Source organism: Prosopis cineraria, unplaced genomic scaffold (assembly GCF_029017545.1).
Source record: "Prosopis cineraria cultivar Desert tree isolate PC_DT_omini unplaced genomic scaffold, ASM2901754v1 PC6, whole genome shotgun sequence".
NCBI classification, from domain to species: Eukaryota; Viridiplantae; Streptophyta; class Magnoliopsida; order Fabales; family Fabaceae; genus Prosopis; species Prosopis cineraria.
The window spans coordinates 36,674,443-36,746,531 of record NW_026555337.1 but is presented as its reverse complement, the minus strand read 5'-3'; the positions used below and the strand labels follow the sequence as shown (position 1 = coordinate 36,746,531).

The following is a 72,089-nucleotide window of genomic DNA, read 5'->3' as shown; positions in this document are numbered from 1 at the left end:
AAATTAACCTAAGATAGAACACTCAAAAGTTTTCAAGTGTAGTGCATAATTAAACCTAATGAATACTTAAAGATTTAGGCTAAGTGAATCAAAGCAAATATAATGTTCAGCCTTGTTCCAGCACACGAGTTCAAGAACCAAACAAGTGGCAGAAAAACAACTTAAGCTAAAAACATATAACTCATATGGATCTAACTCAAGTATAGAATGGACTTTGAACAAGATTCAGCAAGAACACATGAACAAACCTAAAAACATTCAAGCTAATTCATGAATTTCAAAACTGAAACACCACATTAAAACTTCAATTCAACATTCATAATTTTAACTAAACATGAATTAAAATCAAGAATCAATAATCTAAACCAATTATAGATTCAAAATTCTTAAGAAAACAAGAAGAGATCAGAAAATTGAAAAAGCAAATAAAGAACACAAATCTGAAAAACTCAAAATGTTAAGTTATTTTCCTTGAAACTCGATGTTAAATGAGCCAATCAAGGTCCTCTCCATCACTTGGTTGAGATCTTGAACTTGAGAAGCATCCATGAATGTATGAAGATGAATCTGAATCTGGAAGTGTTGCTGGAATGGATGAGATGATGCTGGAATGAAGAAGAGATGAACGAAAATCTGGATTTGAGGAAGGATATAAAGCTGGACGTGAATGATAATGGAAGAAGATGAAGAAAATGATCTGGGATTTGTGAAGAAGGTGAAGATGGCGTGAAGAAGGAATGGAGAAGATGAGAGAATTGAGAGAAAAATGGAAGCTGAAGAGAGAGGATCAGATCTGAAGAATGAGGCTCAAAGTGAAATTTAGGCTTATGTATGTGTAAGAAATGTGAATGAGGGTGATAAAAACAAAGCTAGAGGGTGATAATTCCAAAGCTCCAAATCTGAATGAGTGAACTTGCAGCTGGAAAATCCAATTAATTTGGCTGAAAATGAATTAGAAATGGTGCCTCATGAGCTGTGGAATAGCAGCATGAACCATGTGACTCTAGCAAGGGAAATGTGACTTAATAAGGCCTTTAATCAGATGCCACATCGTCTCCCTCTTAGATTCAGATTAAGTTACGCCTCCAACGTTTCTTTTCAGCCTTGATTATGTGTCTCCATGCTTTCCATACTACTTGGCTTTTATTTAATTAATCTCTAATTAATTTCTGAAAATCCATGCCAACTCAGCCTCTATAATTCTGAAATGTGTGACACCAATCATCCCCCATTCTTGGTCTTAACTTCTTCCAAAAATTATTGACTTAACCTTGCTTGTTGATTCCAAATTTGCTCTTACAAAAAATTTGAAATTAAAAGACATGAGACTAAATAAATTTAGAAAGAGAATTAAAAAAAGAAAAGAAAAGAAAAGAGAATTAAAGCCCAATATATTAATTTAATTTTGAAAATGTTAAAACAATCATCAAATAGCCACATTAGGGTTCATATAGTCATTATGTAAAAGACAACACAAAATCAAAAATAAAACTCTAATATATATAATTTGATATTAAAAATTAAATGTTTTAATATATAAAATATGTGATAGATCAAAACGCCACATCCAGCAAAAGAAGTTTTGGTTTATAATATAATATGGGAAAAGCATTGTGGGCTCAGAATATGGGTAAAATTGAGTTCTGGGCTTGAGATAGGGCTCATTTTTTGGATTTAAACGCTTTTTGGACTAGGGCTTAGTTGAATCAACGCATTTTTTGGAATTAAATCCAACTCATTATCCAGACATCAGGCATATGTCATTTTCTAAAAACGCATGTAAAGTCATAATACTTCATTTGCTTTGCTCCTTTAAAATATTATTATCCTCTAAAAAAATTTTGTGATACTAATTACCAAATATAAGTTATTTTGTATGAATTTTTATAATATTAATCACTCTATACTTTTTTATACAGTTAATCGCTTTATTCTTAAAATACCCTTCATGTCAATTTTCATTGGGAAGATCGATAAGGTGTAAAGTTCATATTTTTAATTTTTTAAATTTTATAAAACTGAATCAGTATTTATTACATATAAAATTTAAAAAATTATATGTTTAAAAATAATAATAAATTAATATTATATAAAATACCATAAAAATATATTATTGTAATTGTTGAATTTTTACAATCATTTATAAATTTATATAACCTTTCTTCATAAAATTTAAGAAAAAGATACCATGATATATATATATATATATAACTAGAATTTATTATGTTGCATGTATGGATGGAAATGGGTTAGGCTCCTATTAAGGGTCTAAGGCCCGGCCTACATTAGCCAAAACCTAGTTTATTTATTAAATAACTTCAGGTCAAATTTAGGCATTTGATTAGGCTTAATAGTTAAACAGATTATGCCTATTTTTACAAGGCCTTGCTTACAAATCTAATAGGCCGGTCTATTTAAGATATATATATATATATTACGTAATATGTTACATATGCATTAGCTTTATCATTTGATTTTTAACTAATATTTTTTTTATTTCTAGTTATATTTTCAATTATATTGGACTTATATATTGATTTTATTAATATTGTTACTTTATTGTTATATTGTATTTGATAGGTCATCTTAGTTATTATATATTGAAATTGATAAATAACGCTATATAAATATAGATTTTAATAGTCATAAAGCATATTTAAAATGTTTAAAATTATTAAGTAAGCCTACTTAAAAAACTTACTTTTAAATAGTTTTTTCAACCAGACTAGGAATATTTAGGCAGGTTTAAGTCTAAGTCGTTAAAAAAAATTACACAAATTATAAATTAAGTTTGTACTTTTGATCTACCACATAAGCTCAAACTTACTTGATTTGACTAAAAGTCTAACTCAGCTTAACTTATTTTTGTACAATTAAATTTTAAATATATATTGACAAAAATATTATTAAATATACGGTAGTCATCATTAATGAAGTTTGGGATATACAAAGGAAAATTTTAATAACATTGAATTTTAATTGATTTTCAATAAGAATGGAACAATTAGAAGCATATCAGAGAGTAATCTACTATCTCATGGTTCTTTACAGCAATGAACATGATATAAGACTTAGTTTGGATGGCAGAAAAAGTGAAAAGAAAGTGAGACAATAATGCTAGGACTCTAAAGGAGAAAACTTAGCAAAAATTTACTTTTTTTGTATAGTTTTTTTCTTATTATTATCTCATCCTTATTTCTCTAAAGTCACTTTAATAGCTTTTTCAACTAAGTAAACTATCAAAGTAACTTCAACAGATAACATATTAATATATTAATAATATCTGAGTTTTAAAAAAATAAAAGAAAAATGAAATAAAATTTTATATATATTTTATCAATGATAGTTGGGTCTAGTGAAAAAAGTTACTTCCTTACAATAGGATGAATCAAGGTCTGAAATCCTGTTAGGAAAAGTACCAACAAAAAAGTAGCAATTTTATTCCATAATTCATGAGAAAACTAATAAAATCCAATACTATTGTATTAAAAATTAAATTATAAAAAATAAAAAAACAAAACAATATATTGAAAAAAAAATACTATCCCTGCAAGTGGAAGAGTAGAAAATAGGAAATAGGAAAGAAAAAAGTAAACATAAAGAAAATGGAAAGATGTTTCTCACTTGTCCAAATGAGAGCTTATTCACTTTTTTCAATAACATAAAAAGAAAAAAATTATGTATATAATATATAAATTATATATAATTCGATCGGTTTAATCTATTTAATTCAACAATTTTCAAACTAGACCGAACCAAACTAAGTAATCAAAATTTTTATTAAAAATACCAAATCAAACTATATAACATAAAACTCATTAAAACGAAAACAATTTGATTCAATTTGGTTTTTGGTTTCAATTTAATTTTGCTCACCCCTACAAGCATCATATGCAATTTGTACATATAAATGTAGCATTTGCCAAAACAAATCAAAATTTTAGGAAGCAACCCAACCTTGAGGAATCGGTTTGGTGCTCATCATGATTAACATCACCATTTAGACCATGTAAATTTGATTTGGAACATTTTTAGGAGGTGTTTGGATATACCTCTAAAACATTCTTTTAAAAAGATATTTTACAAAATTTAAAAGCTATGAAGAAGTCATTTTGACAAACATAATAAGAGTTGCTTTTACTTTTTAAAAGTTAGTTTGTTAACTTAAATGCAATTTTAATGTTTGAAACAAAACACACATTTAATATTATTTTACCTTTATAATTTTAGTAAATTTGTTCTTTAATAGATGCAATGATGATAAGCATTTAGAGGTTTCAATTTATGAATGCAAATTAATGGTGGCTTATTCATGAGTATACAAAGAAACACTATTTTAATTGAATTAAAAACCTCTACCATACTACAATACACTACTAAGGGGGAATTGGTTTCTCTACTCATCTCAAGGATGAGCACCACATGCTCATTCTTGAAATGAGATCTGAACCATTCAGATTTTTAATTTGGATGGTCCAGATTTAAAGTATTATTGTTATATTATTATTATATTATATTTATTAAAATAAAAATTATAAAATAATTTTAAAAAAATTATTTTTAATCTATTCTAAATTTAATTTAGAAGGTCTAATTTAATATTAAAATTTTTATTATTGACATATATTGATTATTCAGATTTATTCTGCACAGTTTAGAACTATGTAGGGTACATTTGAATAATCAATATACATTAATTATAAAAATTTTAATATTAAATTGAACCCGCTAAATTAAATTTAGACTAGATTAAAAATTAAAAAATTATTAAAATTTATTTTATAATTTTTAATATTTTTTATTTTAATAAATATATTTATAATAATACATTAAATATTTTAATTTGGATAGTCCAAATCTCATCCCAAGAATGAGCTCATGGTGCTCATCCTTGAGATGAGCATAGAAACTGGATCCCTTGTAAGGTAGCAGAAGTTTTGCACTGATTCATATTATTTTTCCCTACACATAAAATTATATAACTACAAATTTTTTTTTTTAAAAAAGTAAGAAATAAGGAAATGATCAGATCTTATTACTATCAGCTTCTTAACAGAAAATTAAAGATTCATTCACTGGTCTTGATTCAACAGCACTAAAGCTTTCCTCTGTTTCTTCCTCTTTGTTCATATGAACCCACCAAACTCTCAAGCTCTTGTCCATGCTTCCACTATAAAGCAAAAAGCCACCATCACTTGTACTACTCGAACATGCCTGCAAACACTTCACTGGCCCTTCATGTCCACTTATTACCCCAATTTTACAAATCCTCCCACTAGATCCCTCCCTCTTCCAAATTCCTATACTCTTATCTGATGATCCACTAAACAAAGTTTCCCGTTTTAAACACATGCACAAAACTGCCATTTCATGCGCTCTTGTCACATATACAAGCTTCCATGATTCATTGAATTGGTGAAGACATTGATTTGTCAAATACTCAGTTGTACCAAGTGAGTTGGTTTGAGTGATCAATTCTTCAATTCTCCCCATTCCATTATAAAACCAGTAGAATCGCCTCCATATATCCATTTCCCATCTTCAGAAACAGCCACACAATTAAAGGATGAATCTTTATGACACTTCAAAACCCCTTTTAAACAATGTGAGATCTTCTTCTTGTTCTTCTTCACCACTTTTCTTCCCCAAGCTTTGATTTTTCCGTCTGCAGAAGCAGAATAAACAACCCCTTTACAAGCTACTAACCCATTAATGGCATCATCATGAGCTTTAATGGATTCTAAGCACTTGAAGCTTGATAGCTTCCACACCTTCAGGGTCTTGTCCCATGACCCAGAATAGATCAAACCATTACAGACCGTCAAGCATGAGATGCTATCTGAATGCTCAATCCACAGATGCTTGTGGTGTCTTCTTGTTTGGACATAGTTACTCTGTTTCATGAATTTCCCCAAATAATCCTTCGTTGTCGGCAGAGTTTCAACTAACTTGAACACATTCTCTGAGCTCCTCCTAGAAACCTTCCAAACTCTGATTTTCCCATCTTGATGAGCTGAGAAGATCTTGTTTCCGACCGTGACTAGGGATTTCACCGACCCATCTCCATGTCCGAACTTTGTGAGAAGTCTGAAATCTTGTTGGTGCTGTTGCCATACAATGATGTCGTTGCTCTGAGAGGCACTTAGTATGAACTGTCCAGTCAGAGACAAGCAAGAAACAGAGGCAACGTGGCCTGAAAGAATGGCCAATGGACGATGTGACGAGGATTTGGAAAATTGGTTGGACGAAAAGGGACTGGTTTCTTCTTCAGTTTCGCTGCTGGTAGAGCTTGATGCTTCAGAGAGTAAGAATGAAGGAGAAAGTTTGGATTTTGAAATGTGGGAGTTCATTGGATTGTTTGAGGTTTGAACATAGGCAAGTTAGAGAAGGAAACAAGGAAGAGAGAGAGAGAGAGATTTCGGAAGATTCAAAGAGAAGAGGAATATAAAGAGAGATGAAGATGGCTTCATGAAAAAGGGTAATGTAATGGTTTAGAAGAAATATTGTAGGTGTAACGGCTGCCAACAAAATATGGAAACTTGTTCTTCGGCTAAATCTTTGTATTATTATTGGTACTGATACAATATTGTAATATTGTTCATCATTGTCATGTCCTTTTAAGCTGCCACCAACAATTCTTGGTTACTCCATTCGAATCATAATATATTCGTCTTGTCTTATTAACAAGATAAAAAAATATTAATTTAATTCTATTTATAAAACACTCACATTTTTCTATGTTTATCTCCACTTTTTTTTATTATTATTAAATGTTAAAAAATTATTACAAATTATTAGGGTATAAGTAAAAACTTGTTTAATTTTAAGATAGAGTTAATAAAGTTTAAAATTTTTCTTAATTTTAATAAAACATGTGAAAAGTAATTTATAAATAGGATTAGAGGGAGTAAGTGATGTTTGAGGAGTTATATGTGTTAGTTCAAAATATATATATTAAATAATTTTTATAATTTTTTTTTAATTATATCTCTATTTTATTTATTACTTTTTTTAAAAAAAAAAGATGTATTGAAATTTCAATATTATTATTAAGTAGTTTTTATAATAGTTGCTGGTAGAGTTTGATTTAGATTAATAAGGAATTGTCTCCTCAGTACGTGTGTTGCTAATGGAATGAGCTATAGTTGTTTAAACACGAGATCTCGTATTCAAATATGTGTGAATATAGGAAATACTATTAGATAAACTTTATCTAATTGGACAAATAATAGTCGAATATAACCTAATTAGATAACTATATTTAAAAAAAAAATAGATTGTCTTAATAGCACTTAATTGCCAATCAAGTTGTACGTGAATGGTTCATATCTCTCTTTTAAATTAAATACTTAAAAAGGGGGAAAATGAGACAAATTTTAGTGTATATACTGCACCGACCCAGAGCATTGGCGGGGCATAACCAATATATGGATCTCAAGATGCTTGATTGATGAGAATCTCAATAAACGCTTCCACCAGGTGATAAATAGATAATATGATACGTATCACAACAATCAACTATGTTACTCTATATATATTATATAATATATATATATATATATATATATATATAGTCCATCTGTCTTGGAAACATGGACATATTTGATTATCCCACATAAGTCTCATTTTGCCACCTGTCACAAATTTCTGGAGTCAAAATCAATATCTATATATATTATATGGCAATGAAGGCAATGTTATGGGAGAATGCATGCATGTGATATCAGTGTTTAATTAATAGGATATGGTGGAACATCACTTTTTGTTGTTGTTAACTCACATGAATCGCATTAATCTGACCGATATGTGCCCTTTTTAGGTATATAGATGTTATTTTAAATTTTAAAAGTTAAAATAAAATTAAGAAAAAAATGTTTATTTAGTCATTATAATTTTAATTTAATTGTAAGTTAATCTTTAAAATTTAACTTGTTATAATAATTTTTTTTAAATTTTAATTGATTACAATACAACTTATATAGTTTTTGTAATTTAAAATATCAGTTCCTAAATTTTAAATTAATTTTAGTATTTTTATTTTTATTTTTTTTTTAAAAAATAATATTTTAAATAGTTAAAATTATAAAGATTGAATTATACCAACTCAAAAGTTAAAGATTCAATTGCAACTAAGTCATAATTATAATGATTGAATTATAACTAGTCAACAAATTTAGAGATTATTATAATTAAAGTATAATTATTGAAATTAAATAATTAATTTTTTATAAAATTAATTTTACTGACAGGTTCATGTTTGTCATTCTCTGAAATGGATCTAATTAATCTCGTCCAGTGATCTTGAAATTATTAAAATGAAATTAATTGAATTCAGACATTCATACGTTTCTTCTTGATCACATGAAATCTCATCAGCTTCTGCCACATGGCACGAGATTACAGGGTAAACACGCAACACTTGATTAGTTGACCTGGTGGGCCATCTTGTTGGCAGAAATAATATAAAATTGAAATAAAATAAAGCTAATTAACAAAAGCCAAGGAACAAAGTTTTTGGGGAAATGTGAAATACACATATTTTGAGGACCCATTTGAAGTTTAATTGAAAAAATTAATTAAAAAAATTAATTATTAAAATGCGATGATGTTTAAATAAATTTTTAAAAATTAATTTAATAAATTTAAAGTTTAATTTTTAAATAGAACAAAATTCAGCTTTTTTTGAAAAGCCAAATGAAAGTTTTAAAAAATTAGAGTGTTATAAATAAAAATTTTAAAAATCATGATTTTGGGTGAGAATTGATTTTCATGTTTATATTTTAATTTTAATAATATCAAAAGCTAAGCTCAAAACAATGAATGTAAGTTGAAATTTTTGGGAGAATAAATTTAAAAAAAACTTATTAATTGAATATGATTCTAATTGAAGGGAAAATATAAACTTTAATTGACATATTTTTTTATTACCCATGAATATTCTCTTATTGAAAGCGAGGCTATTTGAGGCATACTTGTGATTCATACAGCTTTCATCAAGTTACAATTCAATTCTTGAATTTAACCTTTTCAATTCTTGAATTTATGTCGTTTGATTTTTTTTGGCAAAAAAATCGTGTCATCTTCAAAAATTATATTATAATTGAGTCATAAAATATAGTGATCAACATATTAAATAGTTAAAACTTGAAAGATTAAGTAACATCAATTAAATTTTAAGGATTTAGTTGTAATCAAATTAAACATGCATGGACTAAATAATTATTTTTTCTTCAAACTTTACAATTTTAAGTCATAAAGTACTATAATACCTTAAAAACTGATATTAAGGTCGTTGTTAGTTGACATAAATTACATCAATCAACCCCAATAACATAAACATGGGCATTGGCAAATTGCCTGAGAAAGGGAGACGTAAACACATTTTTAGCATATTCTTTCAATTTGTTTCCATGAGAGGACCACAATGCTCTTATTATTGACACCTTAATGTACCTCTCTACCTATCTTTGTTTTTATTGAAAGATGCCTCTCTACCTTAAATTATATTTAATTAAACAAGCATTATTCACTTTCATTGTAATTAATAATAATTAAAATTGAACATGGCATCCCAGTGATGTGCCAGTCTTCCTATATTTTTCTACTATTAAGTGTTGAGAGGTTTTATAAATATTAAAAATTTTTATCTTATAAGTTTTATTAAGTATTATATATAATATGTGATATAAGAGGTTTCATGTTAATTTTTTTTTGTTGGGGGTTGGGGGAGAGTCACATAATGATGTGAATCATTCACAAAACAAGGACACGAGTATTTGTTATTATTAATTTTTGGTAAGCTATTATTAATTATTTTTATTACATCTATCCAGGAATTTCTCCTATTATATATGGTACTTTAGAGTTCGATTTGAGCGTTTTCAGGACTAAATTATAAGGGTAACTTTTTTAATATGATTTTATTTTGTGTATAGAATTTTTTCCCCCTTAACATAGTTTAAGAAAATCAAGTCTATTCTAACCACCATTTTCCTCTTAATTATTGTTTAGAACTTTTTCTTAAGGCAATTTATGGAGGGTTTCATATTAAAAAACTATTCCTCTGTTCCTATTTATAAGTTACTTCCAATATGTTTTACCGGTATCAAGAAAAACCTTAAAACTCATTAATTTTGTCTTAAAATTTAGTAAGTTTTTAATTTTGCCCATATTAAATATACGCACTTTAATAATATATTTTTTCTTTTTAACATTCAATGAAGGGTAAAAAAAAATTTATGATAAAAATTTAACGACGTAACTTATAAATAGGATAAAAAAAATTATTCTCTCTCTACCCTATAAATAGGACTAGAGGGAGTATTTTAAAAATCTAACAAGATGCTTAGCATGAATCAATCCAAAAGTAAAACTATATCATTATAATTAAGTTTTGCTTCATTAATTGTTCAAATGTACCTTCAATTCAATTCTTGATAATGATATTATTATTTCTATTCAAAATAATAGAAATACTGATGCAGCTTGTGAGACATTATCACGAACAACAAAGGTAACTGGATTAAAAGATTTTTTTAAATATCTTGGATATTACTTTGGCATAGTAGATGAGCTCACCAAGATTTTGGAAGGTCTTAATTTTTGCTAGAATGCTAAGCTATTTAAAATCAATGTCTACTTTGATTCTATGGATACTTAGTCACTAATCGAACTTAAATACTCCAAAAGATACCCATGCTCATAATTTATCAAGAAAATTAAAGATATTACCATGAGGGACTTGGTGATTACCTTCGACTAAGTTTATAAAGAAGCAAATAGATGTGTCGATTTGTTTGTCCATAAGACATCTTGTGATAATTTTGACATTAGGATTTTTTACTATCGCCACCTAACTATAGAAACCTTTTGGTTCTAGACATGACCTGACCTGACCATTGTCTCTTTACACGATTTTTCCATGATCATGTATTAAAAAAACAAATAGAAACACAATCAACAAGCATTGATTTTAGTGGAATGGATTATGATTGCTTAAACACAGGGTTTTAAGTTAGATTAGTTAAAATCTAACATGACTCTAGATTTGTCTCCAACCATATTAGAAACACTTGTGTGTTTGATTTTCAATTTGTCAAAAGTCCATTTAGTAAAAGTTGATTTGGTAAAAGTTAGTTTAATGAAAGTCAGTTGTTATAATGAAATTTGTATTTGGATATATTTTTTTAAACAATGAAAGTTGTTTAGATTATGATAGTAAAATGTACTTTTGAATGTACAATTACCAAAAAAGAAATTGATTTATAATGATTTTTAATTTTTATTATACAAATGTAATATTTTTGAAATATTTAAAAAATGTGATAAAAATTTTAAATAACATAAAATTTAATCTATAATGCGAAAAACTTGATCTCTAGTCCTTTGTACTTTTTAATTGGTAATTTTAGAAAATGTGATAAAGATTTATAATCTTTATTATACATTAATGCTAAAAATTAACATAATTAATTTTTTAATTTATAATGCTAAAAACTTAATATCTAATTGTTATTATTGAAATGATAATTATATTTTTAATGAATTAACTATTTTTTAATTAAAAGAATAAGAGATTAAACTTGGAGTAGTATGGTTAAATAACATTCTACTTTTCAAAAATTTTAAATAGTTATGTTTTTCAAATTCACTTTTTGTCATTGTTTAAATGTGCTTTTAGAATGTATTTTTCTGTAAAATATTTGAGCTAAATAACTTTCAACATCCTAAAAGTAAAATTTTGTTTTTTGAATGTGAAATGCAAGCAAACTAAATAGGCCCTCATTTGTAATGTTCACAGAAGCTAAATAAAGCAAGTGAAATTGCAAATTATATGTATAAAAAGGTTTAGATGCTATCAGAATTCAAAATTTACAGAGGCAACTTTAGAATAAAGATGAATTAGCCGAAGCCTTAACACTGAGTAACTATTGATCTGCAGCAATCTCTACCTCCTCTTGCCCTTTCAACAGTACTTGTTTTTTGGTCATGAACATATACATATCTATGAATTCAAATACATCCATATATATAATATATATATATATATGTATATGTATCTGTGTGTGTATTCATGTCTGATTGCAGTCTTTCTGTTGACTTGTATCAGTAAATATCTGAATGATCTTAGCCTCACTTTGTAATTCGGAAACTGTCATCAACTTGTTTTGTGTTTGCGTTTACAAACTGCATTAAAGAGGATGAGAGACATTACACTTCAGTCACATAAACCACAGAAGTTTAAAGTGATTCTAAGGGAAAAACAAAAAGACAGATAACATTACACACACACACATATGCAAGAACTATGTAACTCTAAGTAAGTGAACACATATACTGTATTTATCAAGTAAGCATTCTAACATTGTCATTAAAATACTAACCTCTAAATTTAACTCTTGCCTTGTTGCATGAGCTCGTAAATAGCCAAATTCAGAAATTCTTTTCAGACTCCAACTATCCACCTGTGGATGCACAAGAACAAACCATGTGATTGTGATATACCAGATAAGGTAACATGCCACGGATCATTTTAGCTCAAAAACTAAAGCCTAGCTCAGTTGGTCCTTTCCTCGCCTTAAACAAAAGCTGATTGGAGCTTGAAGACAAAGTACAAGATTACCAGGTTACCATGCCAGGAATAAGGGTTAACCCGGATACCCTGTTACAAGGGTCAGGTCGGGTTGAAAAAATATTGGCTAATATAAAAATAGATCTTTTCTAAACCAAACCAAATAATCTATGGTCCAAGGGGGTTAACCTTGATAGGTTAGGATTGACCCATGCATGTTATTTTATATAAAATAAAATAAAATTGAAAAATAAAAAATAGAGGGAGTGTTAGCACTGAAACCACAAAAGACAAGGCAAATTTTGGCATAAATCATGATGGAATTGATCAATCTCATATATTTATGATGTAAATTTTTTTTAAATTGCATGGATTATCATAATAGAATTTCTAATTTAAGTATAATTTTTAAAAAACCATGAAAAATAATAATAAATGGATTGGCATAGTTTGGCCCATTTAACCTACCAACCTACGAGGGTAGGATTGGAATGTTTCCAACCCATATAAAAATAGGTTGAATTCAATATAATTGATATTTTCTTTAACTCATATGAGTCAACCCATATGGTCCAGGTTTGCCTATATTCCTAGCTCTAGATCATGGTCATCTAGGAATGGCATGAATAGATAATTATCACTTACATTTTTGGGAACTTGTCTAATGTGAAGCCAGCCATACCAATCACAACATGAACAGGAGCAGTATAGTTTTTGTTGTCATATGTTTCAATTCCTTTTGCATCTTTTGTAGGCTTGGCTTTACATGTGCTTTGATAAATAGAGCAAGTTCTCTCATAATTATGAACATGGCCAAACAGAACCAGATCAACCTGTTTAACATTCACCATCTTTATCATTATTCATATACACTCATTTGCAACATGAACAAAGAATCATTAACTTTGAATCTTAGTGGACTTGCCTTGTTCTCCAATAACAATGGTTCTACAGCTTTGACAAAATTGTCATCAACATTTGGTAAAAATCCATGAGAGGAAGCGTACATTGGTCTATGCCTGAAATGTGATTATGTTTCACTTAAAGTGAGTACAATACAAAGTACATACTCAATATCTTCTGCTGAGACTTAAAATTTACTTAACTTACCCCATGAAGATTAACCAAGGAGTTTTTTGTCGATCCACCAAGGCCATGTCCTTTTGCATCCATTGATACTGCAAGAGAAATGTTGAACATGTTATTGCACAGAAAAGTTCAAAGGATTCAAACATTTTATTTATTACTTACCTGCTCAGAATTTTCTGACCAATCATGTTCAGTTGATATGACAGTGAAATGAACACTGCCTTGTTCAATTGAATACCAAGGCTTATCCTTTGCTGAGATTGGCATTTGAAAGTATGTCTCATAAGGTACTCCACATTCACCTCCAGAGTCAGGAGTGATATATACTGAACCAGAATCTACATAATCCCTGATTCATAAACAGTGAGTCAATAATGATCTGTTATGATATAGCATTGTTTTAACTGGGAACTTTCGCTTTAGTCCTTCAAGTGAGGAAAATGTTGAAGGAAACAGTCTCAATTTTGCAGTTAGATTCATTCGCTTCATAATAATTTAGTACCTTTCATGGTTTCCAATTGCTGTCATGTAAGAAACTCTAGATGCTACAGGGGCAATAAGGTGAAGGAAGAAGTCCCATTCCACAAGGAAGCCGGTTGCGTAGCTTATGTCTCCAATGTGAAAAATTGAGTTTACATTGTTGGAATCTACATCAGAAGCCATGGCTTTAAGAACTGAGAAAGCTCCTGGCTGCAACACAAAAAACATTCTGAAACTGGTTAGTACACATATGCATACTGATGCTGGCTTTTACATGTTATCCTGTTTTCTTATTATGATTCATGATTCAATGCATGTGAATCTGAATATTCTTTCTCACATGGGTGAACAGTGTCATGAAAGTAAGTTTTGACTTCATATCTCAATATGCATCTGAATGCTACAACTAGATTCTGTAAATGTGATAATGTACCTGAATGTAGTGTTCTTCTGAAGCATCAAGAGGAGTCTTTCCCATATCTCCATATGCAAGGAATCTGAGTTCATCTGATCCTCCGGCAGGCGGTGTTGAAAACTTAATTTGTTCACTCCAACCAACAGAGTCACTGAATCATCAACAAAAGGAAGATGACTTTTGCTTTTAACATAAAAAACAATCTCAGTTTCTTGCAGATCAAGTCTTCCTAATAGCTTAATATTTTGGCCGTTAACAAGTCAAGTATAAGTCATTTATGCATTAAACATGTAAGAATAACTTCAATCCAGGGCATACCTTCCATATCTGTATGAGAAAGCGCTTGAAGGTTTAAGCCCTTTCATAATTGCTGAGTGAATGTACCCTGGATCATGCCACCCAAAATCCTTTGCAGGACTTTTCAGAGTTGAACCTACCATTTTGAAATTAAATGCTATAAGATAAGTCACATTAGGATCTAATACACATCTACTCAAATTTGATCTGAGTAGTTAAAATCTTATTATATCACGCCATCATTAAATATGAGACACTTCACGCATTCATATATATGCATGCGCGCGTGCGGCAGTAATGTCTCTGAGAAATTTAACCTTATCAACTGCGTTCCTGCTTGGGATTTGCCTATATATGTGTCTAGTGTCTATAAGGGGAAATATAATGTTATAAGTTCTATATGATTAAAGTGGAGTTTACAAGTTCAAGAGATACTTCCACCTAATAGGATTGTCTTTTGGACTTGTGCTCAGGTTATCCCAAAAGACTAGCATGTTAGGTGAGAGAGTCTTTTGAATTTATAAACTATATTTGTAAAGCTCCACAATATGAGACTCATAATATATAATTATCTACTTTTGTGGAAGAACACTTAGCTACTAGTACTTACTGCACATATCATCTTGTGAGAATGTGGTGACTTGTGAAGTCTCGGTTTTTCCATCTGCATATTGAACTTGCTGGGGCTCTTTGTCTCCACTAACCCATATCACTCTCATCTGCAGCACCAAGCACATGTCAGTATGTCATTATATTAAAAAAAAAAAAGTCCAATATCCGCTAAACCATATTGGATCAGGATTTCATCTCACAACTTGTATGATTTAATAGATGAGATATAAAGAGAATAGTGAAGCTCATATGTCAGGTGAGTTCCACCACTTTCTGTTTCTCTTTTAACTTGAGACTACAGTTGTTGTAGAAGATCCACATTCAACTACATTGTGTTCAATGTATGCATGCAAGGACAGATCCAGAGTGATATACATGTGGGGCAAAATTTCAAATAACATAAAACATTGGTGGTTCAGAATCAATTTTAGCAATTTTTTTCTTTATAATTTTCAAAGGGAAGTGGAAAGTGCTTGCCCAGTAGATCTATCCCTGTATGCGAATCTCATGAAATTTGTCTTTTTAAGAAAAGAGGGGGAAAGATTTTATGTTTCATAAAAATAATAAGACGAGGGAAAATAGGAAAAGAAAAATGAACACTTCATAAAAATTCAAGAATGTCAACTCTAGAGGATTTAAGTCCTTCTTGTATCGAGACTTACCGATGTCCCGGATGAATCTATGCTTGAGATATGTCCATAGAGAGGCTTCAACGGGTTAGCAAAACTCAAAGGGGTGGACCTTGATAAAATGCAAGGGTTGGAGAATCCTCCAGAGAAGAAGACAAACTCAATGTCAGTTCTAATGTTGATAACATGGAACTTTAGTGAACCACTACAAGTTGTAACAGTGCAATTTCCATTCTCAGATTTCTTGCACTCCTTGTTCTTGCAACTAAGGTAATTTGGATCATTCTTCATGTATTGTGCCTGCATTTTTTTAATAAAACATTAGGAAGGGGTAATAAAATTTTTAGTCCCTCAAATTTAATTTTTATCAATTTGATCCATATTATTTAAAGAGGTGATAACATTGTTAAAATTTGCTGATATGGATAATAAAATATTAATGACAACCATGTGGATTAATAAAAAGGCTGTAATTAATTAGGTAGGAAAAAGAATAGACTTAGAAATTAAAAAAACAAAAAATAAAATATAGCATAATGGACTAAATTGATAAAAATTAAATTTAATTTGAAGATTAATTTGCTCTCATTTAGCTACGCATTCATGCTACATTATCAACATACTTTATGCAATAGATAAATTTGAGAGTCAATTATATTTTAAAATTTAAAGACTAATATGATAGTTTAAAAAAAATGTAAGGGGGGAAATCAATAAAAATTAAACTTGAAGAATTAAATCAATAACTAAAGCAAATTTAAGAAACTAAAATTTTATTATCAGCATTAGGAAGTATTTAAATTTTCTTTGTAAACATTAGGATATTCAGTAACGTGATGGAATTTAAAGTGCCTAATCATGTGTAACATAAGTGTTTTTTATCAAAAGGAATTTTTCAAACAAGGAAAAGGTATATTTATAATATTTAATTTAGGAAGAATAACAATTAGATCCCAAAATTCTAAATTAACAACAATTAAGTCCTCAACAAATTTTTTGAAAAAAAGTTAAAAATACTGATTTAGATAATTATAAATTCAAGGGTTTTAATTATAAATAAGTATTTAAGTATTAAATGAAACTCTTAGGTTGTAACAAAAATTTTTGTTTATAACTATTTGCATTAATATTTACAATTTATTTTGTAGAAAATTTTGTTGGAGACCTAATTGTCATTAATTTAGTATTTTGGAACCTAACTATCATTATTTAACTTGTTTTTTATGACCATATTTTTATTATTTTGTACCGTTGAAATGTATTTATATATTTATATTCATGAATGGTGATTCTCAGTTGGTTTTGTAAGGATTTGTAATTCAATTTGTTTAAATACAATATGAATGTCTAGATTTTAATTTTTTATTTAAAATTTAAATTATATATTTCTTATATTTAGATTTCAAAGGTTATTTTCATTGTATATTATATTTCATTTCAATCAAACAAAATGAAAAGGAAAAACAACTAAATAATCAAGTAATTTTTTTTAAAAAAATCATATTAAATAAATCGCAAGGTTTCTTATATAAACCCTGCCTCCACTAAAAACACCCAAAAACAAAAGGACAAGAGTTAATTAGTCTTATATATTCAAATCAATAGACATCTAGATTTTAATGTCTTAATTATATTCATAACAAGAATATATTATAGAATAAATAATTCATAAAAAAATACATATGTTTTGATTTAATTAAAAATAAACACCTTAAGTATATAAAGTTAAATATATAAGTAATTTTCAAAACGAAATCACATAGAAAATGAAAAGAACAACTGTTCATGAAAGCAAATACAAAATGCATTTAAATTAAATATTCAAAATTAATATACCTCTCAATAATAAAATATATTTGAACATAATTTTCTAGGAGAAAGAAAAATAGAAAATAAACCTACATATATTCGCCCACCGGAAAGAGGGAGGGAAAAAAAGAAGAATAAAACTTTTGTTGTGGACGGAATAATGCCAGACTAGTGGTCTGGATTATTCAATTGACAATGTCTTCGTGAAGAAATATGATACGTGAACGTAATGAACTTTGTGTCTTCACGTCGCTTTGTTAATGTCTTTAAGGTACCATAATATGCCACTGACGTCTCGTCTCATGTGTGTGGATATATGTTCTTATCTTCTTCAACATTGAGAGTAATAAATATATATCTTTCAACTAAATATTTTTACATAAAATCTTATGCATGTCTTATGAAAATAATAATTATAAATTTCTACCAATAATAAAACACAGTGGCATTAAAATTATTAATTAAGAAATTTATATTTGATCTAAGATGCAATATTCAAAAGAAGAAAAGAAAAAAAATTCGATTTAGGTCAACCCATTAACTTACGAGGTTTGTCTAGGTTGAAGCTAGGTCATAGGTAATCGGTTTCCTCAATCAATTAGACTAGCTAAATGACTAGTTCATCAATTTAGGATTAATGGGGCCAGGTCGGTCTGGGTTTTACAAATAATGATTGATATTTGAATCTCATACTACTTATTTAATTGATGAGAGTTTTTATCAGTCATGCTAACTTTACTTGGTACATATGTGCATGTGTGTTTTCTTATCAAGGTTAAATCATTAACAAGAAAATGTTCCAACAAGCCTTAAATGTTGCTTTCATCACTTTCACTTTAATTACTTAAACAAGATTACAATTGAAGCGTTGCAATATTTAAAAAGCCCAAATATAGGGTTTGGTCACAACATGCATGTGTGGCATATTTAGGCATGAATCAATCAACATTATGGATGTTGAAAGCTTAACATATACAGTTCACAAAGTCAATAGAAAGAATATACTCGAATTAAAAATTTCATGTTTTTAGTCCATGTGTGTTCTCATGTTCACACTTCTATTTGCAATAAACAAACCAAGTAATTCATAATTAATTATTCATTTCTAATTATGGAAGCTTTCACGTTAACAATGGACTAATCACAATAAATTTTTTCAGTAGTAGGATTAATTATATTTTGACTTCAAAGATATTTCGTATATGACTGCCTCACCATATATACTATCTTAAATTCATTTTTTTTTATGTTCTCACCGATGATGTGAAAATATGAATAAAGAATTAATTCAATTTAGTTGTAGATCATAAATAAAAAAATTTTATTTGTTAATTAGTCAAAACTGATTCATTTCGGCATGAACGAACAATATGAAACATTATTTTTTGAGAAAATGACAGGTAAGTCTTGATAAAGAAAATTAATGACAATAAATTTATTCAAAAAATTAATTGTAAATATTAATTTAAATAATTATAATTATAAATTTAAAAATTTCATTGTAAATACAGTATTTAAATTCTAAATATAACAATTAATTTACAATTTGAACTCTTATTTATAATTGTTTAAGTTGATATCTGTAACTTATTTTATCAAAAAATTGGTTAGGACCTAACTATCATTAATTCATCCTTTTGAGATTTTATTATCATTTTTTTTAATTTTTTTTTGATGCAGTGAACTATATAAATCATTATTATTTAAATTAATCTGAAAAAAATAAACATGTACTTTATTAAAAGATTTCATGATATTCACATGTTTATTGGATTTGCTGATATGTCAATTCAAATAAATGAATAAATTACATGAAGTTAGCCACAATAAAGTAACTGATACCAACTTTTTAAGCAAGTGCTAAAACGCTCTAAACTGAATTCTAAATTATCATTTAATTTTATAAACTGAACAATCCCTTAAATAATTTTAATTCGAAAATTAAATTGTGTAAATTCATATCACTATTTAAGTTTTAACATTAATCTCAAATCCACCTACGATATTTATTTTTAAAATTTAAATATTAAATTCGTGTAAAAAAAATCAAAGAAACAAGTTTAGAAGGATATACCCAAAAGATGATTGACAGGTGGAGCATTAATGAGGCATGGTCTATCATGAAATCACAGTGTCCACATTCATTTTGTTGTCATAATTTATTTTGAATCTTTGCAAATAATATATTAATTGACCTTTTGTAGTTTTCACCGAATAATAAATTATCAGCCTCGTAAAGCACTTGCCGAACGGAAGGAGCCACAAAAGGCAAGGCATGAAAATGACACTAAAATCATCAAAATAATATCTTAGAAAATAATAATTAATCAGGTAATCAGAAAAATATTTTTAAAAAATCTAATTATTTTTAAAATTTTAAATAAAAATCAGAAAATTTCATAAAATATATTTTTTAAAAAATGAGTAATTTTAAATAAACAAACTAATATCAACTAAATAAAAATAAAAATAAAAAGAAGCATGGGCATACCTTTACAGGGTAATGACAGAGAAGAGGAAGCTTAGCAGTATCACCAGTTTGAAGATAAAGGTTCCAATTAGAAAGACATGCTTTGACGCTGCATCAACAAAAAGTAAGAAATCAGATTAAAATATTTATAATTAATATATGAGGCCTATGCTTTATGGAGCGAATCCTGAAAATTAAAATTAAAATTTATTTAAAATCAAGGCTTCAGGTTGATGACGTGAAGTTTTAAAAAGACTCATTTTAGAATAAATAAATATATTACATAGTGATACGTGAAAGTCCACAATGTATGCGCAATTTCATATATAATTGCATCGTGTTCTTAAATCGTTTTAATGAAATTTAAATTATTTAATATTTCAATTTTTTGTATTTTAATCACATTTTATTTAAGATGGTCACAGTTTCATCTTTTTTAAAAAAATAAAAAATAAATAAAACTTCGAAACAAAGGCCCACATTTTTTATATTAGATTTGAACGAATCATTAAATTTTAATTAAAATTTTGCATAATTATCATCAACGACACTTGAAGCTTAATTAAAATAGGTAATAAAATGATTAATTAATTTCAAAGAAATTAAAGGAGGCAAAAAGTGAGGCAGAATTATTCGCCAATATAAAGTGATCATCGATGAGACACATAACCTTAAAGTAGATCAAAATTCAAAAATATTGTGTCTAATTTATAATCTGTCTTCAAAATTAGCCAAAATAAAAAAAAAGAAGAGAATCAAATTAATTAATCAAAATCAAAATATATCAAATCAAAACGTAAATAGAATTATAGATAATATTAAGGCGTAAAGTTATAGTCTTACTCAGAATCTGAGGGTGAGATCATAGCAACCCAATCATCATCCGAAGGCTGAGAAACACCAGAAACAGTGACAGTGACAAACTCGTCATCTGGTAATCCATTCTTAGACGATGAAGAAGACGAAGAATTAGTCGTGACATTCACTTGCAGATAATTAGGGCTAGAAGAAGCCGAACAATCCTCCAAGATTCTTCTGTTGAGCACTCTAAATTCAGATATCGCAGTGAAGTTTCTGTGATACGCCGTCGTATTATCACCAACCAGAGGGTGTAAAGGTAAAGAAGAGGAAGAAGAAGAAAGGAAGAAGAAAATCAGTAGAACTATATGTGTGTATCTGAAAACGAATTTCACAGGCCAATCCATGAAAGGAGAAGAAGAAGACATATTTATGTTGTTGGAAATCTGAACGTGTGTTTCTGTTGTGCTGTGTTGTGTTTGTGTTCGTGTTGCGTTGTGAGGGATATATAGTGGAGAACATGGTGTGTTTGATGATTTTTTTTTTTTTTGATAACATGTTTGACGATAATTTTGTTGCCATAAAAGCTTCAATTTTTTTTTTTTACAGGTAATTATTGCATGGCTGGTGACAGATTTTTGTCCTTTTTTTCCTTCCTTTCATGGTTTTTCTCATCCATTCTTTGATGTCGGGGAAAAAGAATGACGTGGTATTTTGTCATTTTTATAATTAAGTTTTTGATTTGTGATTTGTGATTTTCTCTTGAATTTAATTTTTGGGTCAAAATATTAAAAATAAATGAGGCAAGTTTTTAAGGTTTTATATTTTAATTCAAAAGGCATTTTGATGAATGTTAACAGTAATTGGTGTTATTCCAAAAATATCTCTGATAAATAAATAAAAAATTGAACCTCATTAATTTGATACATCATTTGCAATCAAGAGTATATTCTGAAATTATAATTGAATCCGCAATTAAACAGGTCGAAATATCAGCTCATGTAGCTTTAATATGATTGAATCCTGGGAAGTGGGAACGGATCCAGTGCAGCGGAGCTGGGCAATCCTGACCGTGCATTTTATTCAATACTCTCTCCGAATTATACTATATATATATATATATATATATTCATTGTTAATTAACTTATGTTTCTAAAATACACTTAAGTGTAATAAATATAGCATTTGACTTAATTATTCAAAATATCTTCATTAATTACTTAATAAAGTAAGGATTAATTGAAAAAAAATTATATAATACCCACCCAATACCTTATATTGTGGACCAGGCAAAACTTTTAGAAAATAAATTATATTATGATATGAAGAAAGTAATTGAAAAGATAGAGATTTATAAAAATATTTCTCACATGCAAAGCACAATCATGTTTTATATTTTTAATAAAAAAATTAATAAAACTGCTTTATCGCCGATCTAAATAGTTTTTATTTAATGTATATGAATCAAATTTAATATTAAAATTTTTATAAATTAATTTTGAATGGTTCCTATTTAAAATTTTTAACTTGTAATTTTTTTAAAAAATATTTTTTTTTGGAAAGTGCAAGGATATTATTTGTATTACTTAGAATAAATTTGGATAATCAATCTAAAAAATAATATCAAATTTAATTATCTAGATTAAATCTGTACTGTTTAAATTAATGATTAACAAATTTTTTAAAATTTTTTACAATTTAAATACGACTGTGTTCTTTGCTGATGAGAAGTCTTTTTAGCACCTCTCTCTTCTAATTCTTTTTCTTCATGAACAAAAATACCCATACTTAAGGATATCAAAAGTTTCTAGAGAAAAAATTTCTGAATATTTTTGCATCTTATCGTTTTTTTAAAATTGTCAGTCTTAACGAATGTATTAAAATTTAACAGGATAGTCATGATATCCCACTAAAAGGAATGCATAGATATCAATGTATCATTGTTGACCTGCGCTCTTAGCGAAAAAATTCTTTAGATTTTTTTTTTTTTTTTTGCGCCCTTTAACCTTACATGTAAATACTGTTAATACTCAATCATCTTTCTCTCAATGCATATATTTATTTCATGATTCACGACCTATAATTTTATAATGTACATATACATACATATTTTTTATATATTTGTTCATTTTTCTTCTTTCCATGTACATTTCGTGTGTGTTATTATATATATGTATGTATGTATGTATGTATGTATATGTATGTAGATGTATATATGCGCGCGCATAAATTTTAGCTTAGAATTGGTCCCTATTCAATGCTAATCCGATCCAAGTCTTAGGATATTGATACTTGGAAAGACTGGAATGTTTTAGAAATATAATAGAGACTAAAAAAATGTCTTGCAATTATGAAAAAATATCATTATTGGTCTTAAAAGTTTTGTCAAGATTTACTTTTAATCCTTTCAATTTGTTTTCAGTTATTATAGTCCCTGTGATTTAACATCATTTGGACTTGACCAATAAACATCACTTAATCTTACTAAAATTATAGGGATTGAAAATATTAAAAAAATTACAAGGATTAAAAAAATTTAATATAATTATAAAAACTAATAATTATGTTTTTCCTATAATTATAATAATGATTATAAGAAAGGAAGGGAGTAGTTGATTTTCTCTTGTTAATTTTGATATCAATTGATATTTAAATTCAAACTCTAACATAAAGCTATCAAAAATCTAGAATTAATCATCAATATCATTTCATCCATTCAATGTATATAGTAAAGCACATATTAAAACACTGTAGATATACAGTGTTTTGAATAGTATGCTATACTATTTTTTAAAATATTTTTTAAATAGGATCTCAAGTTTTAACATTAAATAAATAAAAATCATTTAAAATAAGACTAAATGAGAATAATAGAGTATATAAAAGCATGAGATACCAATTGTTTAGAAAACATTGCAAAAAAAAAGAGCAAAAAATGTTATCTTATAAAATTATGGGTCGTTCAATGCAGCCAATGATGCATTCACTATGACAGACCACTCTGAGGCTAATTTGGTTTATACAATAGTCACCATTCTATACAAAAATAGTAATGATAATTTGCTTTAAATTTTAAAGTTTAGGATTCAAGATGTTATTCGTACAATAGTTTAGGACTTGTGATGTTAATTAAAAATGTCACATTAGTAAAAAGTTGCCATATCAACATTTTGACTGGGCTCTACTAAATGAATGGTAAAGGCGTTAATTAGCAGTTAATGGAGAGGTTTAGAGTCTATTTTGTACATTTTAAGAATTCAAGATCTAGAGCACTTTTTTTATAATACTTTAAGGTCCATTTTGTTTATTAACCTAAAAAAATAATATATAGGTGCTAAATATGCAATGAAATTAAAAAAAATTATTTAGATAAAACATAAAATGTTCATAAGTAACTTGATGAGTTTTATTTCGAAAATAAAAAATTATAAATAAAATAATTTATTACTTTTAAATTTTATATGCATATGATAATAAATTGTAGAATAAAATATAAAGGTTAGTGTTTTAAAAATAATTTTATTAAAATTATAAATTTCAAATAAAAATAAGCATAAATTATATTGACTAATATATCTCTTATTATATTAAATTCATATTCCATTAATTAACTGAAAGAAATTCATATTCTATTATTTTTAAAACATTATTTTAGCAAACATATATATTTAAATTTTTTAAAATAATAAATAAATCATTTTTATAACTATAAATTTAAAAAAATGAATAAAATTTAAAATAATTTATCATTTAAATGTTTTGGGGTAGCATGAATAATTTTTAGATAATATTTATATTTTAAAAAATTAATTTTAATCTAATTTATATAACTTAATTGTCAACTAATGATTGGATAGATAGAAATGAAAGCTTAAAAGTAAAAAAAAAAAAAGGCATTTATATCTATTAATTTTAAGAAAGGTTTGTATAGATTTTAAAAATAAAAATAAGTATTTACAATTAAAATAAAATGGAGGGAGGACCATGTATTTTACTTTAAATTATAAGTAGTCTAAAATCATTTTAAAATTTTTTATTTTTATCTTTTATATGCTGAAACATTTCCATGCATTGCACGAGGATTAAATTTAGATAAATAAAAATAATAATATTAAAATAAATGTATTTAGTAAAATATTGATTTTATCAAAATATTTTATATTTATAATAAAAATTTTTAAAAAAAATTTTAAAATTTAAGATGGAGGAGCATGTTTTACATTCAAACAATACCTATGCGTGTGTATAATTTTTTTTTTTATCAAATATATCTTTATATTTTTATATACTTTTGCCGAATAGGCGAATACTAATAAATAGGCCTGGCTTGTATCTATTGACCTCGAAATACTAAAAAGAGGTTTCTAGTTTGACTTTAATGGCTTAATAGTTAATACTGGAGGCCGTAATAGCTAAAGTTAGTTGAATTTGGGCACCGTGGTTGATATTTTCATTGCATTTATTGATGCGGCATGGTGTACAAACTTACTATATGGAATATAGATGTAGATTTATTTTTTTAATAAATAAACTATTGAGTGTATTCAATTTTCAAAGAATGAATGGTTTTGGGTTACTGTACAAATTTGATCCCAAAGTTTTCATATAAATGCAATTGGTATTTTCAAGTTTTTTTTTATACAATATTGCTCCAACATTTTTTAACATAATACTTACTCTGTCTCAAAGTATAAGATAATTTGATATAAAATTATACATATTAATAAAATATGATAATGACACTTTGCAAACTTATTTTTTCATAATAAAACTATGTCTTTTTAAAAATACCTTTACACATTCAATTATTATAAATTGTTTTATATTTTGAGAAAAAAATTCCTTTAAAATTATTTTACAATTTGATAAATAGAGACTACAATATAATGTTGCCATGGACTACTGTGACCATTAGTTTGATTTATCTACTATCTGGTAGCCACACCACATGGCATATATTTTAGATATTAAAAACTAAAGAAGGGAGAATTTCATTATAGAACCACAGTAGCTAGACATCTTCAAATCAAGACAAGACCAACCAAATTTGAAGTCACGCTGCAAGCTTTGAGGACCAAAATAAAATTAAGTCTAACAACAAAATGACATTATTGCCCCTAATGTTTAAACACAACGAAAGTATATGATAGAAACCATATTTGTAAAAAGCTTCAACGCAACTTTCGAAATTACTTGCATGGATCATAGTCAGAGCTTATTTTGCAAAAGTGAGAATCGGTTGCTTGAGTTTTCTGGTACAATACAAGTCCTCCATTGGGTTAGTCCAAGTTGCTATTGACTTTGGAGTGTATCATCGAAGGTTTGGCGTTGCGTGACCATGAATCGCTTGATTTAGTCAGTGCTGAGAATTGCAAAGGATGACTATCTTTTGATAGTGGAAGGCTATTTCAATTTCATTATCTTCCTTTTGTGATAAGAGAAGCATAGATAGCTTCTTGGAGATTACTTGTTTTATCGACAATTGTTATGGATGTATATTCAATCACGCAACTTGTACAATTGAAGATTCCATTTTGTCCTGTGTATGGAACTGTAATAATGGCTTGCTATTTTAGTACATATTACTTGTCAAATAGTTATTAATGCTTGTAATTTTCAAATTTCAGATTTTGACATATAAGTGTAGAGTGGTTTATAAACATACACACAAGAATTTGACTTGCTGTGACACTAAAACACCTTGTTAATTAACTAATTGGTGACATTTTAGAATGATATATTACTACAAACAACACCTTTTATATTGGTTAGAAATGACCAGTTTTGTAATTGGAGTAGAAAGTTGGAGTGTAGAAAGTCTACATCAATTTCATAACTAATGTAGAAAGTTGACTTTCTATATCGATTTTTACTTTTTACACCAATTATAAGCTCCAAGTCGTATAGAAAGTTAATATTAAAAAAAAGGAGAATTTTATTCCAAATTAATTCCCCTATTTCTTTTTTTTTATAAATTTCAACATTCTTCATAATGAATAGTAAATTTTGGTAATAAAAATGGATATACAAGGGATAAACCTACAAATAATTTCTTCCTCAATCTTTAATCTAGAAAATTAAAAAATAAATAAGTAGTTTACAAGATTAACCATAAACCTCTCCAATTCCTTTGACTACAATAAATTAAAAAAATTACTATCCACAACACTATCGAGTTCTGTTCATGCTTACATCCTGGAGGTCAATAAAAAATAAATCGTTTCTTCATCTTTGTGGCATCTCTAGATCCAGATGCACCCTGAAAGATATGTTATATGTGTGTTAAAAGTGTGTGTATCAAAGTCCCACATTGACTAAAAGAAGTAATCTCCTAGTGTATATATAATAAGGAATGAAGTGGGCTAGTAAAATGAGCTTGGAGGAGAAGTGGCCTCGCGCACATGAGACAGGCCAACTTAGGACAATCACTGATGTAATCAGCCGATTCGCCCTCCCTGCGCGCGAGTTCAAGAGGCACTGGGTTCCTTTTACCGGGTTATTTTTACAAAAATGATTAAATAAATAATTATTTTTTGCTTACCCAAAAAAACTCTGATTTTGCTGTTTTGAATTTGAACTTGAGGCTTTGGCAGTTTCTGGACATTAAACCTCTTCTGGAAACTGAATTTTGAAGGTTAATGTTTTGTCTGCCAAACGTCTCCAGATTAATGAACGCTGAACGTTTTCGGATTAATGGACATGCACGTTTTTGCTGTGTCTATAACTGAAGTGTTAAACGCTGAACATTCGTTGTTTAATGTGTGTATAACCGAACCATTAACTGGTAATTATAACCCAACGTTTGTGTCTCCTTCCTTGGCCTATATATAGCCATGGGTGCGGACAGAACAAAGGGCCAGCCTCTTGAGTTTTTTGGGGCAATTCTCTCCTCCCTTTGTCTTCTATTCGTGTGTGTTTTTGTCTCTGTTTTTCTGTTCCCTTGCCCTGCCGTAGGAAGTGCTTGTTTAATTCTTGAGAACTGCCGGTCTGTCGTCCAGGTGTGCCGGAATAGTTCTTAAGGACAGTGTCCTTCCGAGCGCGACTCAAGCAATCAGAAGCTCGTTGTTCACGTCCGCTGTCGGTGTCGCCTACATTCTTAAGAACTATTCAGCCCAATGGCGACCAACAGTGCTGAGAATGTCACTCCCGAAGGTGTGCCAAGTGGTTCGGCCGGAGGTCAATACGTCCCTGTCGCTGTTGTCATTCCCCTTCCGAGGCCGTTCCCGGACATATCGAAGATAGAAGTCTTTGATGGCCGGAATTTTAAATGCTGGCAAGAATGTGTCTTCACCATCCTTGACATGCATGGTGTGGCAACTGCTCTTACTCAATCCGAGCCTCCTGCTGATACTGATCAAGCCCAGAGAGTTGCATAGACTCATGCAAACAAGGTATGCCGACACACTATTATTAGCACTTTATCTAATGATTTGTTCGATGTCTACTGTATCTATAAGGAAGCTTGTAAGATATGGGAGTCCCTGGTGACAAAGTACACTACTGAGGATGCCGGCAAACAAAAGTTCGTTGTGGGCAACTACTACAAATGGGAGATGACTGAGAACAAGGATGTAAAGGAGCAAATCAACGAATATCACAAGCTGCTAGAGGAGCTTCATGCTGAAAACATCAACCTTCTAGATGAGTTCGTTGCTGGGATACTGATTGAGAAGCTGCCAGAATCATGGTTTGACTACAAACAGCAATTAAAACACAAACAGAAGCAGCTGTCCTTGACTGACTCGATCACTCACATCATCATCGAAGACACCAACTGCAAGGCAATACGTGTAGCTCGAATTAGAGAAATGACATCCAAAGCCAACCTGGTGGAGTCAAAGCCTCACAACAAGAGGTATGATTCTAAAACTAAAGACAAGAAGAATATAAAATCTGATTACAAACCCAATGCTTCTAACCCCTCTTTCAAAAAGAAAGGAGACTGTTTTATGTGTGGTAAACCAGGACATTAGCAGCACAGTGTAGGAAGAGAGCAAACCGTGATAAGCCTCGAAAGCCAAATGTAAATTTGGTACAACGAGATGGTGACAGTGATGATGACATCATTGCTGCAGTGGTGTCACAAGCTCTCTTGATTTCTGATGTGAAGAAATGGGTGGTAGACTCTGGGGCTACCAGGCACATATGTGCTAGCCAAGAGATGTTTACCATATATAATCCTGTAAAGGAAGGGGAAGACCATGTTTACCTTGCTGATTTCCGAACTGCCAAAGTTCAAGGAAAAAGAAAAGTGGTCTTAAAGCTCACATCAAGGAAGACTCTGGCTTTGAACGACGTTCTGCATGTGCCTGAAGTTAGAGCAAACTTAGTGTCAGTTGCTCTTTTAGGAAAAGCTGGGGTTAAAGTGTCATTTGAATCTGACAAGATTGTAATGACAAAAAATAATGTGTTTGTAGGCAAGGGGTATTGTAATCAGGAACTGTTTGTTTTGAATGTTGATGAAATGAATAAGACTGAATCTTTTGAGTATATGGTTGATTCTTTTGATCTGTGGCATACTAGACTAGGTCACACTAGTAAAGGTTATATAAATAGGATGCGACAACTTGGACTACTTTCTGAAATTAAAAACAATGATTTTGGAAAATGTGAAGTATGTGCAGAAACTAAACAAAGTAAAAAACCTCATTTTTCTAGTCAAAGAGAATCTGAATTACTATCTCTAATTCACACAGATTTAGGTGACTTAAAACAAACCATGACTAGAGGTGGTAAAAAAATATTATATCACTTTTATTGATGATTTTTCAAGATATACTAAAGTATACTTGTTAAGAAACAAAGATGAGGCTTTTGAAAAATTTCTTTTATATAAAGCAGAGGTTAAGAATCAATTAAACAAAAGAATTAAAATCGGATAAAGGAGGAGAATATGTTTTGTTAAATGATTTTTGTGAAAAAGAAGGAATTATACATGAGATAACACCTCCTTATTCTCCCGAATCTAATGGTGTTGCAGAAAGAAAAAATAGAACATTAAAAGAAATGATGAATGCTTTGCTTGTGAGTTCTTCTGTCCCTGATAACTTGTGGGGTGAAGCTATTTTGTCTGCATGTTTTTTACAAAATAGGATACCTCATAAGAAAATAAAGAAAAACACCTTATGAGTTATGAATGGATTTACCCTAAACTTAAAATATTTGAAAGTGTGGGGGTATCTTGCAAAAGTTTTATTGCCTGATCCTAAAAAGAGGAAAATTGGCTCTAAAACTTCTCATTGTATGTTTATTGGGTATGCTGAACAAAGTGCAGCATATCATTTTTTATTTTTAAAAAGTGATGTTTTAGACCAAAACATAATTGTAGAAACTAAGGATGCTGAATTTTTTGAACATATTTTTCCCTTGAAAATTAAGTATGTTTCTAAACCTGTTGAGAATTCAGAGTTTGAACAAAATTTAAATGAGGATTTGGTTTTAAGGAGAAGTAAAAGGCAAAGGAAAGAAACAAGTTTTGGAAATGATTTTTACACTTATGTAGTACAAGATGAACCGTTAAATTTTTATGAAGCTATTTCTTCTCTTGATGCCAAATTTTGGAAAGAAGCAATTGAAATTGAAATTGATTCTTTAAGGAAAAATAAAACTTGGGTTTTATCAAATTTTCCCCAAGGAGCTAAGGCTATTGGGTGTAAATGAATTTTTAAGAAAAAATATTTTCCAGACGGTTCAATTGATAAGTATAAAGCAAGGCTTGTGGCCAAGGGTTTTACTTAAAAAGAAAATATAGATTATTTTGACACATTTTTTCCTATGACTAGAATCTCTTCTACAAGAGTTCTTATTGCTTTGGCTTCAATTTACAAACTTTTTGTTCACCAAATGGATGTTAAAACTGCTTTTTTAAATGGTGATTTGGAAGAAGAAATTTACATGGTATAGCCTGAGGGATGTGTGATTCCTGGGCAAGAAAATAAAGTTTGTAAACTTTTAAAGTCTTTGTATCAAGCGCCTAAGCAATGGCATGAGAAACTTGATCAAGTTTTGACAACTGGTGGATTTTCTACTGTTGAAGTAGAAAGATGTGTTTATACAAAGTTTGTGAATAATGATTGTGTGATTATATGCTTGTATGTGGATGATATGCTGATTTTTGGCTCTAGTATGTATGTTGTTAATGAAACAAAAAATTTTCTTTCTTCAAATTTTGATATGAAAGATATGGGTGAAGCCAAGGTAATCTTGGGTGTAAAAATCATAAGGAATGAAAATGGAATCTTGCTTTCCCAAGAACATTATGTTGAGAAAATTCTCAGAAAGTTTGGACATCTTGAAAATGCTCCTCTGAGTACTCCTTATGATTCGAGTGTGCAATTAAAAAAGCACAAGGGTGACCTAGTTGCTCAATCTAAGTATGCATAGATTATTAGGAGTCTGTTACATTTGATGAACTTTACTAGGCCTGATATAACTTATGCTGTAGGCAGATTGAGTAGATATACTCACTGTCCAGGCAGTAAACACTGGGAGGCTCTAGTGAGAGTCTTGAGATATTTGAAAGGTACCATGAATTATGGTATATTGTATAGTAGATTTCCCGCTGTATTGGAAGGATACAGTGATGCTAACTGGATTTTGGATTCAGAAGAGACAAAATTCACTAGTGGTTATATATTCACTCTTGGTGGTGGTGCAATAACCTGGAAGTCTGCAAAACAGACAATCAACACAAAATCCTCAAGGGATTCTGAGTTCATTGCCATGGACCTAGCTGGGACTGAGGCTGAGTGGTTGAAAAACTTCTTAGTAAGTATTCCAATAGGTGAAAAGCCCACACCATCAGTGTCTTTATTTTGTGATAGCTAGTCTGCAATAGCAACGGCTAAAAATAAGACCTTCAATGACAAAAGTAGACATATTCGATTGAGACATAATATTATAAGGCAGCTGCTCAAAGACGGGGTCATCTCAATCGATTATGTGAGATCAGAGTTAAATCTGGCGGATCCGTTAACGAAACCCCTAGGGAAGAAATTTATTATTGAAACGTCGAGGGGAATGGGACTTAAGCCTGTTTGAAATTAATGGTGATGACAACCCAACCTTTGTGATTAGAGATCCCATGAAAAAAGTTCAATGGGTAAGAACAAGTCACTTATTAGTTTTGCTAGCATTGAATTTTGTCCCTTCCTATGGAAAGTGCTAGAATGCATTGAACGGAGGCTGAGCGAAAGCTCTTAATGTTTTCATAGTCCTTACGATGGTGTATTCATTACAGATACACTTGATGAAAACACCTATACAAATGTGGAGTGGGGCCGCTCCTATGAGATCGTGGCGAAATTTCTAGAGCATTTGTTAAAACCAGGCGTGCGCATGGCCGATAACGTGCAAAACCATCATTAATAGTAGAGACTGTAGGGGTATAATCTGATTAATAAGACCTCTAGCACACGCTCAAGATCTGTTGGTTCAATAACGAAGTTACACCAACTTTTCTGTGTGCTAAGTTTTATTAGTCTAGGTTTGGTTCAAGTCGACAGACACCAAATTCAAAGTGATTATCCTCCGTGTGAATAACTCAGATGAACATAGATCCTTTTGACACATATAGGGGATTGTTATATGTGTGTCAAAAGTGTGTGTGTCAAAGTCCCACATTGACTAAAAGAAGTAATCTCCTAGTGTATATATACTAAGGAATGAAGTGGGCTAGTGAAATGGGCTTGGAGGAGAAGTGGCCTCACGCACATGAGACAGGCCAACTCAAGACAATCACAGTTGTAATCAGCCGATTCACCCCCCTGTGCGCGAGTTCAAGAGGCACTGGGTTCCTTTTATCGGGTTATTTTTACAAAAATGATTAAATAAATAATTATTTTTTGCTTACCCAAAAAAACTCTGATTTTGCTGTTTTGAATTTGAACTTGAGGCTTTGGCAGTTTCTGGACATTAAACCTCTTCTGGAAACTAAATTTGAAGGTTAATGTTTTGTCTGCCAAACGTCTCCAGATTAATGAACGCTGAACGTTTTCGGATTAATGGACATGCACGTTTTTGCTGTGTCTGTAACTGAAGCGTTAAACGCTGAACGTTCGTTGTTTAATGTGTGTATAACCGAACCATTAACCGATAATTATAACCCAACGTTTGTGTCTCCTTCCTCGGCCTATATATAGCCATGGGTGCAGACAGAACAAAGGGCCAGCCTCTTGAGTTTTCTAGGGCAATTCTCTCCTCCCTCTGTCTTCTGTTCGTGTGTGTTTTTGTCTCTGTTGTTCTGTTCCCTTGCCCTGCCGCAGGAAATGGTTGTTTAATCCTGGGGAACTGTCGGTCCGTCGTCTAGGTGTGCCGGAATAGTTCTTAAGGACAGTGTTCTTCCAGGCACGACTCAAGCAATCAGAAGCTCACTGTTCACGTTTGCCGTCGGTGTCGCCTACAAGATAAACAACCCATATAATATAAGTAAATAAGCTGCATTTTAAACAACCATAATCATGAATTATTTAATTAAAAATTAGTGAGAAACAAATTCAACGGCATCATTATCCCTCATTTTAAACCACCAATTTTATTTTACAGTGAACATTAACATGTATAACAGCTCACACGCTCTTCTCCACTCAACCTAGCCATGGAACAATAATGAATTGAACTAGTATTTAACATACTTTCATGTTTCCTGAACTTTTATCGGCCAACTTCTGAGCATCATGGAACACATATGCGTGTGTGTGTGTGTATAATGTTGTAGACGATGTCAACAAACTTCGCTGAGGCTTACCTCATTTATAACAAAACATTATTAATGTAGATAAGTTTATCAGGTAAATTAAAAATGATAATTAATATTTACCACACTAAAAATGGAAGAGAAATCTATGCGAACTGAGTAAGTTCTGACAATTTATATGATGTCATTGAGCACTAGCTTTATCTGATTACAAGAAAACACTGTAGTAAGAAATGCAAAGTTATGGCATGAAGAACAAAGCTTGAGGATGTGACATATTTACATAAGAAATGCAATGCTTTTTAAGATATCAACTGCAATGGTTTTAGGCCAATACATTGAGCAGCAGTAGCACTTTAAAAATACGTGTTGGGTTGTCCACCCCTTGGTGGATCAAAGCCCAAAATAAAAGCCCAATCAAAGCAGGGGTCATATCATAATATTGGAAAGATTTGGTTTCCAATGAGTAATATGTTTGGGGCATTAGATGTAATTTTTCTCCCCTTTATTGAATTAGAGTGGGAGTAATTTTATAATCAAAGCAGGGGTTTTATCATAATATTGAAAAGATGTGGGTGATTTTCTCAGCATGACCAGTGTGTGTATACATCGTAGAATTCACTCTCCGAGACATCTCTCCATCTTAGCATTTTCACACTTTTCTTTTAGAGTGCATTTGTTGTAAAATCCAAACTGAGTTCGACTTAGTGACTTTGTTACTACATACATTATTTTATCTAGCTCCGAATCCTCGCAATAAGAAATATAAATCCATATATACAACAAGCTGATAATCCAGTTAGCATCCATGAAATACATTATTAAAAGTTGAGAGTGAATTTTTAATTTATGAACTGGCAATCCATACAAAAATAATGACAAAGCTATATATTACCCAGAAAAATTCATTAACTTCTTCAATTCCATGTGACATCTATTTGATCTTTTGATTCTTCAATTTTTACTCCAACCACTAGAGGACTTTCAACACTTTGAGCTACAAGATCTTCAGCCCTTTCTTTTGCTGAATGTAAATATCGTGGTTCATACTTTCAAAGAAGATATCAAATAATAATAATTTCATTCCTGTTGGACAAACTAAAAATACATTATAGAATTGGAAAATAGTAAACCACTTACTAGAAGAATGAATACTAGGATGGGGTTTTGAACGCTATTTGTCAATTTGCTGCCTGTGAACCAATTCTTCAAGCAATTCACACTCCTTTAAATTGAAAATGCAGAGGAAATATAAAATACAAAAATGCAAGCAAGCATGCCCATAAACACACGTATGTACATTTAGACTAAAGAACTAAAATTTGAAACAACAAACACAATAAAATACTAAGCATGTCCTTAATCAAAAATAGGCATGCAAGTCTTTGATCTTAAAAAGACATATCGGTCCAACTCAATGGGTATGAAAAATTGGCACATCATATTGAATAGACTTTGTTCATCTCCACGCCGAGTGAAAAACAGAATAAAATAGTCATGGCTTTGTTCATCATAAAATCATTTCTTTCTATCAGAGACAATCTAATATCACATTCTTATTAGCAGTAAGAATGTGATAGTTAATTCTTTGTTGGCAAAAGCAATTAACCCATTAATTCTTATAATTTACATCAATTTGCAATTCCAAATCTTATAGTTAATTAAAACTTTTCAAACACTTTCTTATAATCATGATTATGTAGAGTCCAAACTCGAGCGGCCTCAACTATACTTGCAGGAGTAAAATTGAAGTAAAATTAACAAATTTTAAATCGTTTCACAGCCCTCACTCCAATAGAAAAAAAATCAACAATCATTAGCTAAATAAAGCATGAATTAACTAAAAAATCACTTTCAATGCAATTAAATGCGTGATAAAATTATTTAAAAAAATGTGACAGAGCCTATCCTAAAAGTTGGACCTCCAAATATTTGTAAATCATTTATCTTTGGGGATTCCACAATCACTACAACGGAGATCATTCACAGATGCAAGTTCATGCTTATGGAAACTACTGCTAACAACAAGCTAAAGCATCATATCTTCCAAACTTTCAAGCCACCCGAACAGCTCTGGACAGCGCCTCCAATGAACTGGGTTCGTGTCGACGTGGATGGATTGGCCCTTGATAATTACTAGCACTACCATTTATTTGACCATATAATAAAATTAATTAAAAAAAAAATTACTAGCACTTTATTTGGTGACCGGCGAGCATTTTCAGGATTCAGAAATCGGGAGGGGGCTGTAGAAATTTGGGGATTTCTAGCACCGAGTGGCCCGGTGCAGAAAGTGCTCCATTGTTTATTAAAAAAGGGGGGGGGGGGAATTATTCTAAAATCGCTCAACACAATTAATTACTCTAAAAAAAATAATAAATTTATGAGTAATTAATTGTGTTGAGTAAAAATTGCATGTAATTCTCTCAAAATAAAGTAAGATATTTTTCCACCAAGTAAAACAAAAATACCTAGTGTAGAAACAAAAAATTTTCATTGAAAAATTATCCAGGCACATTTACACTAGGTAGGTACTTACCTAATGTAGAAACAAATTTTATTTTTCATATTTTTTTTAAAAATTGAAACTTTCTATATTAATTACATTATTAAAAAGTACTTTTTATATTAAGTATGAGTGAAATCAATGTAAAAAATATTATAACAAGTCAATTTATTTATGAAAATACCTTCGCACACTTTTTACAATTGTTCTTTTTTTAATTGGTTTAGAAAGAAGGTGCAAAATCTGTTTTTTTTTTTTTTTGTAGTAGTAGTGATAAAGAAGATAGGCTTGTTAATGAGTTGGCACTAGTAGTTAAGCAGTTAATGCTTGGTAAAAAGGATTTTGCTCCAAGGAAATCCTGTACACACACCAAAATTTTTTTTTTAAAATAATTTAACTCAACCATAGTTGGGTTACAGCCACCCAACACATTTTTATATCAATAATTTCGATATAAAATATTTTATAATTGGCTTCAACTCACACACTATAACATTTCAGATAAATTTTTACCTCCCACATACCATTAGGCTAAATCACATTTGTCCATCCTTATACTCCCAACAAGTAAACTAAATCACATTTGTCCATCCTTATACTCCCAACAAGTAAAATAAGCAATTTAGTCAATTTTCAACACAAGCCAGTTATTTGGCCTTATAATCATGCCATTTTAACCAATCCAAAGTAAACCAAATATTAAAATTACAGTCATCCAAATTGTACCAAAAATAGAAATAGTTTGAAAGGCATGATTACATTTATATATTCATATAATTGACAATAAAAAAAAGCCCTAATATTGGCAATATAACACATTATAAATCATAAATTAAATACCCAAAAGAGACAGTGGATCTATACCACTAAGCCTCTGGGACTCCTCCACGTGTCACTCGTGGCTCTTCTCCTGAAAATTGTTAACCACATAATGAGACTCAAAAGTCCCAGTAACCAAAGCCAATTTATGATAGTGTATACAAACAGTTAAGTGTGTGCTTACTAAGTGAGAATTAAAAATAATATAATTCCAACAAATATAAGAAATATTACAATACACACAAACAACCATCCTTATATCCCTCCATTAACCTCGAGCCGTAGCCCTCACTCGGTGCTAAATTACCCGGCCAAAGGTAGATTAGCCCGAGCCCTTACAAGCCACCTATTGAGCTCCAATAGGGGCGTACCACGTGGCACATAAATACAACAATAATAGCAAGTCTCCCAACACCTCCCACAATAATTAAACAAATTCATAATAATATTGCACAATTATACAATATTACAAAATTCATAATTTTCTCAATAATCACCCAATTAACAAGAAGTAACACTAATCACAAATTAAAAGCATGGTTACCTTGTGGCTTTTTCAATAAATTATTCCTTAAAATTTCTCTCTCACCACAATCTTCACCAGTAATACAATCTACAAATAACATATTATTTATAAATATTAGTTTCAATTTTTGAAACTAATAAAATAATTCTAATAATAGAATTAAAAATATAACATAATTCCTAATCTCAATCTTAATACAAATCTATAGTTAATACTATTAAGTAAATTTTTAACTCCTCTTTTAATTATCAATAAACATTAATAATCTAAAAATCAACTTCTAAACTAATTTCTATTATCAAAATTTTCTTTTTATTTTATAAATTCGTACCTAAAATACTCAAAAATTAAAAATTGAGTCTCTAGCTTAGAATCATAATCCTATAGCCATAATAATTCATTTCTCATCCCAAATAATCATCTAAACCTCAATAAATCAACATATATTTTCAGATCTAGTTTAGAATTTGATCCATAAGCCACAAATTCAAAGATCATTAACAAATTTATACTCTAGAACATTTATTATACTACTGACAACCTCAAAAACCATATTTATTCAACATAAATTCATCCCTCTTCCAGATCTTAAATTTTCTACCACTACAAACTCAGAAACCAAAGAAGAAGGATGACTAAGAAAAATTTTTAGAACACTTACTTAGTCTTGAAAAGCTTAAAATCACACCCTAAATATCCTATTAAAAACTCTTACCTTAAAATTTAGATATTTCGCACCGGTGACTCGCGTTCTCTCTGCCTCAGCACGCACGAAGGAATGAATGAGGAAATGAAGGAAGGTGAGTTTTTATAAAAATTCAGTGGGTCCCATTTTTTTTTTAATTATTCTTCTCTCTCTCTCCCCCTTTTTTTTATATTATTATTATATATAATGATTGCACGGACGCCGAAAGAGGAAGCCAAACTTTCTTCTTCTTCTTCATTTCTTTTTTTTTATTATAATAATAATAATTTAATAATATTTTATTTTTTATTATTTTTTATTTTTTTTATTTTTAATTTATAATTATATCCTAAGTTAGATTTAATAATCATCTCCTACTAATTTATTTACCTCTAAATATTTTTCAAAATTTTATTAACCCAAATTAACTATTAAAATTTAAATTGGGATGTTACAATTCTCCCCTCCTTTTAGAAATTTTGTCCTCAAAATTTAAAATTAGTAACTATTAACTACTCACTTAATCAAAAAGACGAGGATAATCACGTCGCATACTGTCCTCGGTCTCCCACGTAGCATCACCTGGAGTTGTGCTCTTCCAGATTACTTTAACCAATCTAATGGTCTTGTTTCTTAATTGCTTGTCCTTATAATCCACAATCCTTTCTGGTTCAGCTTTGAATGTTAAATTCTCCCTGAGTTCAATTTCCTCGGGTTCAATTATATGGGAAGGATCTGGTTGATACTTTTTCAGTTGTGACACATGGAATACGTTGTGTATTCCAGCAATTTGGGGTGGTAATGCTACTTGGTACGCTACTGGTCCAACTCGTTTTAAGATCTCAAAAGGCCCCATAAACCTTGGTGTCAACTTCTTAGCCTTAATAGCTCTTCCAACACCAGTTACCGGAGAGATTTTCAAAAATACATGGTCACCTACTTCAAACTCAAGCGGTCTTCTCCTCTTATCCGCATAACTCTTTTGTCTACTTTGAGCTGTGAGTAATTTTTGCTTGATTAAAGCAATCTTTTGGGTAGTCTCATCAACAATGTCTGGCCCCAAAACAGTTCTCTCACTTAATTCTGTCCAACACAGTGGCGATCTACATTTTCTTCCATACAATGCCTCATAAGGTGCCATCTGAATGCTAGAATGAAAACTATTATTGTAGGCAAATTCAGCTAATGGCAAGTGACTATCCCAATTACCTCTAAGCTCAATGGCACAAGCTCTTAACATGTCTTCAAGAGTTTGTATGGTTCGTTCCGTTTGCCCATCGGTCTGGGGGTGGTAAGCGGTGCTAAAACTCAGACGAGTACCCATGGCTTCCTGTAATGACTTCCAAAAGTTTGATGTGAATCTCGGATCACGATCAGATACAATATTTGTCGGCACTCCATGCAATCTCACCACTTCTCTTATGTAGATTTCAGTTAATTTTTCGAGAGAATACTTGATATTAGTAGCAAGAAAATGAGCTGATTTGGTGAGTCGATCTACGATTACCCATATAGTGTCATGACCAGAAGATGTTCTAGGCAATCCTGTAATGAAGTCCATAGAAATGCTGTCCCATTTCCACTCTGGAATATCAAGAGACTGTAGCATCCCGGCTGGTTTCTGATGCTCAATTTTGACTTTCTGACAAGTCAAACAACGAGTTACATGTTCAGTTACATCTCTCTTCATCCTTGGCCACCACCAACCACGTCTTAAGTCATGATACATCTTAGTTGCTCCTGGGTGAATGGTATATTTACTCTGATGAGCCTCCTCAAGTAAGATATTTTTCAATCGAGTATCATTAGGCACACACACTCTACCTTTATATCTTACGACATCATCATCGGTCACATCAAAATGTTCAGCCTTTCCAGCCCCAATCTCTACCCTAATCTTATTCAAATGATCATCCTTCTGTTGCGCAATTCTAATTTCTTCCCAAAAATTATTCTCAAATTCAGTAATGTGTAGAGCAGCCAAACGATTTTCGACTACTTCTACATTTACTGCATGGAAACTACTCCATAATTCATGTTCTCTGACCATCATGTGAGCAGTATGTACAAGCTTCCTGCTCAGAGCGTCGGCGACTACGTTAGCTTTCCCTGGATGATACTTCAACTCAAAGTCATAATCCTTCAAAAACTCAATCCATCTGCGCTGTCTCATGTTGAGCTCCTTTTGATCAAACAAATATTTTAAACTTTTATGATCACTGAAGACTTCAAAAGAAGAACCATAAAGATAGTGCCTCCAAATCTTCAAGGCAAATACCACAGCAGCAAGCTCCAAGTCATGAGTAGGGTAATTTTCCTCATGAGGTCTCAACTGTCGAGAGGCATAAGCCACTACTCGATCCTCCTGCATCAATACACAACCTAAACCTTTCTTAGAAGCATCAGTATACAAGGTATAAGGAGCAGTTGGAACAGGTAAGGTGAGCACCGGTGTGGTGGTCAACCTCTTTTTTAGCTCCTGGAAGGCAACTTCACACTCGTTCGTCCAAATAAATGGAGCATCTTTCCTGGTCAACTTAGTCAAGGGCATTGCAATTTGTGAAAAACCCTTAATGAAACGACGATAGTAGCCTGCAAGACCCAAGAAACTCCTAATCTCTGTCACACTTCGAGGTTGTTCCCATTTCATCACTGCATCTATCTTACTAGGGTCCACCGCTACCCCTTCTTCTGAAACAACATGGCCTAAGAATTTAACTTCTTTAAGCCAAAAATCACATTTGCTCAACTTGGCATAGAGCTTGTGCTCTCTTAATATCTCCAAAACAATTTTAAGATGTCTAGCATGGTCCACCTCATCCCGAGAATAAATAAGTATGTCATCAATAAAGACTACAACAAATTCATCGAGATAAGGCCTGAAGATTCGATTCATATAATCCATGAAGACAGCTGGGGCATTTGTTAACCCAAACGGCATCACTAGGAACTCATAGTGCCCATATCTAGTCTAAAAGCAGTTTTAGGGATATCCTCTGCTCTAACCCTCAATTGATGATACCCTGATCTTAGATCAATCTTAGAAAACACTGCTGAATTGACTAATTGGTCTAACAAATCATCAATTCGAGGTAAGGGGTACTTGTTCTTGATGGTTACCTTATTCAATTGTCTATAATCAATACACAATCTAAGGCTTCCATCTTTCTTTTTCACAAACAGTACCGGTGACCCCCATGGTGATACACTCGGTCTGATAAACCCCTTCTCTAACAACTCTTCAATTTGTCTCTTCAACTCAGCTAACTCCGATGGAGACATCCTATAGGGTGCCTTAGAAATAGGCCCCGTACCAGGTACGAGTTCAATCGAGAACTCAACCTCTCGTTCTGGAGGCAAACCGATCACTTCAGTAGGAAAGACGTCAGGGAATTCTCTCACTACTGGAATCTGATCTACACCTTCTTCAATCTCTGCCTTGATTGAGAAGAAAATCATAAAAGCTTGACAGCCCTTTCTTATACACTGTTCTACTTGAGCTGCAGACAACAACATAGGACTTTGGGACTCTACAGGGGTTACAGTAAGAGCTGAGAGTGACACACTCTTTTTCTGACAATTAAGTACAGCTCCATTTGCAGACAACCAATCCATCCCCACAATAACATCAATCCCAGACAAAGACAAACAAATGAGGTCTATGGTGGTCTTTCGACCCTCATACTCAACCTCTACATTTAGACATGCCTTAGCAGTCCTTACAGTCAAACCAGCAGGAGTAGAAATCTTCACATCAAAAGGTAAGGTACACACAGGCAATTTACATCTTTTCATACATTCATCAGACACAAAAGAGTGTGTAGCACCCGAATCAAACAAAGCACAAACATCATTATCAAGGATTCGGATTATACCTCGGATAGCATTAGGGTTGTTAGCAGCCTCTGGCCCAGAGAGGGCATACACTCGTGCTGGTACTGTAGGTCTCTGATCATTACCCCTATTCTGATTTTGATAGCAGAATCGGCAATATGACCAGGCTTCTGGCAGATGTAACAAACCCAACAATCACCAGAATGAAACTTCCCACACTTACTGCATGCTTGATTACTAGCAGCACCGGAAGTAGGAGTAGAGGTTGCTGGGCTCCTGTAGGACCCCTGACTCCCACTCTGATTCCCTCTGTAGCTTTGGCCCTTATGGTAGTAGCCCTTCTTCTTCTGATTTCTAAAGCCTCCAAAGATTTGACTGCTCCTCTTCTCTACTCCACCAATGGGTCTGGTGTGGATAGGGGGCTTCCCATGAGGTTCTTTCCTCCTCTCTCTATCAGCTTCTAATCTAGCCTCTCTCTTCCTCCGAGAAACTATTCGAAGCTTATTGCACATCTCACTGAATGTCTTGATCTCAAAAGGGGCTAACTGTTCCCTTAGATCAGGCCTCGCCTTCTCTAGTAATCGTTCAGCCATCCACTCCGTGTCTTCATGTTTTTGGAGGTAAGTGGAGTATTTAGATAATTCTGAGAATTGTTCAATAAATTCATCCTCATCTAGATCACCCTGACGAAATGCATGAAACTCAGCCTCCTTTTCTGCTCTCAGTGCAGTAGGAAAATAATTCTCGAACAATATGGCTTTAAAATCTTCCCAAGTAAGAGAGGAATCATCCTTCGGTCCTGATGTTTCCCACCATTTCTTAGCACTCTTCTGTAGTAGGAATATTGCCAGCTGCACCTTTTGATTAGAAGTGCACACAACCATACGAAAAATACTCTCCAATTGATCTATCCATTCTTCAACCACCGCCGGCTTAAGATTTCCATCGAAAGTAGGAGGATTAAACTTACGAAAAGTACTCCAGATCTTTGTGATCGTGGATGTCTGTTGCTCAGAGTGGAGACTCACATTCTTCGGACTAGTCTCATGGTGAGAATAGGAAGGTGAGCCTTCATCAGCAGATTGGCTCGCATTTAATACCTTGGTATGGCTTCCTTCTTGTTGGCCATTTCCCTCTCGGTTGGAATTCTCCTTATATTTTTAAAGCGGCCAACTCTTCTTCTTGTCTCTTCATGCGGTCACTAAGATTATATAGTAAATCCATCATTTGCCTCATAGTTGGCTCATCCTGCCTTAGTTGTGACTGTATAGGCTCGCCCTGCCCGATTTGTTGCTGTGTGGGCTCCGGTTGTGGCAGTGAAGGTATGTCATTTCCTATTGGCTCTATAGAATCACCGGCAATTTCACCACCTCTCCTAGTTTTGGACACCATCTCTCCCCTCCTAAAGGATGGAAGTCACATAATTAAGTTAACACTAATCTCAAGACAAGAAAAATAATGGAGAAGCATTATGATTTAATAATGTATATTGCCAATAAACTAGGTTAATGTATAACAATTTCATAATTTATAAGAATTGGAAACATGTAGCTCTGATACCAAAATTTGTAACACACCAAAATTTTTTTTTTAAAATAATTTAACTCAACCATAGTTGGGTTACAGCCACCCAACACATTTTTATATCAATAATTTCGATATAAAATATTTTATAATTGGCTTCAACTCACACACTATAAATTTCAGATAAATTTTTACCTCCCACATGCCATTAGGCTAAATCACATTTGTCCATCCTTATACTCCCAACAAGTAAACTAAATCACATTTGTCCATCCTTATACTCCCAACAAGTAAAATAAGCAATTTAGTCAATTTTCAACACAAGCCAGTTATTTGGCCTTATAATCATGCCATTTTAACCAATCCAAAGTAAACCAAATATTAAAATTACAGTCATCCAAATTGTACCAAAAATAGAAATAGTTTGAAAGGCATGATTACATTTATATATTCATATAATTGACAATAAACAAAAAGCCCTAATATTGGCAATATAACACATTATAAATCATAAATTAAATACCCAAAAGAGACAGTGGATCTATACCACTAAGCCTCTGGGACTCCTCCACGTGTCACTCGTGGCTCTTCTCCTGAAAATTGTTAACCACATAATGAGACTCAAAAGTCCCAGTAACCAAAGCCAATTTATGATAGTGTATACAAACAGTTAAGTGTGTGCTTACTAAGTGAGAATTAAAAATAATATAATTCCAACAAATATAAGAAATATTACAATACACACAAACAACCATCCTTATATCCCTCCATTAACCTCGAGCCGTAGCCCTCACTCGGTGCTAAATTACCCTGCCAAAGGTAGATTAGCCCGAGCCCTTACAAGCCACCTATTGAGCTCCAATAGGGGCGTACCACGTGGCACATAATACAACAATAATAGCAAGTCTCCCAACACCTCCCACAATAATTAAACAAATTCATAATAATATTGCACAATTATACAATATTACAAAATTCATAATTTTCTCAATAATCACCCAATTAACAAGAAGTAACACTAATCACAAATTAAAAGCATGGTTACCTTGTGGCTTTTTCAATAAATTATTCCTTAAAATTTCTCTCTCACCACAATCTTCACCAATAATACAATCTACAAATAACATATTATTTATAAATATTAGTTTCAATTTTTGAAACTAATAAAATAATTCTAATAATAGAATTAAAAATATAACATAATTCCTAATCTCAATCTTAATACAAATCTATAGTTAATACTATTAAGTATAATTTTTAACTCCTCTTTTAATTATCAATAAACATTAATAATCTAAAAATCAACTTCTAAACTAATTTCTATTATCAAAATTTTCTTTTTATTTTATAAATTCGCACCTAAAATACTCAAAAATTAAAAATTGAGTCTCTAGCTTAGAATCATAATCCTATAGCCATAATAATTCATTTCTCATCCCAAATAATCATCTAAACCTCAATAAATCAACATATATTTTCAGATCTAGTTTAGAATTTGATCCATAAGCCATAAATTCAAAGATCATTAACAAATTTATACTCTATAACATTTATTATACTACTGACAACCTAAAAAACCATATTTATTCAACATAAATTCATCCCTCTTCCAAATCTTAAATTTTCTACCACTACAAACTCAGAAACCAAAGAAGAAGGATGACTAAGAAAAATTTTTAGAACACTTACTTAGTCTTGAAAAGCTTAAAATCACACCCTAAATATCCTATTAAAAACTCTTACCTTAAAAATTTAGATATTTCGCACCGGTGACTCGCGTTCTCTCTGCCTCAGCACGCACGAAGGAATGAATGAGGAAATGAAGGAAGGTGAGTTTTTATAAAAATTCAGTGGGTCCCACATCTTTTTTTTTAATTATTTCTTCTTTTCTCTCTCTCCCCCTTTTTTTTATATTATTATTATATATAATGATTGCACGGACGCCCAAAGAGGAAGCCAAACTTTCTTCTTCTTCTTCATTCTTTTTTTTATTATAATAATAATAATTTAATAATATTTTTATTTTTTATTATTTTTTTATTTTTTTTATTTTTAATTTATAATTATATCCTAAGTTAAATTTAATAATCATCTCCTACTAATTTATTTAGCTCTAAATATTTTTTAAAATTTTTATTAACTCAAATTAACTATTAAAATTTAAATTGAGATGTTACAAATCTACTCGCATTATCAGACAAAAAAAAAAACTTGTGACAGAAGAGGGGGCCTTCTCTTCGATGACCAGACCAATTGTGGGCAAATATCACAAGACACGATAGATGACATCTTCACATGCCAATAAATCATGACAGAGGGGGTATCACAATTCTCGCAATTTACAATAGATAGAGAGGACACTTGTCTAGGAATTACATGCATAAGAGTACAAAAGAATGACCATATACCTAAGTCAAACCAACCTTGTCACCAAACACAGATGGCAAGCTATAACTTTCATATGAAAAATGTTAGAATAAGGGACGAAATATGAAATCTTAGTAACTATAGAAGAATTTTAATCTAAACATAAAAACGTATTGTAATATAAAATATTTTCATATAAAGAGGTACATGCCTAAAAGTATTGTATACAAAACTGTTTTAAATTAGGGCTCTCAACTTTTAACAAAAGTGTAACCATTTTAAAAAAAGTTTCTAATCAGTGCCAAATCTATTATTCATCATATAATTATTTCATAAAATTAATGTCAAATTTTATCCCTACCTATCATCCTTTCTATAACCCATAGGCTATAGTTTAGAAAATGCCCACATGACCAACCTCCTCATGCAATCCTTAACTAGAGGTTCTCTACATTTAAAAGAGGGATCATGGAATTATATTCACCATCCATGTTCTAGCCACCATATTTCACCGTTGACATTTTTCCTATAGTATCTAATTGAAGGTGAAGATGGGAAAAAAAAATTCTGCATATCACATTTTTAATTTTTTTTTTTACAAATCACATATACTCCCTTTGATCATATCTATAAGTCATTTCTAGCATATTATTTTGAAATCAATAAAAACCTTAAATCTCACTAACTTTGTTTTAAAATTTAATAAGTTTTTACCTTTATCTCTAATAAATATTCTTAAATTTCATTACTGATATTTTTATTTAAAGTATTTAATAATGGCAAAGATGTAAAGAAGGACTTTAGAAATTGACAAGTACTTTACAAATAAGATCAAATTTTTCTTCACTCTCTATTTTATAAATAAGACCAGAGGTCTCTTTTATATAAATAAGATCAGAGAAGTATGTTATAGTATTTTTTTTTTGGTAGAAATATTGTAGTATTTTTTTATTTTTGTATTATTTGAGGAAATATGTAATAAAATACTAAACGGGACCAAGTTCGGAATTTATTGGCGTGCACATGACGGATTTAGGGCATACATAAGGTCTTGTTTCAGGAATCTCAACCAAAAAAGACGTAGAAGGAACGATTGGGCAAACTAAAGTTTCGTTTCAGGAATCTCAACCAAATCAAAACAACGTGCAGGCTTCCTGAGGTCCTTCCTTTTACTGATCCTTCCCCTTAACCTTCCTCATATATATATATATATATATATATGTATGTATATATTTGAAATTGAATCTGATTTTAATGGTTAAGATTTAATGTATTATAGAATTATTGTTATAATATTAAATAATAATTTATTTATAAGAATAATATTAAATAATATGTTATAAAATTTAAACAGCTTACATTCATCATTTTATTATTATTATTGTTATTATTGTTATTATTATACTTTAAATCTCAACCATTGAAATTGATGTCAAGGGTAGACACAACAAAAAAATAGTTGATTAGCGACGAAAAATTTCATTGCTAATCAGTGAAAATTTTATCACTAAACGGATTAACTATGGAATTAGTGATAAAATATTTTTGTTGATAAAAACACTATTAGCGATGAAAATTTTTTGTCACTAAATAAGGATAAAGTTATTCTGACTTTGTGATAGAATACATTCCATCGCTAATTTTTCGATGGGCCTTTCTGTTGTAAATTTATTAGGTAAACTAAAATATCATTACCACATTACCCAATGGACCAAAGCTACCTCACCACCACCTAGTCATTCAATGGACCAATGCCACCTCACTGCTATGTCGCCACCACATTCTAGTCACCTAGTGGACTAGTGTCACCTCACTGCCATGTCACCACCATGTCAAATATTATTACCTTTAATTATGCCTTGATTAGGTTTGAACTTGCAACCTCATATTTTCATGTGCCTTTGTATTCACCTTATTGCCAGTTGAGCTGAAAGGAATATTTAGGCTTAATTGATAAATTAAATATATAATACTTAACCACACACACATATATTAATAAATATATTATTTAAATTATTATTAAATATAATATTTAAATTTACATATTTTTAACATTATGTTTATTTATTAATATGAAAAAATTAATTTATATATAAAAATTATTTCTATTATATTTTATTTAAAAAATTATTTTTGATAATAAATTTAATATTAAATTAAAAAATATTTTATTATCATTATATATTATATTATAATTTGTATCTATATAATATATAATATTTTAAATTTTTATGTATAACTATTTATTTTATTTTATTTTCATTTTTAAATAAGAATAATTAAGTATACAATTTAAATTATTATTAATAATATACAAATAATTTAAAATAATAAATTATTTTAAATTATAATTTTTAAATTATTTATTTATAGCATAATAATAAATTATGTATAAATATATATTATAGATAATAAAATTAAATTAAAAATAATTTGTGATGAAATTATGATAGAAAGCTTTGTGATAGAATTTTCTATCGTAAATTCTGCCACTGAATTAGAATAAAATATCTTAATTATTAACGATGAAATTTTTTATCAGTAAATTTATTGATAAATTATTTTCAATGGATTAACAATAAAAGAATAATAAAATTTTAATAACAAAATATTCTGTTATTAAATTAGTGATGGATTAGTGATAAAAATTTATTTTATTATTAATATGCTGCTTTTTTATAGTGAGAGAAGTTAAGAGATCACAGGAGGAGGGAATTGTGAGAAAAGGAAGCCAACTACAAATGAAAAGGGGGGGGGGCCACCTCCGCGCCGTGCGAACAATATTGGGTTCTTTTTTTATTTTTTAAAACATTATTCCCTTTTTCATAAAAAAATTATATAATTCGTTTTTGGGATTTTTTTTTCCCACCTCAATGAAAACATTATGACAGATTTTGCATTTTAAAAAAAAATTATAGAAACATTCACAAATTATTTAACTATTATGATGGGATATACACTATATCCTCATCAACTAGATTTTTTTTTTAAGATTCTTTTTCATTGTTTTTTAATTTAACTGCACGATACATTTCTTTATGGAAATATATTTTGCCCATAAAAAGTTTTAAAAAACTCATTCAAATTCCCAAAAAAAAAGCTACACATAACAAAAAGTATATAAAGCAAACTAATTTACCCAGTCATTCATTTGCAAACGTTATATACCAAATATGAGCGTAATTGCAATGGCATTTGGATGATCAGTTCCATTAGTTTTCTTTGAATTCTAACATAATTAAATATGGCTTTCGAAAATTTATCCGTTCGCGCGCGTTCAAAATAATATGGGTGTGATAATGACTATAATTATAACTATCATGTTTTAATTTATTAGTTAATAAAAAATTATCAAATTTATCATACATATTTTAGATGTTAAAAATGGTTTCAAAAAAAAAAAGAGGATCGTGTACTGTTGGATATTTTCTGCGAATAAGTTATGTTGATGCAAAAATGAAAAAGATGTAAACCACAATTTCTTAAAAAATTAAATAAATAAATTGAGAATTTTTTTTTTATATTGGCGAATTGATCCATGGGCCTAATTTAAAATTTGATTGTTGATCTTAGCCGAAGGTCCATTTCTTTATTTTAATTCTGAAAAAAATTGAACAGATGCCCAATTGTGGCCCAAAAAATAGACCCAATTCTAATTCTCTCTGTTTGTTTTTGCCAAGACCCAATTCTAATTCTCAATACGAAGCCCAACTCACGTACTGTTCCTTCTCGAGAAGCCTATCAAATTGGTTTTTCTTGGATTACAACTCATGCAAATGTTATTGGCAATCAATGGTAATAGAACATAGCAAAAGAGGCTAATTCTTTACAGTATAATAAATCAAGATCCGGATCCTTGTTGAGAAAGGTGAACCAAAAAAAAAAAAAGAAAAAGAAAAGATTGTTGGCAAGTTAAAGGCTACCTTCAAATTTTAGTTTGGTAGAAATTCATTTTTTTACTAATAAAAGTTAGATTTAATAGAAGAAACTAATTACTCACAACGTGATAAATTAAGATTTGAATTTTTTTAGAAAGTTGATTACATTTAGTGCTTAACACTACCTCAAATAGGATTGTTTTCATAAAAAAAAATACCAATGGGTAATAAAAAAAATATCATTTGTCAAAAATTTATGTATCAAGAATTAATTTGAGAAAAAGTTATGACTATATATTAAAGCATGGATAATTAAACTTTTAGCCCCTCAAAATTACCTCAATAATTGATTTGATTCTTTAAATTTAATTTTTATTGATTTGATTTCTCAAATTTAATTTTTATGGATTTGGTCCTTTATGTTTTCTCAAATTATTAAACTAGTTCTTTAAATTTTAAAACATGAATTAACTATCAAAATAATATAATGTATAAAGTATATTGATAAAATGTATATGTAGTTAAATGAGCATAAATTAACTATCAAATCAATTTAATTTAATATAATCTTTTATATTGTATTTTGTTCTTTTTTTTTGTAGGGCCTAATACGGTCAGGCTTAACAGTCTAGTCATGCTAATTTTTTTTAATTTTTCAAATATGAACTTTCATAAAAAAAGTTTAAACAAGCGGCTCATCAAACTCAACTCATATTTTTATCTCCATAATTTAATAATTTGATAGTCTCTAAGTCTAGGGATATATTTTTTTTTTGGTAGAAAAGAGGGCAAAGCCCAAGGGAATTAATTAACTAAGTAAAAAGGGGGGATTGAAATCCCATACAATCATTAAGCACAAGATCCTTTAGAAATAAAGGAGCATTATAGAATTGGAAGAGACTTTGAGTGCCTTTTTTGCTAAATTATTAGTAACTTGGTTTTGAAGTCTTGAAATATGGTTCAATTTGATCTGCCAATTGAATTTCAGCATCTTGACAATCTCTAAGAAGACAAGGTTGTAATTGGAGGAGACGTTAGGATAAGAGGTCAAGATAGTTAAAAGATTTTTGCAATCAGATTTTAAAATACTGTTTTTGAAGCTCATGTCCCAAGCAATTTGGAGGCCTTTAGATATTCATTGGCTGGATTTGAACTCTCCTCATCTGACCCAAAACACTTGTGTTGAACTAAGTCAATAAAAAAAAAAACATGGTTGGTTTTGACCTAAATAGTAAAAGCATGTTTGAGGTCCTGTATGTTGGGCAGAATTGGACTCATTGGGACATCGAGATTGGTGAACACATCTATCAACCTAAACACGGGCCAAATTTTTGTTTGTTTGTTAGGTTAACCAAACATTTTACACATGGATCTCTCTTTTATACGTTAAGCACGATGATACAAGCACAAAAATGTCCACAATACAAGTGAACCTTCTGTGTGTCTGGCCACCAAGAGAAACTAAAGTAGCCAAACTCTAATAGCTTGTTTGGTTCAATTTCATGGACCTTTTCCTAATGTTTGGTTGGACTTTGTAATGTAAAAGGACTACAACATGTAATCCTGATTCCCTCAAACTCTAGCATCCATATTACTTAGCTAGACCATATAAATGGGGATTTAAGGATAAAGAAAAGACATTATTGCCCTTTAAAAAAAAATACACAATCGACTTCCCCTGCTCTTAGACCTCTGCCATTGCTCTCTTCCCTTCTGAAATGATGTCCGACACGAAGGAGGAGGAGGAAGAAGACCTCAAATCTCAACCTTAGATCTCAAATTGCACCATTCCATAGTCCACATTGCAGATCATCGCATCACCTTCCAAACATTGCACACAACATGTTTGAACACCATCACTATCGTGGAATGATTGAGGGCCGCGATATCAAGATGGAGATGAAGAAATTCATTGGGTTGAAGATGGCAGTTGTGAGGAAGAGGAATGAAAGAGGAAGAAATGAGTGTGTTTTTAAAGGGGTTTTTGTCTATTAATATTTTTATTTGTATTTAATTGAGTCTAAAAAATAGATTTAATCCCATTATTCCCAATGTCTAACCAAACAAACTCATATACTCTTGATTCCATTACATTCCCTTTGATTCAATAAACCAAAAGCACGCTAATGGTAGAGATGGTGGAGAGTTTATTACCAATAGCCCTATTTCTAATAATCCTCCAGAAATTTATTTGAGCCCAATAATTGGAAATTTTTTGCAATATACGAACATCAAAACTATCTAGTCCTTTAAGTGAGGTCTCTTTCTGCGTCAGTTCAAAATCTTGGAAGGCACAACCTATAACATCATTTTGTTTTTTGTTTTTTTTTTTTTTGAAAAATCACTCCAAGGTCCTTGTAAGAATGTTAATTACTAAGAGGTCCATGAGAAAAAGTCAACTTGACACAAGGAAATGGCAATTTAGATGTGAATTTAATATCAAGTTATCATTTGTCTTTATTAAGTTATCTTTTTTTTTGTCAAATTATAATTGAACAGTATTTAAAACTTGACAGTGATTTGTATATTCTATGAGACTTTAAGTTAATTGACATCCTTATGTGAGATTTCTCAGCAATCCCCCCTTTTTAAATAGAAGTGTTTCAAGAAGTGAAGACCAACCAGAGGGCTTTGTGAAAAATACTCTTCTAAGTTTTGCGTATATTTATTAGAGCATTTTTTTTTAATAAGCACTTTAATAGAAAAGCTCTTGCAAGCTTTTTTTTTTTGGGTAATAGTGATTTTTCATATTTGAAACCACACTCTTCTTTCTCATTGAATCTCCAACATGTGGCTAAGGTTTCCAATTCGAAATTGATCTATAGCCTCTCAAAACTTCAAAAGTAGTAGCTCCACCTACCAGCACTATAATGAGTGGTGCTCATTACAATGGCGCCCATCACTATAATGAGATTTGCATTATCTAAATTTAAACCATTATTATATATAATATTTTTTTAAAAAAAATTTATAAAGTTATAAAATAATTTTAATAAATTTTTTATTTTTAATATGGTATAAATTTAATTTAAAAGGTCTAATTTAATATTAAAATTTTTATAATTACTATATATTGACTATCCAGATGTACTTTGCACAATCCATATTAATACTAGATTAAATTTAGACTATGCAGAGCACATCTAAATAGTCAATATATATCAATTATAAAAATTTTAATATTAAACTGGACCCTTCAAATTAAATCTAAGCCATATTAAAAATAAAAAAATTTATTAACATTATTTTATAATTTTTACAATTTTTATTTTAAAAAATATTATATATAATAATGGTTTGAATTTGAACCACCCAGATAAAGGTCCAAATCTTATCATAGTGATGAGCACCATGGTGCTCCATTACAAAAAAAAAAAAAAAGACGAAGAAGAAGAAATTTGGCGGCAACAAAAAGTCACCATCAAAAGTTTAAAAGTTGTCGCTAAAGGTTTTTAGTAGCAATTTTTCACTACTAAAAGGTCATTACCAAAAGTTTGATCATTAATTTGGCGACAAACATAAAGCCACCAAAAGTATACCATTGTTGTCGTTAAAAATATTTTACTGCTAAAATATTTTACCGCTAAAAGTTTACCTTTGACAAGGTATACTTTTAGCAGTGATTATATTCGTTGTCACAAAAAATCATTAGTGGCTAAACTTTTGGTGACAACTTTTTTGTCACCACTAAAAACCTTTTTGTTGCTACAAAAAGTCATTTTTTTAAAAAAAATAAAAAAGCTATCTCATATCATATTAACTAACATTTTGTGCCACACTATTCATATATCATGCATGCACCTCTTCATGCCACATTAATGTGATAAGCACTTAAACCATCGAGTCCTATCAACTTCATCTTTTTAAAATAGTTAATGGAGCACAATGACATGACATTAATGGCCATTTATCAGTTTAGCAGAAAAAAGCACAAAACTAATCCCATTAACAAGGAAAAAAACTTATTAAGATATTATTATATATTGCCCGCCTTTTGCTTAAATAAAAAAGATATTATTTTATATTGAAGTCATTTGTGTTCAATCATTAAGGTAAAGGATAATAAATTAGTCGATCTTAAGTTTCTGGAGGCTGCTTAACAATAGATGCCTCAACTTTATGGAGTAATGAAAATTAGATTGATTCAGCAATTTGATTTGGGTTGAAAATCACATTGATTGAACAATTTGATCTGGTTATAAAAGTTAGGTTAAAGCGGGCTTTTGGTTGTCTAACTTTATATGATATTGAATAATTGTGTTGTCATTCTTTTAACCTTAATTGTTAATAGATTTAGGAATAATTAATTGTTTTGAGTGGACCTTAAAGTAATTCTCCCAAAATGTCTAGTCAACCCACACTAGCCATCTATTAATTATGTTATTACAGATTATACATGTCAATCCTGATGACTAGCTGCGCTTAAGGCTGGCTAATCCTTTTTCCGCCCCATCGATGAATACTTTTTTAACCAATGACAACGTAGACATATATACATGCTATAATATCATTAGTTTATTATTAGTACGAACTAACATAACTATTTATTCTATTATATAATTATTTGCTTTATATCTCCTGTGCTATATATCTATGTAAAATTTAATTTATCAATAATAATAACAATATCACTAATGAATATGATCAATTTTCTACGTTGGTGATACTTTCTGAGTGTGGGTTCATGGAGGTTATATAGTTTTCTATTGGGACCCAATTTTTGTCTAGAAAAAAATATATAAATGAAAACAAATCCTACAAAGCTTCATAAAATTGAAGATCAGAGCGTCCCAATTCAAGCATATTTCAAAATTCCTAATTGGATTTCCAAAGACCATAAAAAAAAATTAAAGAGAGATAGGTTTTGCAAATGTGAAATTCAAAAGCGACAGATGAGAATTTTACCCGTAATGGAAATGTCGTCTTACAGCGTGTTTGGAAAGGCCAAAAAATCGATTATTCAGGTCAAATAATTGATTTTCAGAATAATTATCCAAATAGCCAGAATCTTGATAATTGATTATTTGAGCTAGAATCACTTTTTAAAATAACCTTGAGTAGGTTTTTTATAGATTCAATTTTATTATTAAATAATATATTTTACTTCTTAGATAAAGTTTAATAAATTTAATAATATTGAATACAACTTTATCAATAATTTAATTTTAAAAAACAATGTTCTTTATGATAATTTATACAATCGAAATCAATTTCAATATCCAAACAAATTACATTATAATATAATTAATTATAATTAAAATTAATCAGATTAATCAATTGTTTTGATAATTAATTATACCCAATTGAAATTCGAATAAACTTTTAGCATGAATGCTAGGGTATCATTAAAATGAGGTAAGCCTTATGATGCCTTTGATATCATTGACTCCAGTGACACTTTAATAGCCACCGTGTTGTCCTCATAGGCTTTCAGGGTAGCATGGCGGAGAAGTGAAAAGAGAAAAACAAAAATGAGTTTGCAGAAGAAGGAAGAACTATGATCTATGATGAAGAAATCAATGGCAGGAAATTTAAATTCTAAAATATTCATTTAATTCCACATACAATAATGGAAAGATTTTTGCATCACTGGATGGCATGTTCGGTTGGCAAACTGAAATTTTTGTCTTCGGCTCTTCTGAAGCACAAAGTAAGAAAAGGAGATGAAGCCCATCATGGTAACTTCTTCATTATAAATTTAAAAACTAAGTCAAAATATATATATATATATATATAGTATGAACAACCTATTCACATTGCAGATTTAAATTATAATTAACAATTAAAATTAATTTCACAAATAGGATAGGGGTGAGGAAATTATGATACTTGAAATTTTTTTTTAATATTTTAAAATGTTCTAAGATAAAATTTAAAATTTTGAATTGGTTGAGAAGCAATGGACTTACGATCGAGATCATGGGAGAAAATATTGTGGGATAAGGAAAAGCAGTTGTTCTTAATTTCATTAGAGATAATGATGATATTATTTTTGAAAAAATAATTTTAGAAATTAATGATGAAGTGGATAGCTTAGAATCACAATATTTTAAAAAAGTGCTTGTTATTCTTATATTACATATATATATATATATATATATTTCAGGACTTATCTGAAATTTAAATGAACAAGTCAAATTTTTATATTTTGCTCAGATATAAATTTTCATTGCATTTAAATAATATTGATCTTTTAAATAGATAAATAGTTTACAAAATTTTATTTAACCTTATTTAACATTATTAATTTATTAATTTATTTAGTTTTTAAAGATCATGGCTTGACACTACATCTTTAAAATTTAACTCTTCTTGAATAAATTTTATTTTCTCAAATAATTATTTGGTAAATTTTAATTAACCTAAAACAATCTCATCAAATTTAAATAAATATTTAATAGTTTCAATTTACTTAATAAATTAATTTCTTTTACTTAAATTTTATAATAAAAGTTAGGATGTTACACATTACCTATAACCTCGCACCATGTAAACCACCACAAGTGCATCATCTTGTCTCATGTCATAACAAGGATCTCATAAATATGTAATTGATCTAATTAACTTCTAATCATTTCTCTACCTCATAACAATAAGGTCGATTTAAATAAGTTTTCATATTCTTCTTAGTACTAATTTATTATAAAAAGCATTTTAGTAACTTCTTATTTTCTTTTTAATAACAATGGAAACATAAACATTAGGTAAAATCATGTGACATCATTGTCCAAAAATCAAAAGCCATCAGAGCTCAATAAATAAAGTTGACACTATGGCCTTGTTTGGTATGCGGCATTGGGGGGTTGGGACTGGGACTAGGTTTAGTTAATACTACTTTTGACAAGTTTGGTCTGAAGTATTCAACAATTCTTAAGCTTGCTCAGTCCCACTTAAATGAGAATACTTAAACCCACCATCCTTAGGTACTGCAAATTTTATCTTGGGATTAGAATTTTTTTGATTGAAATGCCCTTAAAAAATGCCCAGATTTTCTCCTCCCTTAAAGAACTCTAGCACGGCACCTTCCTTTTGCACCGTCGACGACCTCCAGCGCTCCACCTTCCTTTCTTGCCGTCAACGACCTCCTACCATCCACCTTGCATCTCCTCCATTGACGACACTTTTTTTAGAGGAATAGATTTGAATCCAAGACAAAGAAACCCAAAAATAGTATAGCAATGATGTTCGAGCTCAAAAAGAAAAATTGCAATCTCACAAAAAACTTTAACAACTCAAAACCTTTTTCTCTAAAATGACAAAACGGACGAGAAATCTAATAGTACAATCACAAAAGTGGAACTTCTTGTCTGAGAAAAACATAGTACTCAAGCTTAAATCTCCACCATTGTAGAAGCTACAGAGAGCTTCAAAATTTCTAGAATTTCAAGAAAAAAAATATCAACAATTATAGAGAAAAATGACACATCTGCTTTAAAAAATCTTTGAAGTGACATGTGAAATTGTTGAACAACATTGCAATGCGAAGCACTCTTATCTATTTCCTCAGTCGATCTCATTGCAGGCGCTCATCTCTATCAGTTGATCTCCATCATCGCATAGAGTCGCAAGCCTTCATCCTTGAAGAAAAGAGTGATCATGCAAGCAAGCAAAGAGGGAGACTAAGGGAGATAGGTTTGATTTCGCAGAGGGAGGAATGGGCTTTTAGGTTTACAATTTTTTTATTAATTATATAGGGTATTTTGGTATTTTCATAATTTATGTTTAAGTGTAAAATAAGATAAAGAGGAATATTCCTTGTAATCATTACTTCATACTAAACATAATTTTAAAGCATCATTTTCAATTTCAATCCCAATCTCAATTCTAATACCAATGCCAATCATAATCCCCATCCCTCTAAACCTAAGCATGCGTACCAAACAAGGCCTATGTGTATACTAGGCCAAATGTCAAGTGTGCAGTATGCCATGCAGTGCGCAATGCCATTCGTATCTCATGAAATTTATAGGTACAACTTTAATGTCTGAATCCCTTTGAATCAAACTTCCAATATCCATAAGCACCCCTATTCAAGTAACTTTTTTACAGGATGACAAAAAATTGAATCTAAAATATAAAGTTTTAGAATATTTTTACTTTGATGTATTTTTTATTTATCCTCTAAACAATTTTAGCGTGTGTTTATTTTTCAGTTTGCTAAAAGTTCATTTGGTGTATGTTCATTTAGTGAATGTTCATTTGATAAAAGTTAGTTTAGTGAAAGTCAGTTGTAACAAAATGTATATTTGAATACATTTTTTTAAAAATTAATTTGGTATATTAAAAGTTGTTTAGTCTGTAATAATAAAATGTACTTTTGAATGTACAATTATCAAAAACAATATTTTATGATGATTTGTAATTTTTATTATACAAATGTAATATATTTAAAATATTTAAAAAATGTGATAAAAATTTTAAACAACATAAATTTTGATTTATAATCTAGAAATTTGATCTCTAGTTATTTGTATTTTTTTAATTTGTAATTTTAGAAAATGTGATAAAGATTTGTAATTTTTATTATACATTAATGCTAAAAAATAACACGATTAATTATTCAATTTATAATACTAAAAACTTGATACCTAATTATTATTATTAAAATAATAATTATATTTTTAATGAATCAACTATTTTTTAAATAAAAGAATAAGAGATTAAACTTGGGATAATATGTTCAAATAATATCCTACTTTTCAAATTCACTTTTCAAAAGTTTCAAATAGTTATGTTTCAAAAATTCACTTTTAGCTACTGTTTGAATATACTTTTAGAATGTGCTTTTTTGTAAAATATTTTAACTAAACAACTTTTCGCTTTCTGAAAGTAAAATTTTGTTTCCTGAACGTGAAAAGCAAGAAAACCAAACAGACCTTTAACTTTAGATATCACCATGGGAGAATCACATTCAAGGACCACTTAAACAAATTAATCATAGAGGAGGAGTGACAACAAGTTCCATTAAAAAAACAAATTTACATCTTCCTTTTAATAATAATTCATTCTGTGTTAGTCCTTGGATGTGATTCTCCCTATTATAATTTATATTTAAGATTTTTTAAATTTATGTATTGGTATGTAAGTAAGTATTTGTCTATAAATTAGCCTAATTGTAAATGAAAGTAATCACCTATCAAGATTTTAATTAAATCATATTAAAATACTAGCTTAATAACATTATTCTTAATAATGATGAGCTATATATAACTAAAAGAGATTATGAATAATAAAAAATTTTCAAAAATAATTTAATAATTAAACTTCACACATTTTCATTATTATTCCTTTTATTTTATGATCCTATATATTATTTATTTCTCATTCTTTATATAAGATACAAAATTTAATTTCATAAATAAATTTTGAATGATAATTTTATTTAATTTTAAATTCTTAAAAATAATTCATAAGAAATTTTTTCTAATTATTTAAATGATAATTTTATAAATTATTTGAAATAAATTAAATTATATTTATTTTTTAAAGTACTTTTAGCGGCAACATTTTATATAAATTATTTTTAATTTCAAAATTATTTTTTATAAAAATATTTTTGATGGTAACAAAATGGGGCCACAAAAAAGTTATTTTTTTAAATTTATTATGATTATAAGTGAATTTGTTATCTTAATTGAGTTTACTAGGTTGAAATGAATTATTACTTCTCATATAGGAAAAAGTAAAAAAAAAAAAGCTAAGTAAGTACTAGACTAATAGAATCAGTCTCCTAATCCTATAAACCAAGTCCAGTCCTGTTAATTTTCAGGTTATCACTAGATAAAATTTGACTATGAGTTGCTTAATTCAGTCCTTTTCATGAAAGAGATCAAATTTTGAATTAAGTATAAGTTCAATATTATCTAATCCTTTGTGTAGCCTTAGGTGTGATAATGACTATAACTATAACTATCATATTTCTATTTATTTCTTAATAAAAAATTATCAAATTTATCATACATATTTTAGATATTAAAAATGGTTCCAAAAAAGAAAAGAGGATCGTGTTCTGTTGGATATTTTATGCGAATAAGTTTTGTGGATGCAAAATTGAAAAAGGTCTAAACCACAATTTCTAAAAAAATAAAAAATAAATAAATTGAGAAATTTTTTCTATATTGGTGAATTGATCCATGGGCCTAATTTAAAATTTGATTGTTGATCTTAGCCAGAAGGCCTATTTTTTATTTTAATTCTGAAAAACATTTTGAACAAATGCCCAATTGTGGTCCAAAAAATAAACCCAATTCTCACTCTCTCTGTTTGTTTTTGCGAAGACCCAATTCTAATTCTCAATATGAAGCCTTCCTTCTCGGGAAGCCTATCAAATTGGTCTTTCTTGGATTACAACTCATTCAAATGTTATTGGCAATCCACGGTAATTGAATATAGCAAAAGAGGCTAATTCTTTGCAATATAGCAAATCAAGATCCAGATCCTTGTTGAGAAGGGTGAAAAAAAAAAGAAGTTATTGGCAACTTAAAAGCTGCCTTCAAATTTTAGTTTGATAAAAATTCATTTATTATTAATAGAAGTTAGATCTAGTAAAAAACACTAGTTACTTACAACATGGTAAATTAAGATTTGAATATCTCTTCAGAGAGGTGATTACATTTAGTGCCTAACACTACCTCAAATAAAATTATTTTCAATAAAAGAATGGCTATAGGTAATAAAAAAAAATGATTCGTCAAAAATTTTCCCCCTCTTTTAAATAGTAGTATTTCGAAAAGTGAATACCAACCAGAGTGCTTTGTAAAAAATACTCTTGTAAGTTTTGCATATATTTGTTAGAGCTTTTTTTTTAATTAAGCGCTTTAATACAAAGCTCTTGCAAGCTTTTTTTTTTGGGTAATAGTGATTTTTCATATTTGAAACTACTCTCTTCTTTCTCATTGAATCTCCAACATGTGGCTTAGGTTTTCAATTCAAAATTGATCCATAGCCTCTCAAAACTTCAACAGTAGTAGCTCCACCTACTAGCATTCTTTTTAGGTAAACCTAATATTTTAATATGTTAACTTCAAGTTTGATTTGGGTGCTCATTACAGTGGTGCTCATCACCATGATGAGATTCGAACCATTCAAATTTAAACCATTATTATATGTTATACTTTTTAAAATAAAAATTTGTAAAAGTAATAAAATAATTTTGATAATTTTTTATTTTTAATATGGTCTAGATTTAATTTGAAGGGTCTAATTTAATTTTAAAATTTTTATAATTATTATATATGGACTATTCAGATGTACTTTGCATAGTCCAGATTAACACTAGATTAAATTTAGACTATGCAGAGTACATCTGAATATTCAATATATATCAATTATAAAAATTTTAATATTAAATTAGACGCTTCAAATTAAATCTAGACCATATTAAAAATAAAAAATTATTAAAATTATTTTATAATTTTTATTTTAAAAAATATAATTTATAATAATGGTTTAAATTTGGACCATCCAGATAAAGATCTAGATCTTATCATAGTAATGAGCATCATGGTGCTCCATTACCAAAAAAAAAAAAAAACTTTTGGTGGTGACAAAAGTTGGCATCAAAAGTTCAAAAGTCATTGTTAAAAGTTTTTAATAGCAATTTTTTGCTACCAAAAGGTCATCACCAAAAATCTGGTCGCTAATAATTTTTGGTGGCGACAAACATGTTTGGTTAGAAAACTGAAATTTTTATCTTCAGCTCTTCTAAAGCATAAAGTAAGAAAAGGAGATGAAGTCCATCAGGGTAATTTCTTCATTATAAATTTAAAAACTAAATCAAAATATCTATAGTATAAAAAACCTATTCACATTGCAAATTTAAATTATAATTAATTTCACAAATAGGATTGGGGTGAGGAAGTTATGATACTTGAAAATTTTTTAAGATTTTTAAAATTTTTTAAGATAAAATTTAAAATTTTGAATTAGTTGAGAAGTTATGAACTTATGGTTGAGACCATGAGAGAAAATATTTCGGGATGAGATAATGAATATAATATTTTTGGAAAAAAATAATTTTAGAAACTAATGATGAAGTGGATAGCTTAGAATCATAGTATCTTAAAAAAAAAAAAGCTTGTTATTCTTATATAATATAGATATATAGATATTTCAAGACTTATATGAAATTTAAATGAATAAGTCAAATTTTTATATTTTTCTCAAATAAAAATTTTCATTACATTTAAATAATATTGATCTTTTAAGTAGAGAAATAATTTAAATAATTTTATTAAATCTTATTTAACCTTATTAATCTATTTTTTTTAAAAGATCATGGCTTGACACTATACCTTTAAAATTTAAACCTTCTTCAATAAATTTTCTTTTCTCAAATAATTATTTGGTAAATTTTAATTAACCTAAAATAATATCATCAAATTTAAATAAATATTTAATAGATTCAATTCACTCAATAAATTAATTTCTGTTACTTAAATTTTATAGTAGAAGTTAGGATGTTACATGTCACTTGTAACCTCGGGCCGTGCCATGCCATCTGCCACAAGTGCATCATCTCATGTCATGTCATAACAAGGATCTCATATGTATGTGAACAATCTAATTAACCTGTAATTATTCTCTACCTCATAATAATAAGGTGGATTTAAATAATGTTTTATATTCTTCTTAACAATAATTTGTTATAAAAAGCTTTTTAGTAAGTTCTTCTTCTTTTTTTTTTAATAACAATGGAAGTCTAAGCACTGGATAAATTCATGTGACATCCTTGTCCAAAAACCAAAAGCCATTTGAGCTTAGTGGATAAAATAAATGCCATGTGTATAGCAGACCAATCATCAAGTATACAGTATGCCAAGTAGTCTATAATACCATTTGTATCTCTTGAAATTTGTATGTACAACTTTCAACATCTTAATCCCTCTGAATCAAGCTTTGAATATCCATAATTAGAGGTGTTTACGGGACGAGACAGAATCAGACACCCCCATCCCGTGTCCCGTCCTAGAAAAAAGATCAAGACTAAATTTTGGTCTTGTGTCTCATCCCGTTTTGAAAGTCATCCTATCCTGTTAGAAGTCAAGATGGAACCGAGAAAAGATCGGGATGTCTTGCCATCCCGATAAATCAAATAATATTGAAAAAAATCTGAATAATAGCGTTTATTAAAATTTTAAATCATATAATTTATTAAGTTTAAAATTAAAACAACATAAGTACATAAATCACAATAATTTAAAGTCAATTATTGAATTACATTAATCACAACTATACATTATAATAGCAAACACAAGTAATCTTTAGGCTGTAAGAGTAGCAACAATAAGTAAGTCAAGCACAATATCAAATTATCATTCTTCTACTTTAGTGGAGATGTATTAAACTAATTAGTTTTCTGAAAATAAAGCAAAAAATACATTATAAATAAAAGTTATTAAATAAATAGATATAAGAATAAATTATATTAAGATATTTAAAATAAAAAATAATGTATATATAATATTCGAGACAGGATAGGACATCCCGCTGGTAATCCCGTGTCTCGTCCCGTCTTGAACCCCTTTCCTGTCCCGTCCCCTAAAGTCACGTCCTGATTACTTTCGAGCCGGGACAAGACCTGTCTTGATATAATCAGGATGATACCAGGCCCATCGGAATGGGTTCAAATTGAACACCCTTATCCATAATAGCACCCTTATTCGAGTAACTTTTTTGCAAGATGACAAAAAATTGAATCTAAAATATCAAATTCTAGAATGTTTTTACTGTGATATATTTTTTATTTATCCTTTAAACAATTTTAATTTTAGATATTATAATGGAAGAATTACATTTAAAGACCACTTAAAAAAAATTAATCGTAGACAAGGACTAATAACAAGTTCTATTAAAAAAAACTACATTAATAACAATTCATTCTGTATTGATTCTTATTTGCAAATAATTTGTTTAAGTAGTCTCTAGATGTGATTCTCCCTATTATAATTTATATTTAAGATTTTTTTTAATTTATACATTGCTATGTAAGTAAGTATTTGTCTAGCCTAATTATAAATGAGAGTAATCACCCATCAAGATTTAATTAAATTAAAATAAAATACTAGCTTAATAACATCATTCTTAATAATGATGAACTATATATGTCTAAAAGAGAATATGAATAATAAAAAAAATTATTTAATAATTAGAATTAACACATTTTCATTATTATTCCTTTTATTTTTTGATCCTATATATAATTTAGTTCTCATTATATATATAAAAGAAAAAATTTTAATTTCATAAATATCTTTTGAATGATAATTTTATTTAATTTTGAATTTTCAAAAATAATTTATAAGAGATTTTTTAATTATTTAAATGATAACATTATAAATTATTTGAAATAAATTAAATTTAAATTTATTTTTTAAAGTACTTTTAGTGGAAAATTTTTATATAAATTAATTTTAATTTTAAAATTATTTTTCATAAAAATATTTTTGACAGTAATAAAATATGGCCACAAAAAGTCATTTTTGATGGCAAAAATTTACTTTCATTGGCAACAATTAAAAATGGCCACCAAAAATTCACCTTTAGCGGTCACAATTAAAAAGTGTTGCAACGAGTAAAAGTAGACCTTTGGCAGTGATATTTTTTATCATCACTGAAAGGTTTTTTTTTTTTCTTTTTATAGTTATGGGGCCTTGGGTATTATAATGTAATATATGAATAAGATCTAAATTAATTTATGGTTGATAGGATTAATCAACATATACTTTCAAGGTTAAAATGCATAAAATCTTTTTAAACTTTGAGACAGTTGTAAATAACTCCCTTCACTTTTAAAAGTTTAAAATTAACCTCTTAACATTTAATTTTGTTCTGCAAAACCTTCTATTATTAATTATGTTATTTTTTTATGACGGTTAAAATATCATTCAACTAAAAAATATTATTAAAAAAAAATATTATATTGTATAATTATTTAAAATAAATTTTTTATATTTTTTAGATAGTTAAGACATTGATAATAGCCAAAACAAATATTATTATCGTCAGAAGTGGATAGGTTTCTGGAAAAAAATATGCTCTCTAATCAAGAGTCTCTGGTTTGAAACAATATGACCTTCCATGTCTCTTTTTCTCCTTTATTTATTTTCTTTTCCTGACTTTCTAAATAAGAAAATATTTTTCTCCACATTTTTTATATACTTTTCTCTTCTTTCTATTTTTTTTTCATCCAAATATAGAATACGAGTAATTAACATGACATGACCTTCATGCCTCTTTTTCTCCTTTCGACTATCTAGATGAGAAAATATATTTTACTGTTGATATTTCACACACAATCGTAGTCACGATCTTAAGTATTTTTGGTTAACTTACGTATGAAAACAAAAATTTTGAAAATTAAATCAAATACTCCTGCAATTGTAATTTTATATTGTTATTATGATTATTGTTATTATTATTTTAAATTAAATCACAAGTTTCCTCTAGAATTTTTGAGTTCTTATGTGATTATCATGATATCATCACTTCACCAAAGTCGAATCTGATTGTGAAAAGTGGAAACCATGAGCCCATTTGTTTAAGATTGAAAAATATGTATTTTTTAGCTAGTTTAGATATTTTATAAAAAGAAATTTATTTTATGGAGATTTTATAAAAAGCATATATTATTTTATATTGATTATAATAATAAAAAATAATTATTAGTTAATTATTTTTAAATTTTATAATATCTTAATTTTGTTTCATAAAAATAATTTATTATTATTATTTTAAAATTTTATAATATCTACATGTAGCTTGTCTTTTTAAAATATTTTTTTATTAAATTACTTTTAAAAGGTATTCAAAGTAGTTTCTTAAAATAATCAGCATTATGCTTTTTTTTGGGACTTTAATTATTTTTAAATATTTAAATAAACATAATAAAAACTTAAAAATAATTTTTTAAAAAAATTAAGTGATTTTTTAATAAAATAAATTAAAACAAACGGGTCATATAATTCAATCAAATGCTATCATCTTTCGACTTTCTATTCATCTTTGCTTTCACGTTTCTGTTTTAAATTTATTATTTGACTTCACGCCTTCATGGCCAAAAAAATTAATTATCCTTTGATTTTTCAAAAGTAGCATTATGACTTTTGCAATCAACTTCGTGGATGAAATTCTTTTTTCAATAAACTTCGTGGATGATTTAATAAGCCTCATGTATATGTGTATTTTTTTTTCATTAGACTTTCGGCTATAAATTTCTGCATGCTGCGAGGTTCAATTACACATGCAAGGTTTGGCAAAAATAGAAAAGTAAACAAACAAAAGAAAGGAGGAGGAGGGAGAAACCATGGCTTTATTGAGTTCTAAAGAGACTTGTCCTAATGAAGAACTAGAAGATTCATATGCCCTTTCAGCCATGCTTCAGTGTTGTAGCCAGATCTACTGTGCAGTTCTTAAAGCTTCGCTTGAGCTCAACGTGTTTGAGATCATAGCTAAGGAAGGAGGAAGACACGTGTCAGCTTCTGAAGTTGCCTCAAAGCTTCCAAGTTCATCTCAGCACAAAGAATTGGCTTTCAGGATGGATCGTCTCTTAAGGCTTCTTGCAAGTCACTCTCTTCTGAATTTTTCAATTGGTGAAAAGGAAGATGGCGGCACTGAGAGACTCTATGCGATTTCTCCAGTGGGAAAGTACTTTGTTGGTGGGGACGATGGTGGATTCTTAACTCTCTTCTCATCATTCATTTGCCATAAGGCACTTATGGATGCTTGGTAACTTTTTTTCCATAAAAAAAGATACTTTTTTATGAATTTCACATTAGAGAGTCTCACAAGTGAAATGGGTTTATAAGCATGATAGACTTCTTCACCTAATAGGCTAGTCTTTTGTGATAAACCCTTTAGAGTGTACTCATAATTGGCTTATCATTGAGAGGCCGATACCATGAAGAGGGGGCAATGTTATGAGTCCCATGTCGGTGAGCCTTATAAGTGAAGTGGAGAACTTTCCATCCAACAGGCTAGTATTGAAATGAGTTCTCCTTTTATACTTGTGCTTATAATTAGCCTTTCATTAATTAAGTGGTCGATGTCATGGAAAGAGGGCATTGTTATGAGTCTCATCTCAAGAAGCTTTACAAGTGAAGTATGAGGCTTCCACCTAATAAGATAGTCTTTTGAAATAAACTTTTTCTTTTAAATTTGTGCTCCTAACATATTCCCTACAAATTTGGTTTATTATATTTCATTGCAAAGCACGTGATCCACAATCTAGTTATCTCAGAAAAACTAATTTATTTTGACTGAATACACTTGTTAATTGTTTCTAGGAAAAATACAAGAGTAAGTAAGTCCTTATACTTTGATTATTTCATTTTATTTCTTGTCCATATAGTTTTGTTTCATTATTCACAAACCCTTCAGTTTGATTTGTCTTAAACGTTATAGTCCCTTTGGTTTTAAAAATGCATATAAGAAGATGATACTGACCAAGTTAATTTTGTTGGTGTCTTTACTTAACTAATCTCTTTGTTGATATAATAAAAATCTATTTTGACTCTATCAATGCCGGTTCCTGGTCCTTTGTGTATTTTTAAAATATAGAGAAAATGTTGCAAATGGATCAACTAAATGAACTGAAAATAATAAAAACAAGCTATAAGATTTAATAACAAAACACAATCAAAATATGAGGACCTACTAATATATTTTTCTTGTTTCTATGTTTTGATGTAGGATGAATTTTAAGGTGGCAATTATAGAGGAAGACAATGACTTATTTAAGAAAGTTCATGGAATGCCAATGTACCAATACGCTGAGAAAGATCCAACATGGAACAACATTTTCAACAAAGTAATGGCCAATCGTTGCAACATAGAAATGAGAAGAATATTGGAAATATACAAAGGATTTGAGGGAATATCAACACTTGTTGATGTTGGTGGTGGAATTGGCCAAAACCTTAAAATGATTATCTCAAAGTATCCTTCAATTAAGGGAATCAATTTTGATCTGCCCAGTGTTATTCAAAACGCAACACCTCATTCAAGTACATCAAGTTCATTATCTCTACTAATATTATGTTTCCACTCCATCTCTCCAATTCTAAATGCAAGAACTAGTTAACTAATTCACATATATTCATGAATTGAGTTGGTTAGTTATTTGTAAAAAAAATATATGTATTGATTTTCTTAAGATACCCCTGTTAATTGTGTGCAATTAATAGAGGTGGTTTCAAGAAAAAATAAATAAATGAGAGAGAAAAAGATATCTGGGTTTTATACTTAGAATGAAAGCAAACTTGTCAACTAGTTTCTATAGTTAAAATTGAAGGGAGTTTTTTTTTAATTTTTTATCTGTTAATATTATTAAAATTATCATTTGAGCTTCAAATTTTATGAAGGGATCGAGCATGTTGGAGGAGATATGTTTGAAAGCGTTCCAAAAGGTGATGCCATTATGTTGAAGGTTAGTGCGAAAGTTTGTCATCTCAGTTTCAACTTCATATTATATTAGATATGTGAATAAGGATATATGTGAATAAGTATAACATAACACATTAACTAGTCAAAGATCTCCGCATGCCTCTATCACATGTATATATGCTTTTCTAATTACGGTCATCAGGTTAAGTTGGCTACAATTTCAAATCCACACCAAGCCTTTCAACGTCATGAATGTCATATTGTCAGACAACAACTATTATATTCATGTTTAGCATTATTGTATTAAAATATTGCGTCATAAAATGCCATTATATATTCTAAAGTATCTCATAGACTAAATTAAAAAAAAATCTTGCGAGATGATCGACATGACCAATCAGTTTTTCCATATATCATGAATCTTCTTTACATTGTGGGTAATATATATGTTTTGTAGGCTGTATGCCACAATTGGTCGGATGAAAATAGCATAAAAGTGTTAAGGAAATGCCATGAATCGTTGCCAGAAAAAGGGAAGGTCATAGTAGTGGAATACATAATGCCTGAAGAAATTGGAGCAACAGAGGAAGCCAAGTTCGTAGCAAGCTTGGACAACATCATGTTTCTTCATGATGGAGGAGAACGAACTGAGAAAGAATTTCAATCTCTTTGCAAACGTTCTGGCTTTTCTGGTTTTAAAGTCGCTTCTCGTGCTTTCTCTGCTTTAGGAGTCATGGAATTCTACAAGTGATAATTACACACACACACACACACACACACACACAAAAAGTGATCTTATATATCATATTCTCTTGTTTCAAATGGCTGTTTAGAGGTGTCTCTTAGACTTGGCATAAATGAATAAGAATAAATTTACTTAAACCAAAGCAGCTAGGATAAGGTGGGACAATAGTAAATGTCTAAAGTTTAACTCCTCTTAATGTAATAAAAACAAGTATAAAATATTTTATGTTGCGTTTTAATAGATTTAATTTTTTTTGCTATATAAGTAAATTATGGAAAGCTTTATTTTTTTATCATTAGTTGACTAAAAAAAGGGAGAATGAAAAATAAGGATCTCATAACAAAATTATTGTCAAATCAAAAAATTTAGTACTGAAACATGAGAGAAGGAAAAAAAATAGAAAAGGACATAAAAAAATACAGAAAATGACCAAAAAATTGCAAATAAGGGTTCAAAAATTACAGAAAAGGACTTAAAAATTACTTATTATTTGCTTGACAAGTTGACAATTTTGCAATCCTTGCTTGACATGACAAAAGATAGATCATGGACCTATCATTGGAATGACAACAACACTGTTATTCTTACTTGTTAAATTTCTTACATTACTTGTTAATTCTATAATATTATCTTACTTGTTAAATTTTTTACATTACTTGTTAATTCTGTAATATTATTTGTTAATTAACACACTTGTATGGCTCCATAATGACAATAGAGGGGAAATTTTACGGAAGAATGTGAAATGAAAAGTTACTTTTTTAGTATTTACTCTTGTTGGTAAAATCCTTAACATGACCTTTTTTTTATAATCAAATCCTCAACATGACTTGTTAAATCTTTAACATCTTGCTAAATCCGTAGTTTTACTTATAAATTTATCAAGCCCTAGTTAAAATTGTAACCTGTCAAATTGTCATGCAATTATTTACCAAAACGTGTTAAATAATTCACTAGTTTTCTTTTATGAATTTAACAAGTAATGTCATTGATTTAACTAATCATGTTAGTGGTGAAACAAGGGGTGTTAGGAATTTGATAATTAAAGTTTTTAACCATGATTTTCCTTCTCACATTTCTCAGTACCTATAATTATTTAGCAAAACAGGTTAAATAATTGACAAGTAATATTATGATTTTAATATGTCATGTTAGTGAGAAACCAAGCCTAATAGATATTTAACAACTAAATTTAGGAATTTAACAAGCAATGCAAAGGATTTTTACAAGCAAGTTGAATGCTAAAATAATAAGTTTTTCATTTGAAGTTTCCTCTCCTAACATTTTTCAAGTCCTGTAATTACTTGCCAGCACAAGTTAAATCATTGACAAGTCATATTTCAAAATTTGCAAGTAATGTTTAGGATTTAACAATCAGGGATAACAAAAAATTGTCACCTATCATACCAATGCATGAATCATATTCTTCACGGTTTATCAGAAATCGGCCACTCATGATAATTGACCATCATTATTAATATTTTAACAAGTAAGATAACATAAATCACAGCTTATCATTAATTAAAAAAAGAACATTTTTAGACTTCATAAAAAAAGTTCATGCTAGTACTTGTAATAGTATGTGATCAAATACTCTCATAAAATTAAACATCCATTTAAATCAAAATACAAATATGACATATTCACTAGGTTATTGCAACCCATTTTTTAAAAACACTATATAGGTTGTGTACATATGCATAAGAACTATTTATATATAGTATTGTCATCCACAATCTTCATAAATTTCTCCCTATATGAAATATTCAATATTATAGATATGCAATACCTTCATAGAGCCACCTATTATGCTATATTGATGCTGCATAACAATTTATATCAGAAATTAATAACATAAGAAGCATTCTATAGGTTCATGAATTATTCTGCATTTTCACATATCAAAACTAGATATTTGAAAATTGACAAGCATTCTTAACTATTTGACAAGTGATTTACTAAAATAACAAGTCATTATTATAGTTCTGTATCCTAGAAGATAGAATCCTTAGGTACAAGTGGGAACAAATGTGCGTCGGTAGTAACATTTAGTATGGAAAATATTCATCAATCGAGCTGCTATCTATGCTTCTTTGATTATAAAAGGAAGAAATTGAAAATAGAATAGCCTTCCACTATCATGATTCGATTATCCTATGCAACCTTTAATAGTGATGAAAGTGAGCGATCTGCTAATATGTGATGACGAATGTTCGATGATATATGCCCTAAAGTTGACAACAGCTTTGATTAACCCAAATGAAGGACCATATCTCACTAGAAAACTGGATTAGTTGCCTTCAACTTTTGCAAAATAGGCTCCAATTATGATCTCTACAAGTAGTGCGAAGTTGTGTTTGAGGCTGAGCTTCTATGAATATAGCATTTAAACAGCAAGGGCAGTAATGTCATTTCACTGCAAAACTTAATTTCACTTCAATCTCAAAATCCTACAGTGAGTTTTCAAAATTATTTGGGCTTGATTTATAAATATTCCACACATGTGGTCCTATAATGAAATTCTCCCATTTAAAATTCTACTTAGCACAGAAACATTAATTTCAAAATTCTATCTAGTTGATAACCCATAATTCAAAAATCCTTTCCTTTGTAACCAATGTTTTCAAAATCGAACTAGATATTGAACTGAAAAGATCAACAATTCACGGTTCACATAGTTCAGTCGGGTTAGACTAATAGTTAAACCAATAATGTAATAACTAAATTAAAAAATTATACGTGTATATAATAATCTAAAAATAAGAAATAAATATAAAATTGCTACTTAACTTAAAAAAATTGAATGTTTTAAGTTTATCATGACTTAATAAGCTATATAATATAACATAACATTAAATGATTAACAAAATTGATCATTTCCTAAAAAAATTCAATAAAAAAAGTTTTTTTGAACAGTCCAGTTCTTTAAAATTGGATTTGATTCCCAGTTTGACTGCTAG

General features: G+C 29.5%; 4 protein-coding genes across 4 annotated transcripts; 2 read left to right on the top strand and 2 right to left on the bottom strand.

Moving 5' to 3' along the window:
- Positions 1-4,935: 4,935 nt before the first annotated feature.
- LOC129314631 (protein JINGUBANG-like) lies at positions 4,936-6,416 on the bottom strand. The gene has a single exon (XM_054958113.1). The coding sequence runs from the start codon at positions 6,348-6,350 to the stop codon at positions 5,472-5,474; it is 879 nt and encodes a 292-aa protein (XP_054814088.1). The 5' UTR covers positions 6,351-6,416; the 3' UTR covers positions 4,936-5,471.
- Positions 6,417-11,808: 5,392 nt separating this feature from the next.
- On the bottom strand, positions 11,809-21,627 carry LOC129314341 (probable inactive purple acid phosphatase 27). The gene is made up of 12 exons (XM_054957762.1): positions 21,216-21,627; positions 20,394-20,481; positions 16,127-16,393; positions 15,463-15,571; positions 14,874-14,988; positions 14,574-14,706; positions 14,163-14,350; positions 13,823-14,009; positions 13,682-13,749; positions 13,497-13,590; positions 12,384-13,404; positions 11,809-12,186 (listed from the first exon to the last, which is right to left on the bottom strand). The coding sequence occupies exons 1-11, from the start codon at positions 21,596-21,598 to the stop codon at positions 13,213-13,215; spliced, it is 1,824 nt and encodes a 607-aa protein (XP_054813737.1). The 5' UTR covers positions 21,599-21,627; the 3' UTR covers positions 11,809-12,186; positions 12,384-13,212.
- Positions 21,628-28,285: 6,658 nt separating this feature from the next.
- LOC129314121 (uncharacterized) lies at positions 28,286-33,158 on the top strand. Its single transcript, XM_054957491.1, has 6 exons — positions 28,286-28,537; positions 28,628-29,025; positions 29,136-29,193; positions 29,281-29,529; positions 31,851-31,937; positions 33,114-33,158. Exons 1-6 carry the CDS (start codon positions 28,286-28,288, stop codon positions 33,156-33,158), a joined length of 1,089 nt encoding a protein of 362 aa, XP_054813466.1.
- A 33,104-nt stretch (positions 33,159-66,262) lies between these two features.
- On the top strand, positions 66,263-69,340 carry LOC129312386 (isoliquiritigenin 2'-O-methyltransferase-like). The gene is made up of 4 exons (XM_054954970.1): positions 66,263-66,728; positions 67,692-68,005; positions 68,363-68,427; positions 68,842-69,340. The coding sequence occupies exons 1-4, from the start codon at positions 66,307-66,309 to the stop codon at positions 69,133-69,135; spliced, it is 1,095 nt and encodes a 364-aa protein (XP_054810945.1). The 5' UTR covers positions 66,263-66,306; the 3' UTR covers positions 69,136-69,340.
- Positions 69,341-72,089: the final 2,749 nt, after the last annotated feature.

What these genes read in the sequence shown, in the direction of transcription:
- LOC129314631 (XM_054958113.1), bottom strand. Translation starts at nt 6,350, where the DNA reads ATGAACTCCCACATTTCAAAATCCAAACTTTCTCCTTCATTCTTACTC.
- LOC129314341 (XM_054957762.1), bottom strand. Translation starts at nt 21,598, where the DNA reads ATGTCTTCTTCTTCTCCTTTCATGGATTGGCCTGTGAAATTCGTTTTC. An exon ending in GCAATTGGAAACCATGAAAG is followed by an intron (nt 14,010 to 14,162) that starts GTACTAAATTAT and finishes TTTATGAATCAG; the next exon opens with GGATTATGTAGATTCTGGTT. An exon ending in CATTGTTATTGGAGAACAAG is followed by an intron (nt 13,405 to 13,496) that starts GCAAGTCCACTA and finishes AATGTTAAACAG; the next exon opens with GTTGATCTGGTTCTGTTTGG.
- LOC129314121 (XM_054957491.1), top strand. Translation starts at nt 28,286, where the DNA reads ATGGCGACCAACAGTGCTGAGAATGTCACTCCCGAAGGTGTGCCAAGT. An exon ending in ATAAGCCTCGAAAGCCAAAT is followed by an intron (nt 29,194 to 29,280) that starts GTAAATTTGGTA and finishes TCTGATGTGAAG; the next exon opens with AAATGGGTGGTAGACTCTGG. An exon ending in CTCTTTTAGGAAAAGCTGGG is followed by an intron (nt 29,530 to 31,850) that starts GTTAAAGTGTCA and finishes TCTGCAAAACAG; the next exon opens with ACAATCAACACAAAATCCTC.
- LOC129312386 (XM_054954970.1), top strand. Translation starts at nt 66,307, where the DNA reads ATGGCTTTATTGAGTTCTAAAGAGACTTGTCCTAATGAAGAACTAGAA. An exon ending in AAGGCACTTATGGATGCTTG is followed by an intron (nt 66,729 to 67,691) that starts GTAACTTTTTTT and finishes GTTTTGATGTAG; the next exon opens with GATGAATTTTAAGGTGGCAA. An exon ending in AAACGCAACACCTCATTCAA is followed by an intron (nt 68,006 to 68,362) that starts GTACATCAAGTT and finishes AATTTTATGAAG; the next exon opens with GGATCGAGCATGTTGGAGGA.